The following is a 72,089-nucleotide window of genomic DNA, read 5'->3' as shown; positions in this document are numbered from 1 at the left end:
TGGTCAGGACGCTTGCCTAGTGTGTACCCAACCTGGGCTTGATTCCTGGCACCATGTAGTAACCTAAGTATCACTAGGGGCAACTCTGAAGACCCCTGAGCATCGGCAGGGGTGAAACTGGAGGTCCCCAGCATCACATGGTCCCCAGCACTGCAGGGCCATGAGTAGCATCGAATCCTCCAGCCCTTGTGCTGAACCATTGGCCTGATTTGCCTGGAATAGCCACTGGGGTACTCAGGCCTCCTGAGAACCACGTGAGAGCCACCCCTCCCTAAACAACAACAACAACAAAATATAAGAAGGAAACAGAGTTGGGAAAAGTAGCCCATTTTCAGGTAAGATGGCAGACAGAAATGTAGAACTTTACTCCTTCCTGTGTTATATAGGCTTGTGTTATATAGGCTTGGGGTCCCCTGAGCAAAACCGCGGTTACTCTGGTAACCTTTGGCTCTGCTGGGTGTGAGGACATCATGTTACTGGGCCTAAGCATTGAATTGCCACCCATATGGCTGAGTATCACCATAAATGATTTCCGGGGCCCCAGGATATTGCTTGGGAGGGCACCAAAAATAATTCTTGAAAAAGGGGGAATTAGGAACTGAAGAGAGTGCACAGGGATTAGGGCACTTTCCTCATATGCAACAAATTCCACTTCAAATCCTCAGCACCATATGTGATTCTCACACCACCACTAGTGGACAATCTTGAGCATTGCTGAGTAAAGCCCCCTCAAAAGAAAGAAAACAATATTCAAATGTTAAATTGGTACTGGGGAAAAACAAATGCCAACATAATTATTTAAAACATGTGAAAATTGTTATTACATTTCCTCATGGTGCATGGGTAAAGGACAGGCAGCTGAGTAGGAGAGTGGTTTGTAAACTATCTCTCAATCACTCCTATTCCATCCTGCTGGACTCTTACCGCACCTTTGCCAAAATCTGAAGGATTGTTCTCTGATGGTTTAAACAGAGGTTTTCTGAACTGGGGATTATAGACAGGGAAGGTGTACTGGATTAAAAACACTGGAGAAGGGGCTGGAGTGATAGCACAGCGGGTAGGGCGTTTGCCTTGCACACGGCCGACCCCGGTTCGATTCCTAGCATCTCGTATGGTCCCCTGAGCACCACCAGGGGTGATTCCTGAGTGCAGAGCCAGGAGTGACCCCTGTGCATCGCTGGGTGTGACCCAAAAAGCAAAAAACAAAAACAAAAACAAAACAAAACACTGGAGAAATTCTAGACAGACCTCCCAGTCCTTTCACCAGGCTCTCGGGAAGCTGGCAAACAAGGCTTCATCCTCCCAACAGAGTCTTCACTGGAGAATTTGATGAGCCCCAGAACTTAACACCATGAAGATAAAAGAATTCCCCAGCAAAGGTCCCAAGTTAACCTGTTAAATTCCCAACCAGTTTTGTAATCCCTAACTTTTTTTTGGGGGGGGGATGAGGGTAGTAGTGGGGGCTCCCTCAGAATACATAAAGTTAGATACATGAAGTTCACTCCTGACAAACTCAGCCCAGTTATGCAGATCTGGAAATGCAGAGCTGAGGGTCAGGATTGGGAGGGATGTACAGGGCTGGAATCAAGCTGGGGCTTCCACTGTGCTCCAGACCTTCAAGCTATCACCCCTGCCCCAGAAGTCAATTATGAGCAAATAGCCAAGGGCTGTCTGAGGAAAGTCTTCAGCATACCAACTGACAACTTAGAAAAAACAGTATTTTTTAAAAAGTTGTCCATGATCATTTATTACATTCAATATTTCAACACCAATCCCACCATTACACCTTCCCACCATCATCCAAGCCTGCCCCAAAGGCAGATGCTAAGTAATTTATTTTGTTGCTCGTTATAAATAATCCACTAAAAATTATCCAAAAAGGTTTCCTTGGATTAAAGTATGTAAAGCTTGTATCTCACCTTGGAGCCATTAAACCTCTATATAAGGGATCATTAACATGTTGTTGCAGATTGAGCCTTGTGTGCATATATATATTTATTTATATGTACTTATATATATAAATCAAGATATACATGCCTTCTTCTTTACATCCCATCAAATATGGTGTGTGACACTTGGTATACCAGTGGCATAATCCAGGAATTCTAAAATTTTAAAATAGTGTGCTAGAGCTGGAGTTAAATTTTTTTTGTTTGTTTTTTGGGCCACACCCGGTGATGCACAGGGGTTACTCCTGGCTCTGCACTCAGGAATTACTCCTGGAGGTGCTCAGGGGACCATATGGAATGCTGGGAATCGCACCTGGGTTGGCCGCATGCAAGGCAAATGCCCTACCCGCTGTGCTGTTGCTCCAGCCCCCTGGAGTTAAATTTTTAACTGGATGATGATTTGGGGATCTGGAGGCATCTCTACAGCGTGTTGCTCTCCTCCAAGATTTATTTGTGAGTCTCTGGATCGTGGCTGTTGGTGAGCTTATATGGCACCCAGAGACGGTACACAAACGTGACTGCCAGGGCCCCAGGAGCACAGGGAGATGGGAGGAGGGTGCCCATTCCTCACTCTGTATGAGAGTCTGGAGGTTTCAGCCACAAAACCTACATACCTGGGTTTTTCAGAGGACTCATTCTCATGCCTGAGGGGTTCGTCTCAAGCCTGTGGAGATTGGCCGTGAGCATGGTGGTGGTTGGGTTGGCATCTGGAGTTTGCGGCTGTCAGGGTTCTGTTGTGGCAGGTGGAGGCCCTTCTCTGAGGTCCCCAGGATGAACTGAGCCTTGGTGCAGGGTAAGGGCTGCAGCGTGTTGCTCTCTTTGGAGATTTAGTTGTGTCTCTGGATTGTGGCCGAGAATCAATATATAGGACTAATAAAATGTGTGCATAAATGACCTACTTCCTACAATTAATGACATAGCAATTATTACTGAAAAAACATCGAAGAAGGGAGATAGCTCACAGGGCTGGAGTGATTACTTTGCATGCTAGAGCTCTGGGTTTGACCCCTTGCACTGCATGACTCCCTAAGCCCAATGAAAGTGTCCTCTACCCCCACCCCCAAAGAGAGACCGGAGGGACACTACCTGATAGAATACTTTAGCCTGACCCTCACTGAATATAGATCACGTGACTTGTTTCTACAGCAGTTCTACAGGACTCCTATGAAATGGCTGCCTTGCTGATCAGCCACGGGGCAGATGTCAATCTTCGGTGTGCCAACATGAGGACAGCTCTCCATGAAGCAGCCAAACTGGGAAGACAGGACATGGTGACGCTCATGCTGATTTCTGGGGCACACCCTGACCCCCACAGTTCCTATGGATTCACTCCTCTCGCTCTGGCTGCCCAAAATGGACACACTGAAATCATGAAAATATTACTACAGAAAGGCAAGATCTGTTTGGTTGTTTGGTTTTTGGACCACAGCCAGTGGTGCTCAGTTATCCTTAGCTTTGTGCTTAAGGGTAACTCCTAGTGGTGCTTAGGGCACCATGGCCAGTGTCTCTGTACTATTGCTCCAGCCCCACAGCCCATTTTAGTGAGATATCCACAATAGACCCCAAATTCTATTCTTTCCTTCACCTTTCAGCATCCCTTTACCATTTCTGTATTATTTTTGCCTATACCTATACCAATTTAAAGTAAAAAGCAATTACAGTGTCTCTGACTATACACAACCCCTAAGAATAAGTTGAAACAAATGTCCTTTTTACCAGAACATCAACTTTAGATGTGTTAGTGATAAGTCGTTCAATGAGATTGTCTCTACTATACTCTATGTGTGTTAAAAGTTAAGCTGACCAATTAGGCTGATTTAATCATTTAAGGCTGATTCAGTAAAACACCTTTTCTAATATTTCTCCTGGAAAATGCAAGAAAGACACAAATAGCTCACTCTATTTCCCTATGATCATTGTTGTTTTGTTTTTGTTGTTTGTTTTTGGTTTCTGGGTCACACCTTAGGCTTACTCTTAAGGGCTCTGTGTTTAGTTAGGGATCACTCCTGGTGAAACTTGGGACAACTTATATGGTCCTGGGGCTAGAGCCCAGGTCATTTGTATAGAAGGGAAGCACCTTATTCACTGTGCCATCTTTGTGGCCCCAATATATTAGGTCAATATTTTTGTTTGGATTTTGGCCACACCTGTCTTTGTTCACAGCTTACTCCTGGTTCTGTGCTCAGGGATCACTCCTGGCAGTGCTCAAGATCATATGAGGTTGAGGATGAAACCCAGGTTGGCTGCTTGCAAAGTGGGTAAAAATCAGCATTTTACCCTCTATACTGTTTCTTAGACCCTCATAAATTACTTTTAAATCCAACTATTTATAACTTAGAGACTGCCTGTACCTTTCACAACTAGATAATGTAATTGCCTGAGAGGAGAAGGTGGATATTTTAATTATTTTATTAGGTGCTTTTATAAAGTAGCCACTCAATAATTGCTCTTTCCTGTGATTAGATTTTAAAGTTTGTTTCAGCAATATAGTTAAGACACTTTTATATGACTTTTTTTTTTTTAGGAGCCAATGCTCTTGGTCAGGCCTCTGACTGTTCTTCAGTTTTACTCGAAGCTGCAAGAGGAGGAAATCCAGACTCTGTGACTCTCTTGCTGGAGTATGGAGCAGACGCCAACATCCCTAAGAATTCGGGCCACCTGCCCATTCATGTGGCAGCTGACAGAGGCCACCTGTGGTAAGTTCAACTCCATTGTCACAAATAATATAAATAGGAACAGCTACTCTCTTGGAACAGTAGGTCCTGTAACCTTTGTATTCATCATTTCTGATTGTGCTACTCCATTATATTTTTTGAAAAATTAAAAGGAAACTCTTGGACTTGGCCAACTAGAAAGTAGTCAGGTCAGACAAGAGAGGAAACAACTAGCTAGGCGAATTCTGAATTTCAAGCGCTAGGCCAGAGTTTCTCAATCACATATGCTCTGTGAGGGATCCCAGAACATTCCAAGGGAACAACGGGTAAAAATCAGACTGAAAGGGACACCCTAGGAAGCCTACCTGTAAGACAGGGTGCTCATCGGAAGGAAACAAATGAGAAGGAGTCATGGTCAGAAAAAAGGTTGACAAACATTGGTCTAGACAATAGTTTTATGTAACCTCACTTGGTCTGAGAGCTTCCAGGTAAAGGTTTGTTTTTTTTTTAACTAATGCCACCCAATGTTTAGCCTGAAATCAGCATAAACAGGTTATATGGTTTTGCATAATTTGCTGCATAAAAATAATTTATGCATAAAATTTTGAAATTCTTCCTCAGCGTGTTAAAGATTTTGGTTCCAATTACGGATCTGACTGCCATTAAGCGGAGTGGCATCAGCCCCGTTCACTGTGCAGCAGCAGGAGCACACCCAGAATGCCTCGAACTTCTCATACAAGCTGGGTTTGATGTCAATTTCATGCTAGACCAGAGAATTCGCAAACACTATGATGACCACAGGAAGTCAGCTTTGTATTTTGCTGTATCAAACGGTGACCTCTCTTCTGTTAAGCTGCTTCTGAGTGCTGGTGCTCTTCCTAATCAAGACCCAGTTAACTGCCTCCAGATAGCCCTAAGGATGGGCAACTATGAGCTGATAAATCTGCTGCTAAGGCATGGAGCCAACGTCAATTACTTCTGCAGAGTCAACCCTTTACATTTCCCATCAGCACTGCAGTATACACTGAAAGATGAAGTCATGCTCAGGATGCTGTTAAATTATGGGTATGACATACAACGATGCTTTGATTGTCCCCATGGGGATAAAGCGCATCCTTTCTACACCTTTGAAGGCTGGACATCTACAGTCATCAAAGATACTATGGTAAGTATGAGTCTTGGCTGTATTGCCTTTTATAGTCATCATTATTGGGCTTGAATTTTGATAGCTAATTCTTCGTTCCTCTACTTCATAAGTTCACAATCAGAAATATTTCACATGGAGAATACATGGCAAAATAAAAATACTATGGTAGATATGTAATGTACCAAGAGTCTTTAGAAGAGTGTTTAGAAGAAACACTCTTTAAACACTGGGCAGTTTAAAAAATGAAACATCTGGGGGGCTGGAGCTATATAGCACAGCGGGTAGGGAGTTTGCCTTGCACTCGGCCGACCCGGGTTTGATTCCCAGCAACCCATATGGTCCCCCGAGTACCACCAGGAGTAATTCCTGAGTGAATGAGCCAGGATTAACCCATGTGCATTGCCGGGTGTGACCCAAAAACAAAAACAACAAAAAAATAAAACATCTGAACATTTTGAAGAATGAACTAGTAATGCATTTTAAAAAAAAAGATATCAAACTAAAAAGCTTGGGGTTCCTGATACTTGTGTGCCAAAGATTTTTCTTTTAAGTCTTTTTAGCTCTATAGTTTGATTACATGGGATTTTGGAGTTCGGCAGGCTTTTTGAGGGGGCACACCTGGATGTGCTCAAGGCTTACTCCTCGCTCTTTTCTCAAGAATCACTCTTGGGGGACCATATACGGTACAGAGATTGAACCCGGGTCGGCTACATGTAAGGCAGATGCCCCACCTACTATATTATCACTCCAGCGCTTTTACATGTCTTTCTATGGTCACAATTTTAATGAGAGAAAAAAACCAACAGTTGGTTGACCCACCCCTTTCTCTCCCACCTCCTAGTTGAGGTTTTAGTTATTACTTCTGACAGTGCTCAGGAGAACAAATGCAGTGCAGGGAATCAAAGCCAGGTCAACCCTGTGCAAGATCAGCCCTCTACTCATTGTGTTGTCTCTCAGGCTCCTATTCCCTCTTTGACACATCTTTCTCTTGATTGTGCAACACCCACCTGACCAGTCACTTTTATTCTACCAAACTAAGCTTTTTCTTAACTAAGGTAGCCCCCTTTCCTACTCATTCTCTTACCACACTGTTAAAGTTGTTTCTTTTTACTCTTCATACTTTGTGAATTTTTCTTTTTAATATGCCAAAAACAGTAACAACAAATCTCACAATGGAGACATTACTGGTGCCCGCTCGAGCAAATTGATGAATGGGGTGACAGTGATACAGTGGTACAGTGAATGTTTTACTAATCATGACTTTCACCAACAGAGACATGAAAGTTACGGTTAACTTTCTCAGCTTACAAATATATACTTAGCACACAGTAAATGCACTATAAGTATTTTAATCTGTATTATTAAGTTAGAAAACAAAATAAAATAGGAAGGCTATTAATCAGTTCTGAAGAATGAAAGGCAAAGCATTGTTTATTAGTGTATGATTTGTTTAGGTTATGATTAATATTGTACCTATAATTTAAGCATATTTCAACTTGAATTATTTCCTGACTTTCCATACAGTCTCTTTGTATTTTTAACTAAGAGCAAGTAAATTACTTAAAAGGCATAAAATATATTCCTTTGCTATCATGGTGGGAGTAGTTTATGATAGCCTAAAATAAGAATGTTTTTTAGAGCAATAGTATAGCTGGTACAGCACTTGCTTTGCATATGGCCAACCTGGGTTTGATTCCCGGCATCCTATTTAGTATCCCAACCACTTGTATCACTTGTATCACTTGTCATCCCGTTGATCTTCGATTTGCTCAAGCGGGAGCCAGTAACATCTCCATTTGTCCCTGTCGCGTGCTAGTGCAGCCCAATGATATCTGCTTGCTCCAGGAACAGGAAGAGCCTCAACTTGTTCATTCATGGATTTGACGAAGAAATCTGACTATTTAGTTGGTGGTCTTCTGACGTCCCGTGGAATCCAGTCGGTAACAGCTCTAGTCCAGCGGTCACCTCTGAATCGCATTACATGACCGGCCCATCTGATTTTTGATGTCTTGGCAAACGAGACAGCATCCCTGATTCTTGACTGTCGACGAAGGTCAGAACTCCGGATTCCTTCTCTCACTTGAGTTAAACGTGATACTCCTAGCATAGCTCTTTCGATTCCTCTTCGGGATACCCTAATAGTGTTCTCATCCTGTTTGTGTAGGGCCCAGGTCTCTGAGGCATATGTTAGTGCAGGAAGAACGGTGGAATCAAAAAGATATGCCCGCAGTCGGAGGTTCTTCGTTCTCTTAACCACTTCCTCGACACTTTTGAAGGCATTCCATGCTGCTCTCTTCCTCCTGCACAGTTCTGGCACCAAGTTGTTCCTCATATTGATTTCTCGACCCAGGTACACATATAGCTGCTGCATTCGAAGATGTTTGTTCCACTGAGAGCAAATGGAGCTTCAGGGACTAGTTGGTTTTTCATGAGCATCGTCTTGTTGAGATTCAGCTGCAATCTGACCTTTCCACACTCGTGGTCGAAGTCGGCCAGCACTTGTGCCACTTGGCTAATGTTTGGTGTTATGAGAATGATGTCATCAGCGAAGCGGAGGTGGTGTAATTGCCGACCGTCTATCTTCACTCCCATTCCTTCCCATTCCAGTCGTCACATGATGTTCTCGAGGGTGGCACTGAAGAGTTTCAGTGCAGTGGTATCACCCTGCCGCACTCCTCTCTTTACATCTCTTTACAAACAGACGCCTGTCTTCGGAAACTCTCGAGCTCATTCGTCAACATGGTTTGGCGCAAACCTCAGGCAACCACAAACTAACGTCCGAGCTCACAAAGCTGTGCAGAGATGCGATAAAGGAAGACCTCAAAGAGAGAAGAGCAGCAGTGTTGGCCAGTGCAGCAGAAGCCGGGAAAAGTATTTGCAACGCTCGCCTGTCCTTCGCCAACTATAAGACAAAGATGACTGCCCTCCAAGGTCCCAATGGATCTATCACATCTTCCAGAAAGGCAATGGAGAGGATTATTCATAACTTCTACTCGGATCTCTTTGACATCCATGTCCACCTGCCCACATACCAAATTCCGCAGGATGGGTATATCATTACCAGCGTCCTCCCTTCTGAAATCCAACATGCCATTTCATTGGTAAAGATGCGTACAGCACCTGGTCTGGACAAGGTCAGACCCGAACACCTGAAGAATCTGCCGTCAGTACTCATCAATACACTGGCCCGACTCTTCACATGCTACCTGTCTAAATGCAAGGTTCCAACTCAGTGGAAAACCAGCAGGACCGTTCTGTTGTACAAGAAGGGAGACATCCACAACATCGGCAACTATTGCCCAATCTGCCTGCTGTCTGTCCTCTACAAGTTGTTCACTCGTGTCATCCTGAATAAAATAAGCAGAACATTAGATGAAGGACAACCATGGGAGCAAGCCGTGTTCCGAAGGGGATTTAGCACGATAGACCATATCCACACAGTGACCAAACTCATTGAAGTTTCGCGAGAGTTCAAGATGCCGCTCTGTCTAACGTTCATCGACTTAAAGAAGGCCTTCGATTCTGTTGAGACTGAAGCGGTCATCGAAGCCCTAGCCAAACGGGGCGTTCAAACTCAGTATATCAAAATCCTCCTCGAGCTGTATTGTGGATTCACCACCAGGATCTCACGATTCTACAAGGAAGTGATCATTGATCCCAACCACTGCCAGGAATAATTCTAGGGTGCAGTGACAGAAGTAACCCCTGAGCAGTGTCAGGTGAAACCAAGAATCAAAAATAAATAAATAACCAGAATGTCTTTTTATAAGATGGCTTATTTTCTTCTCATTTCATTGGCTAGAACTTAGGTGTTCTATGCAAGGTACGGTGAAGCTGTGACAATATTTGTCTATGGGAGGGGACAGGGGCAGAGGCGTAATGTCTTGGTCAAACTCAGCGGTTGCACAGGGCTTACTCCTGGCCCGGTACTCAGTGATCTCTCCTGTTAGTGCTCAGGGGACTATATGTGGTGTCAGGAATCAAACCTGGATTGGCTGAGTGCAAGGCAAAAGCCCTTAACCCCTGTACAACGGGTAAAGGGGCCGGCTGATAGCTATTATGTAAGTCTCTCTCACACTCCCACTGTATTTTATATTGTTCTGAAAACATAGTAGTTTGGGGTATCTTTTTAGGGGGTGGCACACACAGCTGTGCTCCGGACTTACTCCTGGAAATGTGCTCAAGGATCACTCCTAGCGAGTTCAGGGTATCATATGTGGTTCTAGGAATCAAATCCTGATACACTGCAGTCAATGCAAGCGCACTACTCACTATTGTAGCTCTCTGGCCCTTTGGAAACAGTAATTCTTATTTTACCAAATGTCCAACGTTAAGAAATATTATTTCAACAGCCTTAGTTAATAAATGAAGAATCTGAGACCCTGCTTCATGATCAGATTTAGTCTTGATTCCTGTGCTAGTTTTAAAATACTTAATCATAGTTCTGGTTTTCTTCCTCAGTTCTGTGAAGTAATAACTTTGTCATGGCTGCAACATCTCTCTGGAAAGGTTGTCCGAGTGATGCTTGATTATGTTGATCAAGTTCGTATCTGTTCAAAGTTGAAAGCTGTGCTCCAAAAGCAGGGACTTTGGTCAGAAATCTGTTTTATCTTGAGTGAGTATCTTTCCTCCTTGTAGAAAAGTCTAACAAAAATTGCATTTTTTAAGTTTAAAAAAGTTTGCTTGTTTTTTTGCTTTTTGGGTCACACCCGGCAATGCACAGGGGTCACTCCTGGCTCTGCACTCAGGAACTACCCCTGGCGGTGCTCAGGGGACCATATGGGATGCTGGGAATCGAACCCAGGTCGGCCAAGTGCAAGGCAAACGCCCTACCCGCTGTGCTATCGCTCCAGTCCGAGGGGACACAAAAGGTCATTAATAAACAGATTAATGGTGTATGGGACACACAGGCCATACTCACAATTGGTAAGTCTGGCCTGTGTGTCCTGGACTCTAATCTGATATGACTCTGAAACCATTTATCTATAAGGATTACTATGAAAAGTGAAAATATGTTTATTTGTCATATGAAAGTTAATGGCTTAAATATAAATAACAAATATGCCCACTCGAGCGAATCAATGAGCAATAGATGACAGTGATATATATTGGAAACAGTATATATACATATATTGTTTATATAAAACATCTATATAAACTGTATATATATAAACAGTATGTATGTATATATAGTTTCCAAAATATAAAAATATTAAATATAAACTAAGTTTGCTAATTTGACCCATAAGTATAAATCTATTCTTCATTTTGGGTAATGTGCCCCATTTCTTTCATTCATTTTAGCAAACCCTCGCTCTTTAAAGCATTTGTGCCGTCTAAAGATCCGTAAGTGTATGGGCCGTTTACACTTGCGCTGCCCTGTTTTCATGTCATTTCTTCCACTGCCCAATCGTCTAAAAGCATATATCCTTTACAAAGAATACGACCTTCATGGACAAGGAATATCCACAGGAACTTGGTAACAAACTTACAGATGAAAGGTAATGATTCCATAGCTATATTCTTCCATAGCTATATATTTTTAGAATCTGACTTACATGATTCACATTTTATTCTTATTCCATAGTTAAAATCTCAAGAGTCTATCTACTTTAAAAAGCTGCTCTTGGGTCAGAAACAGTACAGGAAAAAAAGTGCTTGCTTTACATTCAGCTGTCCTGGATTCAAAACTTGGCACTGCTTTCAGTTTCCCAAGTACCTTGGCATTCAGAGCCAGGAGTAAGCTCTGAGTCCAGAGCAAAAACAAACCATAAAAGGGGCCACTCTTTCAGTATAGATGGCCGGCATTCTGAAAAGTCTAAAAAATTAATCCCAAGCAAAAATGTCAATTTAAATACATCAATTTAATTCCATAATGCTACATGAGGTATATGAAATATATTTCTACTCATAGTAGTAGATGCCCTCTGGAAACCACTTGACAGTAGTTTTATAGAAAACAGAGAAAAATACCAGTCACTGCACTGAGTAAAATACTGACCCTAGTATATATCTAAAATTGACTCTTCACATGAACAAGAATCTCCACTTGTAATTCATCATTAACAGGAAAATTGTATTTCTTTTTCCCACAAAACCATCTTGAAGGGTTACCATTTACTGATCAATGTGATCACTGGAATAGTAACTAAAAAGTGTTTTCCATGAAGAGAGTGATGGCACGGGTACATAGGAGGGGCTCTCTGATAGAATCAGTTTTGTTAGTTCAAACTTTTATTTTTATATATTGTGCTATATCTTAGTACAAGTTTTGATATGTGGAAAGTACATAAAGAAACAAGACACTTGCTCAGCCACAATTTGTAGTACTTAAATGGTAAGGATATATATGGAAGAGGGATGTCCATTTTCACCACAGATTTGGTCAGCTCTAGTCTTGATGTTTATGTTTGGTCTTAGTACATTTCTTAAAGCATAATATAGTACAGAACAGGTGCAATGAGGTTCAGATGTCTGATAGAGGGATTCAAGATCACATAGTGTATTTGGATAAGCACAAACTTAAAATTAATAAGTTTTACATAAAACTATAAAATTGCTATAAAGAAATAAAACTATTGTCTGAAAGTGAGTGCTAGGGTATGTGTATGTCAGTAATATTTCAGATATATATGCACTTTGTGATAGCACAGTGGGTAGGGCGTTTGCCTTGCACGAGGCCGACCTGGGTTTGATTCCTCTGTCCCTCTCGGAGAGCCTGGCAAGCTACCGAGAGTATCCCACCCGCACGGCTGAGCCTAGCACACTACACATGACGTATTCGATATGCCCAAAACAGTAACAACAAGTCTCACAATGGAGACATTACTGGTGCCCGCACGAGCAAATCGATGAATAACTGGACCACAGTGCAACAGTGCTAAAAAATATGCACTTTGTAAGTTTTATAACTCTGAAATTTATTTCATCTACTCTATGGACCTTCCAAAAAGTATACATTTTATAAAATGCCAAATGTACCACAACAGAAACTCCAGTAGAAAATAAAAACTTGAGTCAGTGTTTAAGTAAACTACAAAGAATACACGGGATGAATGTATCTTAGTGTTAAAACCACAGATACTAATTATTCAAACTGGTGTACACAATAACCTGCTCCTTTAAATCATAGAAATTTCATTGAATAAGTAATTATTGATGTCTTTTTTTTTTTCCTTTTTGGGTCACACCCGGCATTGCACAGGGGTTACTCCTGGCTCTGCACTCAGGAATTACTCCTGGCAGTGCTCAGGGTACCATATGGGATGCTGGGAATTGAACCCGGGTCAGACGCGTGCAAGGCAAATGCACTACCCGCTGTGCTATCGCTCCAGCCCCTGATGTCTCTTTTTTAAAAAGAAAAAAAAAACCCAAATCGATGAATTATTACACCTCCAATAAATGGCACTCTTTCCCCTCCATTTTAGCTCTTAAGCAACTGCAGTGGGCCTCGGAGTGTATTTACAGTGTCGTTACAGGTGAAGAAGGCTAACTGTTTTATAAGCATCCCTTGAAATCATTTGGAAAAATAAGATTCAGAAAATATTTCATACAAAAAACTATATGAAAGATGGACTTTATTATACATTAAAAATCTAACAGCATGTATCCTTAAGACTTGTCAGTGAAAACTTATTTTGACAAAATGAAAAAATAAGTTCTCCACTTCACATGTATGACTGCTATCACATAAAGCTGATTTTTCAAATTCTCTCTTTTTTTTTGCAGTGCCAGGGATTAAACTCAGTGCCTCACATAAAAGGCAAGCACTTTTACAAAGTCAGAGTTATTTTCTGACCCCCTCAAATCCAATTTTAAAGGGAAAGTATCATTAATTATATACCACACAGTTATTATTTTCAGTGAAATAAGAATTAACCAATTAACAACTTACAAAATCACCAAATATACAAAACAGTTTTACACATTAGTTATAACTTAATTCTCCATTCTCATATTAACCAAAGTACATTACATATGAGTACACAGCCACAAGAGATTGGTTAGAAAGTATAACATAGTATTTCCAGTTTTAAATATTTATATTAACATTAATGGGGAAGAACAGAATCTCACAGAAGAGTAATTCAAACTTAATAAAAAATAAAATGGATGGCTTGTTTGCTATAATCAGTATGTTTAAATATTTAGAGTTTAATGCTAGTAAGTTGTTAATGTTAATAGTTTCATCTTATTCAGGTGGCAGACGATTTTACAGTATTTTTTTTAGGGTCTGTCAGTATTTATAAGATTAAAATCTTAAATTTAAGTGACCTTACTACACAGATTATGTTACCTAGAATGCTCTTTTGCACACCTTAACTATACTTTTCCCAAGTATAAAGGAAACGTAAATTGATAATCCTTCGATTGTGGAGCCTGAAATTCTTTAAAAATTAAACACATAGTAATTCTTAAGATATGGCAAAAAAAGACTGGTTTGGTGAGTGAAAAATTTTAGTACCTTATCAAGTTTTATAAATGTTTTGAGGGAGACTAGAATAGTGTCCTATTTTCTGACTTCATTACAGAAATACCATTCCTAAAGGTAGTGGAATACATAGCAGAAATAGGGAGACTTATTTTTTCCTTTTAAACAGTTTTGTTAATATGCAAAAATTATCCAAAACAGTTTAAATCTAAGAAAAGATATTCCAAAATCTAATTCAGTCACCAACAAAGCATCTGAAAGCTAAAAGGGATTTCAAAGGATAACAAAGATGAATTTTAACATATATAAACCCACAGGAAGCCTTTTGAAACAAAAATGAGTTTATTAAAGTTGATAGCTACAATAATGGAATATTTAATATAGTTATAGAACAGTGGAAAAGAGTTTGAGTCATCTGAAATTGTCAATCCCTTACATGGCTTATATTTGGTGTTGAAATGCTTTGGTTTACTATGGACATTAATGTATTCTTGTGGAAATTACTATCCAAACATGACTTAAACTACAAGTCAGTCTAGCATCCCTAAGTCTGCAAATACCCTTAAAATATGTAGCTGATACATTGACTTAGAGTACTAACAAAGGGCAATAACTTCACCACCAGTGTGCAAAGTACCAACCTAGTAAAGATATCATCCTTCTAATTTGATCATTTTCACCTGAACTGAGGCGACAATTAAATAGCTAGTAAAAACAAAATACTTAATGAAATGGAAAGCTTACCAATTCTCAAGAAGATCTTAAAAGCAGGATTTGCTATAACTAATAAAGGAGATCACTAAAGAAATTTAAACTTCTACAAAAATTAATAAACTGTTGTGAAAGTAATCCCTTTTTAATAAACACAAAACACACTTTTTAATTATATGTTTTGATAACATAAGGCTTCAAAATAATGATCACCAAATAATCATTATGTTCCCATTTGGCACATGGGAAAAAAAAAATCATGATCCTATATAAAAATTAACAATCCCTTTCCTGCAGAAAACAGTGTATGTAACAGTAGGAAATAGCCACATTATTGTGAGAACTAAAACAGATGTCATTTCTAACTTGGAACTAAAAATAAACAATTTTTTTTATAAAGTTTCCCTTGTAAAATTAGTTTTTAATGGCTAATTTCTTGAAAAAATTGAGTATATGACTATGTAAAATACTTTACTCGATATATTTAAGGATTTAAGGTGTCTATATATACTTTTACATGTGAAACACAAGAACATAATTTCTATCAGCAATGGTGAAACTCTGAGGAAAGGAAGAAATCCAAGTTTTGACATAGAAATAGGCAGTAGACAATTATCATTTTAACCTCGGCACCAGGTTAAATCCTTTCTTAGCCAACTCTCCTCTGCCATACATACTATTTCTTTTGAAACTTTAATGAAATTAGGCCTTTTGCTCATGTGAAGAAAACAGTATTTACAAATGGTTAGTGAAAACTATTCTATTCTTATATATTAGTTATTTGTCTTCATGGATATAAAGTGGTAATCAGTATTTTATCAAAACATGGGATTATGAAAATACCGGGAGTTATCAGTCTGAAATTTAGTAAGATTACTTTTTAAAACTAAACTGGTAATTTTTACTTTAAGCAGGAAATAACTGTTACTGAACTTCTTTTGAAATGCCACTTGATTTCAATAAAAATTATTTCATACAATGCAGAAAATACAACCATATTATCCTGTAACAGTATCTTTACGTATTAAATCCTAATCTAAAATGTTTCTGAAAGCAAAAAAATCCCTTTTAATAAATTCCAAAATCTTATATTAACCACTACTGCTCTGCAGCAATAATTCAAGTCCCAACCTGAGAACTAAGAATGTGATAACAAAATGCCAAGGGCTATATCAATCTTTAGCAGACACTTAAGCTTCTTTCCCACTGGCACCAAGTACATCAGAGAAAGATGAGCAATTCATGAAAATTCTAGAGTACCACCTAAAACAATCTGACCTCAGTTTAAAAGCTAACATTATTTTATAAAAGTTCTATTGCACATTTAATATTGTTAAAATATTTTCAAATTTAAGGAATTCTCTGAATAAAGGGTTTGAAACCTCTTCAGTCAAAAGTTTCCACTTTACTAGCAAAAGAGTCCAAAACGAAAGAGAGCACATCCATGAATATCTAAAGTGGAAGATTAAGTGATTTCTCATTGGTCACAACCAATTACAATGTAAGATAAGTTCATAATTTGAAGGGGAGAAAAAAAGGAAAAGTGTAATTCCTTAGTCATCTAAGTCAGGGAGATAAACTTTTAGACACATGGAATTTGATGTTACTAGAGTATATTACTTTCAAGGAAACAATAATGCAAAGTTAAGTCATCATGGTAATCTTATTTTAAAAGGAAACAAGCAAATATAAACTTGACTCTCCTTGATATTTCAACGTAGTTGCTACCTTGTGCCATTTCATCACAGAAACTGTCCATAAATCCCAAGGGGGGAAACAACAAAAAATAGTATATTTATGCTTCTGACTCTCTCTTCTTTCCTTCTTCTCCCAAATCACTCTCTTCTGACTGGCTACTGCTAAGGACAACACACTGCCCCTCACTACTGCCCTGGTTTGGTCTACTGGAAGCAGCTATCAGCCGACTCTGTTCTTCTAAATCCTAGTGGAAAGAGAAAAGAACTAAGTTAATTGTTTGTAGTCAAAGAGAAAAGTAAACAGTTAAAATACATACCTGAGAGCCTTTCTGTCCATCTGAATCTATGTATAATGTTGGAAACTTACCAAAAAGAAAGACTGTATACCAACTAATGCCAACATCCAAACGAATTACCGCACCTTTCTAGAGATTCTATGTAAGTCAACATTCCCTTTTTCCCCATTTTTATAGTCAGATGCAGTCATTCTCATCTCTCACTACACACTAACGGGTTCAAACTGGATCACTACCCATCATCTCCCTTCCCCTTTACCCCTCTTCTCCATTTCTCTATATAATTTATCTTGCTAAGTCATTATCAATCCTTTCAATATAACCAACATTTCCAAAGTGGGGTACTGGAACATAATGCCTTGAGGACAACTCAGGGGCACTTTCTGTTAAAGAAGATGGGAGGGACAAATGAGTAATTTTTTCCTCCAGAAAAAGGGGGTTATTGTAATAAGCTAAATAAGCTTGGGATCCTCAGGTCTAATTTTATTATGCAATCCTTAACTTGAGTGTCTCTGAACTGCCACTCCTCTCTCCTGCATCCATCCATCCAACAAACTGCCAACTGATATATTCCACAGTTATCTCCTATTTTCCACTGCTACTGCCAACACCACAATCCCTACTGGCTCTTACAATCTCATAAATCTAATACCTTTTCCAGATTGTTGAGGAAGCCACCCTCACTATTATGTGTGATTTCCTCCAAACACAGACTAGATAAGGTGTCTAGTGCAAACTGTTAATGCACAAGTTCTAAAATAACTGGTAGAATGCAAAGTCTTTTCACCCCTGGAATAAAAACCCCATTTTATTATGTGGTAACAACATATGTCTGTAAATTGATTTGATTTGTGGGAATATTTGCGAATAAACCTCTGAAAGCATAAAAAAATTATTCTTGTTGAATGGATGATTTGACATTCCCAGTACGATTAAATATTTTTAAATTTACATATGTTATTTCTGGAGGCAATTAGCCCCTTAAAAGAGATAACCTTCAACGGAATAGAGAAATATGAAGGTTGTGGTCACTGTCATCCCGTTGCTCATCGATTTGTTCGAGCGGGCACCAATAACGTCTCTCATTGAGAGACTTATTGTTACTGTTTTTGGCATATCCAATACACATGGGTAGCTTGCCAGGCTCTCCAAGAGGGGCGGAGGAATCGAACACGGGTCGGCCGCGTGAAAGGCGAAAGCCCAACCGCTGTTCTATTGCTCCGGCCTGAAGGTTGTGGTACATTTTTTTAAACAAACTACATGTTAATATAAGTAAAATACAAATACAATATCAGAAGACAAATGCTGTCTTTTTCTGCCATTCTAAAAATCACCTGATAAAAAGTAGCTGTGTAAGCAGGAACAAATCTAGACTTCGAATTTCAAATCTGAAAATCAAAGTGTCAAATTGAGGAAATGTTCCATAAACTTCACACCAAGAGCTGATTCAGACATTAGAAATACATACCTTTTCGATTTGTTTTTGTTTACTGAGTTCTTTTTGCTGCTTCTCTTTTTCCCTCATTCTTTCTTTGTGTTTTTCTTCTGCCCTACGAGTCTGAAGAGAATACAACAGTGAATTAAATACAAAAAATCTTTAATCTTAGACTTTTTAATTAATACCTTTGTAACCTTTTAAACTTAATCACACACAAACCACACACACCAAAAACATACATGCTATATTAGTCATTTGTCCAAATTTTAAAGATTATTATCAATAGCCTCCTGCGCCATGTAATCCAATCAACGGCCAACATCCAGAGACCATAAAACCAAGCTCACAGAAGCACGTGGCCGTGGCCGCGCGAGCGACATTTAATAGCCTAGTTCTTCCTCTTGGAGAAACTGACAAGCTACTGAGAGTCTATTGCCAACACGGGGGAGCCTGGCAAGCTCCCCGTGGCATATTCATATCCAAAATACAGTAAAAGATATGTACATACCTCTCGGAGAGCCTGGCAAGCTACCGAGAGTATCCCACCCACACAGCAAAGCCTGGCAAGCTACCCATGGCATATTCGATATGCCAAAAACAGTAATGATAGGTCTCATTCCCCTGACACTGAAAGAGCCTCCAATCACTGGGAAAGACGAGTAAGAAGAGGCTGCTAAAATCTCAGGGCTGAGTGTAATAGAGACGTTACTCTTGCCCGCTCGAGTCAATCGATGAACAATGGGATGACAGTGATACAGTGATTATCAACAGCAGCATCCACCACTAACCTTTCTTAGCAAAATTACTTTTTCATATTACATAAACACATATTAGTTTAGTTTACACTCGGATAATTATTTAACCTAGAGTCTTACCAATTCTGCATGCAGAGCTATCTGTTTTGCCAGTCCAACAGAATCACAAAGCTAAAAGAAAATGAAGTAGTAAAGTTCAGAAAGTTCTCAGGTGTAAGTAATAATTTCAAATACCCAAATAGCAAATTTTTGACATAAGATTTTCCGTGGTTTTGGGGTCACACCAGGTGATATTTAGGAGTTACTCCTGACTTTCCCACTCAGGAATTACTCCTGGGGGTGCTTAAGGTACCATATGGGATGCCTGGGATTGAACCCAAATAGGCCGCATGCAAGGCTATATTATTTCCCCAGTCCCCAAAGTAACAAGTTTTGTAACTCTTTATAAAACACTGCTTCACACAAAAGCTGACTTAAGTTTCAACTCCCCAAATCAAGCGGTCGAGTATTTTCTCCAGGGTCTGTGGCTTCCACTGATGATTCTTACTTCTTCATGTACCACACTTCCTTTTAGCACAGGTTCATAACTGATCGGGAAGGTCTGCAAAAAATGAACTAAGCAACTGCTGCTGATGCTTGAAATGAGTGTCTAAAAATGACTGATCGGGGCCGGAGAGATAGAACAAAGGGTAGGGCATTTGCCTTGCACAGGGCCGACCCGGGTTCGATCCCCGGCATCCCATATGGTCCCCCAAGCACTGCCAGGGGTAATTCCTGAGTGCAAAGCCAGGAGTAACCCCTGAGCATTGCTGGGTGTGACCCAAAAAGCCAAAAAAAAAAAAAAAATTTTAAAAATGACTGATCAAGGGAATATATTTCATTCCCAGGATAAATTAATAAGACAAGAAGATTTCACTAGTACTAGCTTATCAACGGTCAGGAAGCATGAGCAGAGACACTAGCTATGCATGGCCAGGAAGATAAACACTTGTAGTCAGAAGGTCCAACCCATCAATCCAGCATTTTATAAAGTAACACGTGTTAGTCAAGAAATTCATTTGCACAGGGCAACATTGGGGTGTTTCTTCCAAAAATAATCTTAGAACTTTGATTAGGATTTGTATTTCATAATGGAAATACAAGCTCTGGAAAGTGCTATACCTTTTCTCCTTCATTGTTTGATTCAAATATATAGCAGACTGATGACAAATTACTTTCACTTCTTCCTCCCAATGTACGAAGAACAAATCCAAAAAGCCTCTTATTTTCTTGGTGTGTAGCAAATAGAACTACACTGAGTATTGGAAACTGCCACAGAAAACATCAGAAGCAAACATGAAATTTTTCTAGTCATTACAAACTTCCTATAAATAATAAACTAATAATAAACTCGTGTTGTTATTAAGTTGTCATAAAGAAAACATAATAACCAATTTCATAAAAGAATGGTAATCCAAGAACAAAAAATATATTTGGTTTGGGTTGCTAGGCAGAATTTTATTGTTAAATACTGATTTTGTTGTATTACCCATTAACTCATTTTATAAATTATAATTCAATAACAGAAGCAGATTCTAATTAAGGAGAGTATGTAATACACTAAGGAAACTTAATAGTATGACATATGCTCCTTCACTAAGGGATAAAAAGTATCTCATATCAGGTTGCAGTGATTCTTTATATTAATGGAATATTCAATTATTACTTTTTTTTGGTGACAGTCATAGATTTAATTCTAACATTCTACATACCAATCATAATTTATATAATAATATATGAATACAGAGAATCATGATTATTACAAAGATTAAAAATGTATATACATAAAGCGACTGAAAATAAAATATTAAGGAGCTGGGGAGTTAGCGCAAATGACTAGAGCACATGTGCTCTGTTGGCGGGAGTCCCAGTTTTGCCCTGGAACTGCAGCATCCCCGAGCACTACTGGGAAAACCCCCCAAATATCAAGTTGGGAGTAGTCTCCAGCACTGCCAGATGTGGTGCCCAAACAAACAACAGCAACAGTAACAACAACAAATAATAATAATAGTAAACATATGGAACTCACCGTGAGCCTCGTAACTTGCGTCTGAGGATCAATTAACCTATAGTAATGGTAAAAATTTTGAAAACTAATTATGTTGGAATTATGTAAACAAATTTCCCTTCAGTTTATCTGAGGTTTGTACTTACTTTAAGTATTCACAAGTGACTAATAAATGTGATTCTGTCATACGGAAGATGTTATGAATGGCTCGGGCAGCTAAGATTTGGCGCATTGTTTCATAAACAACATCTGGATTGTCATCTGATTTTACCTCCATAGAACCAAGGAATCGAACAATAAATAACTGATGATAAATAGAACCTACAACAGAACAAGGTATATTATGTATTTTAAACCTCTCATTTATTTTTATATTTGCTTTTTTTTGAGGCAATACTGGTTTATAAGATTGAAAATATATTAAGGATTCAAGTTCACATATTCTAAAATATGTTATCCACCTCCCAAGTAACAACAGTACTCACAAGGATCCATTGGAAACCAGCCCCTTTCTGTTTTTCCTTGATTCATGCTTTACCTTTTTTTTACCTTAATTTTTACTGTTTTTTATTGTTATTAAGGTAACAGGTTACAACAGTATTAATGTTCTTGGTATACAATGTTGAACATATGTGGTGCTGAGGATAGAACTGGGGCTCCCAGCATGTAGGCAAGTATCTTAATCCCAGTACTATCTCTTTGGTCCTCCACCACATTTCTTAAAGAACTAGATACCTGGGACTGGAGAGATAGCACAGCAAGTATGGTGCCTGCCTCGAAGGTGGCCAACTCAGGTTTTATTCCTGGCATCCCATACGGTCTCTTGAGCCAGCCAGGAGTGATCCTTGAGTGCAGAGCCAGGAGGAAGTTCTGATACCACAGGTGTGGCCCAAAAAAAAACAAAAGAAAAAGGAGGAGAAAGGAAGAGGGGGGGAGGAAGGAGGAGGAAGGAAGAGGGGGAAGAGGAAGGAGAAAGAGAGAAGAGGGAGGAGGAGGGAAGAGGAGGAAGGAGGAGGAAAAGAAAGGAGAAGGGAGAAGGAGGGAAAAGAGAAGGGGGAGAAGAGGGGAATACAAAGGGGAAGAAAAAGGGAAGGGGAAGAGGGAGGAGGAAGGGGGAAGAAGAAAGAGAAAAAAGGAGGAAGGAGGAAGTGGAGGAGGGGAGGAAGGGGGAGGAGGAAGAAGGGGGAGGAGGAGAAAGAAGAAGAAAGAAGGAGGAGGAGGAGGAAGGAGGAGGAAGAAGGAGGAGGGAGGAAGGATGAGGAAGGAGGGAGGAGGAGGGAAGAAGAGGAAGAAGAGGAGGAGGAGGAAAGAAGAAAGAAAAATCTGGTCTCTTCCTTTCAAGTTTTCCAGTTAAAAGAGTGAAACTAACCAAAGTATTTAAAAATAAGTTCTGACTATAGTGTTCATTATAGGAAAATTAAGGCCACAAATTCAAAGGTTTGCTTTTAACAACTTGTAGTTCTGAGTAAGGAGAATTCCTTGTACTAATAGAGGTTTTCTGTAGTTTAAAATTATATCAAAATAAATAGCAGATGGAAAAAACGTAAATTATGCTGAATACCAGAAGGAAACATCAGCTGTGAGGAAAAGCTTAAAGAATAGTTTGTGCATAGAGAATTTGTCTGTGAACAAAGTATGATGTTCTATAATTCTATGAGCATAGGATAAAACTGCTCGATGTGTTATGAGAAAAAAATTATAAGATAAAAATAATATTAAAATAGCACATACAGGAGAACTAATATAAACAAATTCTCCAGTTTATTCTGAAAATTTTTATTTATTTAAATTTTATTTTATTAATTTCTATAATATAAAAAGATCAGGCCAGAGAGATAGTACAGTGGGTAAGACCTTGCAAACAGTAGACCATAGCTTGATCCCCAGTACCACATATGGCCCCATAAGCACTGCCAGAAATGATCCTGAGCACAGAGCCAGGAGTAAGCCATGAGCACCACTAGATGTGATCCAAAATCCAAAAAGGAACAGGAAAAAGGAAAAAAAAAAAAAGAGCAGTACTATTTTTAAAAATACTACACATCTGTTTTACCTTCAATTTCTTCTTTCACACTTTTTTCATATTCTCCAAATGGATTCGTACGCCTGAAAAATATTTTTGAAATTATCAACTAATGGTCAGTTATCACTGAACCACATGAAAGAAATCTCATTGAGGAGTTAAAAAATTAGGTGTGACAAAACTTTCTCATACATTAAATAAAAAACAAAAAATTATTACTGAAGACTGACTTATTATACACACACACACACACACACACACACACACACACACACACACACACACGCCACCTCCACCTCATAATCACAATTTAAAAGTTCTTGATTTCAAAAGAAATATATGATTTGGTTTTAACTTTAGCTACTTCAGAAAAAGGCCAGGGATTTTTTGGGGGGTTTTTTGTTTGTTTGTTTGTTTGTTTGTTTTTGGGTCACACCCGGCGATGCACAGGGGTTACTCCTGGCTCATGCACTCAGTAATTACTCCTGGCGGTGCTCGGGGGACCATATGGGATGCTGGGAATCAAACCCGGGTCGGCCGCGTGCAAGGCAAACACCCTACCCGCTGTGATATTGCTCCAGCCCCGTTTTTTTTTGGTTTTTTTTAAAATTTTTTAAATTTTATTGAATCACCGTGAGATAGTTACAAGCTTTTATGTTTTCATGTTTGGGTTACAATCTCACAATGATCAAACACCCATCCCTCCACCAGTGCACATTTCCCACCACCAATATCCTAGGTATACCCCCCTTTTCCCACCTTCCCCCTGCCTCTATGGCAGACAATATTCCCCATACTCTCTCTCTACTTCTAGGCATTATAACTTGCAACACCAAACATGATGACCAGAAACTGAGAGGTCATCATGTTTGGTCCGTCATCTACTTTCGACATGCATTTCCCATCCCAAATGGTTCCTCCTGCCATTATTTTCTTAGTGATCCCTTCTCTATTCCATCTGCCTTCTCCCCTCCGCTCATGAAGCAGTCTTCCAGCTATGGGGCAATCCCCCTGGCCCTTGTATCGACCATCCTTGGGTGTCAGCATCATGTGATGCTACCCTACACTCCACAATGAGTGTAGTCCCTCTATGTCTGTCCCTCTCTTTCTGACGCATCTCACTTAGCATGATACTCTCCATGTTTACCCATTTATAAGCAAATTTCATGACTTCATCTCTCCTAACAGCTGCATAGTATTCCATTGTGTAGATGTACCAAAGTTTCTTTAACCAGTCATCTGTTTTAGGGCACTCAGGTTGTTTCCCTATTTTGGCAATTGTGAACAGTACTGCATGAATATATAGGTACAGATGTCATTTCTACTGTGCTTTTTTTGCATCCTTGAGATATATTCCCAGAAGTGGTATTGCGGGGTCATATGGAAGCTCAATTTCTAGTTTTTGAAAGAATGTCCATATTGTTTTCCAGAAAGGCTGGACCAGTCGGCATTCCCACCAACAGTGAAGGATTGTCCCATTTTCCCCACATCCACGCCAGCACTGGTTGCTTTTATTCTTTTGAATGTATGCCAGTCTCTGTGGTGTGAGATGATATCTCATTGTTGTTTTGATTTGTATCTCAAGGCCAGGGATTTTTGAGCCTGTGTTTCTCACGGCTTATGGCACAAAGCAAGATGAAAGCTAACCGAGAGACAAAAGCCACTTTCCTTCTTAGTTTACCTGCTTTCTGACAAACCATGAGGCAAGGAAAACACAATTCCAAGTAGTTTTTGTCAGTAAAGACCTAAAGAGCTCCAAAATAGCACTGATACTAGCATACTATGAAATTCATCTCCTTACTACATAACTAACCTGTTAGAGCATGTGTTAAATATAATTCTGTGATCAGGTATAAATTTTTTTCTTGGTCAAACCCATATACATCTGAATAAATGCCTTATGAGTTTATTAGATGTCTAGCCTACCTAAATCATTTGCTTCATGTCATGTTTCCATCATTCACAAAGAAAAATTTTCTTTGATTTGACAAGAATTCTTTTATATAAATAAAAGATGATCCAGTAGAATTATGAGTAGAAAAATTGTTTTAGTACATCTTCCCAGATATTTATTCTGATATAAGATCATACTTTCTAAAAATTTGTATCATATGAATTACTTTCAAGAATTTACACACACATCACCACCATCGCCCCCAGCAACAAACAAGTAACAGTTAGGGGCCAGAGAGTACAGAGGCTAAGGTTAAGCCTCACATTCACCCAACTCCTGGTTTTGTTCCATTTCTCACACCCTGAGGGCCACTGGGATCAGTACTGAGCACAGAGATAGGAGTAGCTCCTGAGAATCAGTGGCTGTAGTCCAATCCCCCCACCATGCCCAGTTTTTTTTAAGACTGTCATGGTGTAAATATAGTACTATTCACCTTCCCTTGCAATTTTAAGTGCAAATTAAATTTTTTTTCTTTAATAAAAATATGGTATCTCAGACAGCTTGGAGCCAGTGAGGTGGACAGGTTAAGCGTCTTATTGGGGACTTCCAGAAGAAGAAATTCCCTTTATTGAGACAATGGTTACGGGCCAGAGAAGTGCTATTCCTGGCTCTGTGCTCAGTGATCTGCTCAAGGACCAGATGCAGGAGCCAGGGATCAAAAACAAGGTTAAGGTGGTGGAATATGTGCACTGGTGAAGGGATGGGTGTTCGACCATTGTATAACTGAGACTTAAACCTGAAAACTTTGTAACTTTCCACATGGTGACTCAATAAAAAAATTTTAAAAAGAAAAAAACACAAAAACAAAAACAAGGTTAATTCGAGGCAAGCACTTTACTCTCTGTACTATATCTTTCCATCCTTAGATCTACTAAGAAATTGAAGATTAAGTATTTTTAAAACTAAGTGAGAGAGAGAGAGAGAGAGGTTTTCCTCTATCGAACTATTAAATAATCTAGGTATAATATAGCTAAGGAAAACAGTATGTGAGAGATGAATCTAATCTATAAAACTAACTCCTAAATCTGGGGCTGGAGAGATAGTATAGCAGATAAGGTGCTTCCTAGTATGCAGCAAACCTGGATTCTATCCCTGGCATCCCATCTGGTCCTCTGAGCACCACCAGGAGTGATCCTGAATGTAGAGCCAGAAGTAACCCCTGAGCATCACCAGGTATCGTTCAAAACCCAAATAAATAAACAAATACTAAACCTTACAGACCAGAACATATTGTCCCTATGATGCCATTACCAACCTTCCTCCCTGGCCAGAGGCTTTTGCCTGACCAGGCTGATCTTCACACACAGGAGAAATGATATCAAACTGTATTGGGGTGTCTGGGGCAACAAGAGCATCTAGAGAGAGGGCTGCCAAACTTGTAGATTCAGATCCTAAAGATCCTGAACTGCTTGTTCGAGCTGTAGGTGGCCGAGATTGTCTGAGAACAGAAATACACAAGTTTTGCATTTTGTTTTTTTTCTTTTGGCAATTAATACAAACTGCGAGAAAAGTAAACAATTTTACGTGAGAAAAATAGAACAAATTTCAATAAACACAGTCCTACAAGCAACAGCTCTAAGATACCTCTCCTTTGCTCCGATTATTAATTAAAAACCATAATTCACCTCAGTCTACACGTTGGATGTGTGACATCAGTATCTAGCATTCCTGCTGGTTATTAATTCAATCTGAAAATGTATTTTCGATGTTGTTCAGGTTACTACTCTGTACTTATGTTATCTATTACTGCTAAAATGGAAATATTCCCTAATACTTTCGTTAACCTGAATAGTTCCTAAATAAGCTGCAGTCTAGTAACTCACCCTGCTGGCCGCAGGCTCTCATGCCTCTGCTGGAAAGATGGGGAAGGAGTGACAGCTTCCAATGCTGACTGATTTACTCGAGCAGCAATTTCCTATTTTAAAAGAGGGCTGGTATTAGCAAAGCAAGAAACTTAAACTGTTGAGTGTAACTCTCTAAATTGACAGAATAATCGAGTTACACTTAAAATGCAGTTGGAATTAGAACTATTAAAGTTTTTCTATATTTTCTTGGCTTCATATTAAAATGTATAACTGATTTTATAATACTGTAACAGATTCCTATTTACTTCTAGATCTTGTGGGAAATATTTTACATACTAACATATATAACAAGAAATATTTATTCTTTAAATTTCCAAAGACTAGATTTTAGTCCTCAAGCTAGTATTATTGATAACTGGAAGATTCAGTGAACAATAAAGTTTTAATTTGTCAATATTTGTTAAAAGAAAAAATTTAAGAGGAATAAGACACAATGATAAAATATTTAAAACTACATTTCTGAAGTTTTTATGATTTTTTAGAGCTTAATCATGCTAGAAATGTCTATAAGCAGAATTGTCAGAGACATTTTCTGATCAAAATTTGCAGGTGAAACAAGCTTTCCATAAGATATATTTTAAAAATTGCTATTATTTAAAACATTAAAACTAAACAAAATGGCATTTACATTAGAAAAAATAACCACAAAACATTTTTACATTTGTCTTATAATTAGCAAAAACTATGACATATTACAATCAGACCAAAATTTCTTTTCTCCTCTCAATATAGATAAAACAATTCTAGGTATTCCAGAAAACATTAAAATATAAGTATTTTAGTAATTGATAGGAAAGTACTCAGAAAATTAATTCTAAACTATTCAAAACCAAACACTGAATATATGTATATATAATCCAAACACTATCCTATTTAGCGCATCATCTAATTTTCATTTTCAGTTTTTGTTATTCCAAAGTAACTGAAGAGAAAGGAAAAGTTAGACTGGCAGATCAAGCGACAAAAATCTTCTCTACTGAAAGCACTAGATTTTCTTTGATTAAACTCATAAATTTTATTACTAACAAAATAACAGAGATTAATACTATTATTGAAGATCTAATACTTTGTTTGGTTGAAATTTTTTTCTGGGCATCTAAATCAAGTGTTTTGGCTCACACCTCAAAGTCATTTTGATTAAAAATGGAATTCCTTTCCAAACGGTTCTTCACTAAGCTTAACAACTACAAAACTCCCTTTACCCAGTTCAGTTCCTCATCCTGTACATTCATCAGTTCCTGCATCCTTTATACAGACTAGCTGCCAACTTGTCTAGACAATTTTTTTTTTTTGCTTTTTGAATCACACCCAGCTATGCACAGGGGTTACTCCTGGCTCTGCACGCAGGAATTACTCCTGGCGGTGCTCGGGGGACCATATGGGATGCTGGGAATTGAACCCGGGTGAGCCGCGTGCAAGGCAAATGCCCTACACACTGTGCTATCGCTCCAGCCCCCCTAGACAATTTCTTTTTATCTGTCCCTGTAATTCACTATTTCTTCTTTCTTCATTCACTTACCACCCAGTTCAGCAGTTCAGTTCGTATGTAAACTGTATTAATGGACTTCTACACTGTCAAAGAAACTTCCTTCTAATCAATCATTATATCAAATTTAAAATCTGGGAGGCCAGGACTTAAGAGATAGGTCAGAAGACTGAAGAGCATGCTCTGCATTCGGGAGTTCAGTGTTTAATCGTTGGCACTACAGTGGGCCTCCAGCACCAATGGACATGACCCCCCCAAAACACTAATAAACCCCAACTTGGAAGGTAAACAACTCCCTCCACCTCAACACACCCCACCCCTCCAATATTCCTGGGAGGCACCTGAGAGCATAGCAGGGCTAAGCTCACCAAGATTGGCAGAAGTCAGACAGCTACTTTACCTATCTGCTCTGCATTACGGACTGGAGCGACAGCCTTGCACACAGCTGACCTGGGTTCGATTCCTCCATCCCTCTTGGAGAGCCCAGCAAGCTCCCCGTGGCGTATTCAATATGCCAAAAACAGTAACAAGTCTCACAATGGAGATGTTACTGGTGCGCGCTCGAGCAAATTGATGAACAACAGACGAGAGCGCTACAGTGCTACTCTGCATTATGGACCCACTCAATTTCTTTTGAAGTTCTTCGTATGCCTAGGATCTGCCTGTATGCTTAGACTGAAACTACGGCTGCCTTTAGCTTGAAACCCTCGTCACTCAAAACATCAATGCAAAACGGGGTTCAACCTGTCTGACGTCAGATCTTCAGTGTCATAACATACATACTAATGAGAGACCACCCAAAAGGTGATCTGCATCCACATTTCAGTTTTGCATTATTCCCCAACAAGAACTTTCAACTCCAGCTACACTACCTTCCAAACTATCATTTTTCTATTTCTGCTATGTGCAATGTCTTTACTCTTCCACTAAACATGGATGAATCCTACCTTCTCCGGTTTCTACTTGTCTGCAAAGTTTTCTCTGTAACCAAAATCCACTCTGATCTTAAAGTTCTCGAATTTGGAGAAGGCAGACTCAAAGGAAGGTGCTCAGGGCAACTCCTGGGGCAGTGCTGGGGGTACACTGCAGCGCAGGGGCTCCCCCAGGGAAAGCATGTTCTTTAGCTCCCTGAGTCATCTCTCTAGCCCTATTCTCAAATCTTAGGGTTTTAGCTCATCACCTCATGTTTCAGTTACACATACTGTCTGATATGAAATGCTAAAGTTTTATTTTCAGCTTCCTATACACAGGTTACTGGAAAGCAGAAGCTATGGCTTATTTTTCTCCTATAGCTCCTTCTCCATGGTGTTCGGTACAAGACAAAGTTGATGCCCTGTAAGTGTTAGCTGGCTGATTTCAGTACCTTTTAAAGTAATTTATTACTCTAGGGAGGCCAGACTGTCATTATACACACCACTCATAAAAGCTACCTGCTCCCAGTCTACAGAAGTGGGGAAATAATGACTTAATATAAGCCATAAACCACAGATATTCAATTTTGCCAGATTTAAATACAATTAAATAAAAACATTACCTCTGGATTTTCACTTAAATATATTTGTTTAGATATGTTGTTTATTGTACAGATCCACTGCAAGAAGAAAAATTTAAAAGATATAATTAACAGTTTTTACTTAAATGTTTCTCTTCTAATGCCCTATATACAGAGACACGAATGTGTATTTGAGGGAATATATCAAACATTTAATACATCAATTATTTTTAAATACCACATTTAAATTCCACAAGTAAAAATCAGTTACCATATTAAATTGTAATTTTATGATAAAATGACAGTACCATAATATTCAAAATCAACTTACAGTAGATTTTCCTTCAAGAATTTTTATCAAGAAAGCCTTTGAAGCATCAGCTCTTAGTAAAGACTTACCGTCCATATTTGGTGAATAAGGATTTAAAATGAAGCCAAAAATAAAAGGCTTATGAGGAAGAACAGACATTCCCAAATTATTGTTTTTCTGTCTTTCATTTCCCCACGGTTGAATTACTTTCTGTCATGCCACATCTATTGCCACTATGGCCTTAAAGCAGCAAACATCATCTCACTGGGACAGTGAGAGAAGGGGGTAAATTAAACTGTCACCTCATGATACAAACAGCCTGCCAGAAAGCAACAGTCACAAGATCACTTTTAAATCTGATCAGAGACAGAGATAATCTCTGAGGGCAATAATAAAATTCTTTGAAAATGCTGCATGTGGGGGGGCCGGAGCGATAGCACAGCGGGTAGGGCATTTGCCTTGCATGCGGCCGACCCAGGTTCGATCCCCGGCATCCCATATGGTCCCCCAAGCACCGCCAGGAGTAATTCCTGAGTGCAAAGCCAGGAGTAACCCCTGAGCATCGCTGGGTGTGACCCAAAAAGCAAAAAAAAAAAAAAATGCTGCATGTGGAAAGTCTTTCACATACACCAAAAATTTAATTTAACTATGATTTTCTAAATTTCTATAATAACTACATTAAGATGTGTTTTTCACTAAAAAATAGTTATAAAGCACTGCTGGAGAAATTTGCTAAAATTTTTACCTCTTCATGGTCTTTTTTACTCTCTGCCTGCAAAATTGAAGATCTAGAAAAAAAAAAGAGAAAAGCTCTGACTCAATTTTTTTCAAAGTATTTTCAAGTTAATCGAAGAACCTTTTCTTAAAAAGTCATCTTTAAACATAAAGACATCTTTATATCAATATTTCAACTGACTGCCTTGCACATGCTCAACCCAGGTTCAATCCCCAGTAACCCACTTAATCCCCCAAGTATGCCAGAAGTGATCACTGAGTGCAGAACCATGAGTAAGCCTTAGCACCATCAGGTGTGGCCCCAAACCAAAAAACAAAAGACAAATTCCCAAGGCATCAGAACTCAAAAATTTTTCTGTATCTCTTTATTTTGGTGCAAAAAATCAAACCCAAGGTCTCATATATGCAAACCCTGTTATCTACCACTGAGCTATGATTTTAAGACCCCTGATTCTGGCTATTAGTCAAAATGTAACAAAAAAGAAATGGTTGGAGAGACAGCTTAGAACGATGGAGCTGACAATGTGAGAGCCCCAGTTCAACTCCCAGGACACATGGTCCCTCAAGCACTGCCAGAGTGGCCCCCAAGCAGAGCTGGGAGTAACCCCTTATACCACAGGGTCTACAGCCTCTCCTACTACCAATCCACCCCCAACGGAAAAAGAAACAGGTGCTGGTTTTCAAAACACAGCAAAGACGTACTGCAACTAAGACAATTTATTCCACCTTATGACACTTTCATGTAAATTGTTTAAAATATAAATCAGTGATCCTAATAAAAATACCAATTTTTACTTCTTTCTTATACTAACATAGGGATATTTGGTTTCTACAGAGATAACGTTTTAAAAGTTAAAGAAAGAAAAGAGCAATTTTTTAAAATCTAATTTGACTCACGCTAGGAATACATGGAAATCCTGTTAAACATTAGCACAAAATAGAAAATACAAAATTCTAAGTACTTAAACTAGTAACAGCAATTTGGTAATTCGATATACGAATACAGAGACTCCAGGATAAAAGGTAAAAATTGGCATAAATTAAACAATTATATTTATGATAGCACAGTGGTTGGGCTTTCGCCTTTCACGAGGCCAACCCATGTTCGATTCCTCCACCCCTCTCGGAGAGCCCAGCAAGCTACTGAGAGTATGGAGCCCGCACGGCAGAGCCTGGCAAGCTACCCGTGCATATTGGATATGCCAAAAACAGTAACAATAAGTCTCTCAATGAGAGACATTACTGGTGCCCGCTCGAACTAATTGATGAGCAATGGGATGACAGTGATTACAATGATTTATGATAGTGAACTTTAAATCATCTTAATGTACATAAATGTCACAGGGAAATGACTTATAGGGCCATCAGAAGCTATTTCTGAACAATTTTTTTAAAATGAAGAAAACTTAAAAATCTATCATTGGGGGCCGGAGCGATAGCACAGCGGGTAGGGCGTTTGCCTTGCATGCGGCCGACCCAGGTTCGATCCCCAGCATCCCATATGGTCCCCCAAGCACTGCCAGGAGTAATTCCTGAGTGCTAAGCCAGGAGTAACACCCTGAGCATCGCTGGGTGTGACCCAAAAAGCAAAAAAAACCTATCATTAAGGCAAATTTTAATTATGATGTCATTCTTAAATAAGTTACAACATGCCATAATGAAAGGTTATCAATAAGTGGATATAGATTTGAATTATATTTATAGTATTGTTCAGTATTTTTAAAAACTTATTTAGAATAAAAACTGAGAGGCAACAGACCTAGAAGTCAATTGTTAGCTTCTGCTTCATGAAATTACAGCTTTTTCATATTCCTTTATGTTTTTCTGTGCTTTTCAAAATTCTGTTCTAAAACCTTTTATTGGATTTCCATTGAATGCAAAGCTCAGAGAAGCTTAAAAATTGTACAGAAAATTAATGAACTAAAGAATTTTATCAACATTTTATTTTAGGGCCCACAGTTGTGGTACGTCAGGCTTTTAGATGGCTCTGTGCTCAGGGGACCAACCATATACAGTGCTGGAACCACCTGCAAGGCAAGCACCTTAATCACTGTATTCTCTCTGGCCGCTTGACTAACATTTTAAACAACACTATTGTTAACATCTACTCCTAGTTACAATGGCATATGTTTGATTTCTGTCCCTCACATCAATTCACAAAATTAGAAATTCCAAATCCCTCCAATTCATTCTGCATGTAGAATAAAGTTCAGGGAGATTGTATAACTTGTCTAAGACTACACACTAAGTAGTAGAACCAGAATTTGAACTCCATGACTCCGGGGCTGGGAAGATAGCACAGCGTGTAGGGAGTTTGCCTTGCACGCGGCCAACCCGGGTTTGATTCCCAGCATCCCATATGGTCCCCTGAGCACCTCCAGGAGTGATTCCTAAGTGCAGAGCCAGGAGTAACACCTGTGCATCACTGGGTGTGACCCAAAAAGAAAAAAAAAAGAACTCCATGATTCCAAGGTTGAGGCACTTTTCACTATAGTGCTACTTTTCCCATATCACGCAGAATTTTTAGCAGTCTCTAAATCAGAGGATATCACAGGTCTTCACCAGATGCTCGTGCTCTAAGATCTTCAAAATATTAAAGATATCACTATACAAGTCAGAAAAAAAAAATTCCAACACATTTCTACAAGAGTAACAAGAAAATTATCTAAATACACAAGCCTAAAATATAAAGTATCTAAATGAAAATCCCAAATTTCAGTTTTTAATAGCAGAAAAGAATACTAACTTTTTTCCATCAAAAGAGGTGATCTGAAAACAATATCGCCTGTCTTCACAGTCCACAGCCATCACGGAACAGTTGTCTATATCCATGGCCAAGCCTCCTGCTACATCTCCACGGGCCTGACTCATTAAGTTTCCACCCTGTGTGAAGTAAAACTGTCTATCCCAGGTAGATGACACCAAGCCTGTTTTACTAAATGAAAAAAGTATATTTACTACTTAGTAACGACACATCTGAAATTATATATGCTAGACACAATATAAAGCATATCACAAAGAATCAGCTTGCATAAAGGAACCAAAGTACCTAGTAAGTGTAAATGTTACACTTTTCAATCTTTAAAATAAATTCACACATACCAACCCTTAATGCTCCATAAAATATAGCTGAGATTCCAAAAGAATTCTACTTCATTCTAGCTATAGGTAAAAACTAAAATTCAATAGTATCATTTACACATAAGAGCTCATATTATGGTATTTGGGCTGGAATGATAGCATAGTGAGTAGAGTGTTTGCCTTGCATGTGGCTGACCCAGGTTCAATTCCTCCACCCCTCTCAGAGAGCCTGGCAAGCTACCAAGAGTATCTTGCCCGCACGGCAGAGCCTGGCAAGCTAACTGTGGCATATTGGATATGCCAAACAGTAACAACAAGTCTCACAATGGAGATGTTACTGGTGCCTGCTCAAGCAAATCGATGAGCAACGGGATGACAGTGACATGGTGATTATGGTATTTAGTTAAATTCAAATTTACTTACGTTTTAAAAACAATTCTAAATTATTAATAAATCTAAATAATTTTCAGATTACTTCTGAATCTAAATGATTTTAGAAGTAAATCATTTTACTTCTGAAAATGATTTAAATCTATTAAGCTGAATCTTTTGAAAATTATTTGCATACTTCATTTATTAGAAATTCATGTAAATATTAATATTACATAAGTAATAATACCACTAATATAAAAAGGTTCAACCTTTAAATATCAAAACAATATGGCAGACAGTATCAATGATATATTACATTCACTTGATATTGTCATAAATAATACACAATCTATGAAAAAAACAATAGTTTACTTACTTCCGAGCATTAAGGTATCCAGCCTTTCGGGTTAAGTTTCGACTGACAGGGAATTTTGATGGATCTGGGTCAGGCATATATAAGGGGTCACTGGCTATTTCCAAATCCTCTATTGTCTGTTGCATGGTCTCTACATCATTATCCATTTCCCTGCGAACACTAACACAGAGAATGATTATTTACTACCAACCACTACAATGGACAAGGAGGTTCTTACCAACAAACATGTTAGTCCTTGTATTTGGTTTTGCCTTATATATATTTTGGGGGGTGTAGAGGAGTCATCCAAATGGCAGTCAGGATGCCCAGGGACAAATCCAGGTAATACTTGGCCTGGCTGTGTGGGCTGCCTGGGCCTAGCTGTGCTGGGGCCTATGAGAACCAACTCCTTCCACTCACCAGCACCATAAGGGCCACGCCCTGCAGTGCTCAGGGGTCACAAGTGGTACTTGAGGGGAGGGGAGCGGGAGGTCATGTGCTACCAGGGATCAGACCCCAGGTCTAGTGCATGCAAGGCCCAGATTGCAGCACTGTTTTCTCCCTGCACCATGTATATTTTCTTAAAGAGAACAGCACTGACATGGGTTGTTAAAGTAATTAACATGCCTTGAAATATCTTTAGACTTTATTTGAAATTTAGGAATTTTGAGAATAACACCAAATTGAAAAATAAAAACGCATGACTTCAGACAACTCTATCCTGTCCTTTAAAACAACAATCACAGGGCCAGAGAGATAGTACAGTGGTTAAGGCTCTTGTACTGCATGCAGCTGAACCCAGATCTATCCCCAGCACCACATATTGTCTCCAGAGCACTGACAGGTTTGATCTCTGAGCATGGCCAGGAATGACCAGTAAACAACAGAAACAGACCAACAATCACAAAAGGAATCTTCATGCATCATGGATACGTAAATTGGTCCAGTCCTTGTGGAACACAGTATAGAAATTTCTCCAAAAATCGTAGAATAAATGATCCAATAATCTCAACTCTCAGTAATTTTGACATTCAGAATTTAGACATGCCCAGCCACAGATGAATAAAGATACAAGATGTGGAATATATGTAAGAAAATAATACTATTCAGCTACTACAAAAAGATGAAATATTGGCAATGTTGTCAATTGGAAATGTTGTCAATATTTGGTGACAACATGGATAGAACTGGAAGGGGTCAGAATACCAAACAATCTACTCACGTCAGATATATAGAAACAAAGCTAGGGAACAGACAAAGTTCAACAAAACAAACCCTTAGACTCTGACCACAGAACTGCAGTTACTTACCAACAGTAAGGTGTGTGGGAAGAAGTGGGAGTGGGCTAAACGGTGGAGGTGGTCCAGTGGACTTTGGTAGGATAGTGATACTTTGGTGTGTTGGTGGGTGTGGTGTGCTAACATTGTGCCCCTAAAACACTTAAACATTTATGGTATTGTTACCTCAATAAGCTAAATGAACAGACAATTCTTTGCACCCACTTTATACCTAAGTTTGAACATTCTACTGCTCAGACTTCTAAACCTGATTAGAATGACTTTCTTTTAAGATTTCATGGTTTGGAAATTAAGATTAATTTAGTTACCTCCACGTATCACTCATAATTCAGATAACTGAGATAATCTATTTATATGTAATTACTATCTGTTTGTTATACTCAGATATAAAACAGTCTAGAATCAATAAAATTCATCTGATTTTACAGTTATGAATTCAGTGCTCAGATTCTGTGGAAAAACTAAGAAGCACCCATGAGTCATGTAAGAAAAATTCTCATGGCAGGGAAAATAGTTTCTCAAGAAATTAAATGCCAAATATATTTAGACTATAGCATTTAGCTGTTAACTTATCATTTGCATAACTTCATTGTCAATCTTACTGAAGAAAATACTTACTTCTGCACACTTGTTCCAATATTAGTTAAAAATTCTTCCAGTTGTTCACTGAGATTTTCAGAACCCATCTTAAAGAAACTTATCTGGGGCAAGAGGGTATGGGAATGAGAGGTGAACAACACAAACATACACATACGCAAACAAAATGCTTAAAGTGAATAATCTAAACAATTTCCAGATACACAAGTAAAAAAACAAAGGATTGAATTATAGACACAATTAAGTTATTTGCAATAACTAATAAATAGAACAATTATAATGATGCTAGTATGGTCTCTCAAAATATCTTACTATATATAAGATTTTCAAAATTGGGGTTTACCACCCGTAATTGAAACTGTAAATAAGGGAACTACTACAGTACATATTTATATATTAATACAAGTATACAAAGCAATTTTTAATGAGAAAGATAACTTTTAAAAACATTTCAAGTAAGTCATATGACTATAGTTTCTTTACCACAAGGATAGATTTTTGTATCTGAATAATAAACATCCATATTTAAAATACACCAAATTTCTTTTAACTCGTAATATTTAGGGGACTGCCATCTCATCTTTTATTACTCAAATTTGATTTTCTAGATTCCTTCCTGATATACCTCTTTGAAAACTTGGTGTTCTTCTATTATCATTTTTTGTTTTGGGGGTTATACCCAGTGATGCTCTCCCAATTCTGTGATTTGGATTTGCTCCTGCAAGTGCCCAGACACCATGCAGTGCCTGGGACAGAACAGGCCTCCTGTATGTAGGAGGCCTCCAAAGCATGCATGTAGCCTGCTGAGCTATCTCTACAGCCCCCAGATTGTCTTTAACTCAGGAAGTATGCAGAAACAGAAGGCAAACTTAAACTGATCTATTCTCTTTCAGTTCTACTGTAAAGGAAGGGTGAGTGGAGTCTGGACTCACTCTAATTCTGAGATTCATCTAACCTTTTGCTCCCTATCTTCAATTGTGATGGACAATGTTTATATACAAGATTAAGTGGTTTCATTTACTCTAAAATTTTAAAATCTTTTTTTGCAAGAAAATACACTGTTCCTAATTTACTTGAAGCAGTATTCCAAAGGCATTTTTAATATTACTGCTTAATGGAGAAAAAAATATAGCAAGTAAGGAGCTTGCCTCAAGTGCAGCTGACCCAGTTTCAAGTTCCAGCACCCCATATGGTCCCGAAGCACTGCCACAGGTGATCCCTGAGCACAGAACCCTGACCACTGCTGGGTGTGGCCCAAACTGCACCCCCCCCCCACCAAATACACTGTTTCAACAGACAGGAATATTTTGACAACAGTTTACAATACCTTATATGTCTAATATAAATACAAGCTTGATGTAAGACAGTTATATACAGAGTACAATATTCACCTGAGCTTGCATGTACCCAAGAAGAGGCTCTAACAAAGCTATTTTCTTTTTGTACTGAAGAGTATTTAATGCACAAAAATAATGCATCATAGTCTGGTGTTGCTTTTTTCTAGAAGTGTAGACATCTTCTATTACTTCATACTTCACCTGTGAATAAAAAGATTAGAAACACTATTAGGTATATCTATTAATGAATTAGCTAGGGGTTATGGGGAAGACTATATCCAAGAAAAAAAGTGCAAAAACAAGAAATTCTGCATAGCTTTCTTATTTTCTGATATTTTAGAAATCCTATATTAGCTAAAAGTTCTCTTATTTTATTATCAACCATCTCAATTAATTTAAAAAACAACTTATTAAAAGCAAAATTCTTATATACCAAAGCAGTACAGTAATTAAACTAAACATGGCAGAGGAACTCTATCCACCACACTGTTATTAGTTTAGGCACTGGTCTTTTTTTTTTATAAATTTATTTTAGATCCTGTATCTTAAGAGCTCATTTTGAAACTTGTGCAATTCTAACTAGTCCTTTTGTTAACCAGTCTGTTACTTTTTTCCATAGAGTTACTATCTAGTATTCCTTCAGTAAAGATGAGCGTTGTACTATTCTGAACACACAGTTCCCAGTCAGGAATCCAAATCCCATACTGTCAAGACTGCCCAACTGGCAGTCTATACTTGCAGGATAACATTGGTTTGTCATTTCTCCCTTGCTACAAGGAGCTTAAGTTTATCGGGTTACATCCATCACAGTGCTCCCGAGCATCACAGTGCTCCCGAGTCACTCCCATTCCTTTGTTTATCTGTAAACTCTTCTCTGTGCTCTCTTTCTCAACCGGTCTATTACCTTTTTCCCCTAATCAGACTCTGTTAACTCATAAGGTCAGATCCTTCTAAGGACCCTTGACTTGTATTCATGTATTCCTTTCTCCCCTCCATATGTCTTTTAAATAGTTTACTTTAAAGCAATGTCCTCTTTGTATGGACACAGAAAGAGTTAATATTATGTTTTGTAACTTGGGAGTTAACTGACTCCAAATAATATTCACTCCCTGGCATCTGCTTTCTCGACTTAAGCCTCAGTTGCCCTTAAGTTCCTAGCACCCCAAAAGCAGGGTCCCAACGAGGGACTGAATGGACCCAGGGCAAGCTGTAAGCTACCCTGGCATCAAAATGGGCCAGGCCTAAGTGTGACAATACTTAACTATAAGTTAAGAGCATGGTCATGGACAAATTCTGTCATGATCCAAAAAGTAACAATGCGATTAGGACCCTGCTAGGGTTAGGAAAGACTCTGACCTGAGCACTGTAGTCTGAGACCTATAGCAAGATAGCCCCAGGAGAGCAATCCTATAAGCTTAATGTGTCTCTTACTATGTCCATGCAAAATGACTAATATATTTATGTTTGTTGGATAAGGAGAGAAGAAACACACCCAAAGGATTCTGCCCTTGGGTGGGTCATCTTACTGAATGAGAATCTGTCCTAAAAGAAGCTTCCCTTGGGGCTAGGACTTTTCCTCTGTTGATTATGATCATACTTATGTGTAAGCCCCAACTCCTTATACTTTTGGGATTTAACTAAGACTGTAAGAGTGGGCTGGGGAAGCCAGAAGGAGATTGAAGTCGAATGGAGAATGAGGCAGAAGCAGAGGGACAATCAGAGGAGAATGGAGATGAGATGGAATAAACTGCAATTCAGACCAACCAACCTGGCCGCCTTTCCTTCCTTTGCCTGTCCGTTGCCATCAGCCTCCCCAGGCTGGGGGGAGTGGCGGAGACCACTGAATATGATCAGCGTGAGAGATAGAGAGCTGCGGCCCTTAAGTAAATACACATACACAACACCCTTTGTTCCCACCAAATTGCTGACTTCTAACATTTCTGCCTAACTAGGAAGAGACATCAAGCATGCATAAATCACTAGAAGACTTGTTTTCAGCCCTCTGCACTATATTTCTTACTTTTCCAATAATCATTCCATCACCTAAGAATTCTAGGACTAATTTTTTATCCTTCTCCTTCCTCAAGTCATATCAACACTACTTAAAAAGTACCTGCTGGGGCTGGAGCGATAGCACAGCAGGTAGGGCGTTTGCCTTGCACGCGACCGACCCGGGTTCAATCCCCAGCATCCCATGTGGTCCCCCAAGCACCACCAGGAGTAATTCCTGAGTGCAAAGCCAGGAGTAACCCCTGTGCATCGCCAAGTGTGACCCAAAAAGAAAAAAAAATAGTACTTGCTAAAGGTTTTCTTTCCTCTCCACTACCAGTCACAATCTTATCTGAGACTCTCCAATATCTCTGATTTACTTTCACTGGATTTTCTCTAGTTTTGTCCCCTCCATATTTCCATTAGTGTTCTGTAACACAACTGCATATTACCTACTTAAGAGCCCACTGGTGGTGGCCCACACTAATACAAATTTAGTCATTTACATAGTAATGATCCCAGTTTCCTTCTTGACAGTCCTGCTATACTTTCCCAAATCTTATGCTCCAGACACACTGAAATTAGTCTATATTCATAATAATCACTACTAGAATTTAATGAAATTTTTCTCTAAGTTAGGTACTCAATGAATCACCTCATTTCATCTACTTATTAAAACTATTAAGCAGGGTTGTTTTTTTTTTGATAGAGAAATAAAGCTTGAAATGATGTAACTAGTGTGTTACCTCAGGAAAATAAGTGGCAGAGCTGAAATTTTGTCTTCAATGCTGTCTGACTCTGGAGTTCATGCTCTGAACTTTTATACTCTCCAGACATCACCATGTGCTGCAGCAAAGGCTTTTTTTCTCTCAGGAATGCCCTCACTCTAATTCCAAACCAGTGACATCTCTTCTTCAAAGTAAATGTCACCTCCTGAAAGTGTAATTTTTCCCAATTCACAAACAAAGGAAACTGCTACTCTCTCTGTTCAGCGGATGTTTTGTGACGAAGTATAGCACTGTGCTTGTTTAGTGTCCGTCCATGCATCTCTTTTGTTTTTGTACTTGAGCATCTATCTAGTCCAGTCAAATGCCTTCACATAGGAAGCCTCCAATAAAGATTATCCACTCCTCACAGGTAAGAATGGAGCCAACAATCACTGTCTCCCACTTATTTCTCATTTATTGACATAAGAATTCAATAGATGCTTGAAATTAAACTGGAATTGTTTTTAAAAATACCTAGAACAAGAGACTGGAGAGATAGTACAACAAGTAGGATGCTTATCTCGTACGCAGCCAGCCTGGGTTTGATCCCTGGCAACATATATGGTCCCCGAACCCCACTAGAAGTAATCCCTGAGTGGGGAGCCAGGAGTAAGCCCTGAGCACCACTGGGAGAGGCCTAAAATCTAAAACAAACAAAAACACCAAAAAAAAAAAAAAAAACCCTAGGACAGCCAGAGGCATTATAAACTGTTCCATAATTCATTAGAGCCTTTAACATACTTGTCAAAGGAAAATATAAAAGTAATGTATACCTCAAAATATATTTTATCAGCTGGAGAAATTTAAATGTGCTGGAATTCCGCTTTATTCTTGCACAAGGCCTGTGTTCAATCCCCGGTGCCACCTAGTCCTCTGAGCACTGTCAGAAGCACCCCAGGGCACCACACAGGGAGCAGCCCTTGAGCACCACTACGTATGGTCCCAGAATAAAGAGCAATAACAACAAAATATATATATAGCATACATAGAGTCTATCAACATACATATCTATTTTCTTAGCTTAGGGGCCACACCCAGCAGTGTTCAAGGGCTACTACTGGCTCTGTGCTCAGAGGTCACTCCTAGAGGTGCTGAGAGGACCATGTACAGTGCCAGGGATCAAACAAGAGTAGACTGACAGCATGCAAGGAAAATGACTTAGTCCCTGAATTACTAATCTCTTTGCCTATAATATCAATATTTATGCCACCAAATAACTGAACTAAAATTAGAAATGAAAAGTAGGACTGGAGAGATAGCTCAAAGGGATGGAGCATATGGGAGCCCTGCATTTGATTCCCAGCACTGCATGGCCCCCTGACAACCAAGTACCTCCAGATATGTGCACCCTGTCCCCTCCAAAAAAGAAGGTATCGTTGTACTGAACTTTTTTGTGACAAGCAGAAAAATCCCTTTATTGTGTCAGAATCACTACTGCACACTAAATTCTATCCTATATGCGATTCTCAGAAGTTGCCACCGTGTCTCAATCAGCAGCTACAGCTGAGGCTGCAGACTCCAACTCCTAGGCACAGACATCACCTCCCTCACAAACATCAGGCTGAGGCCAACTCAGCAAGTCATGGGTTAGGTGCTGAGAGAATCATAAGGGGCACTGTTAATATTCTGCCCTTTGATTCTGAATGTAGTTCTCCTAAGATACAGTACAATTTTTAAAAACTTCATTCTTCGAAAAAATGTCAGGAAAAGAAAATCTGTATTATAGTTAGTTCTTAATAACAAGAGGAAATCCTTAAAACAGAATTTTATTGTTTTATATATGCAACAATTCAATTTGTAAACTTCTAATACCAGAGATAATGCTTCTGAGTATGTTTATGCTCAAGTAAGTACAAAACACATGCAACTTTATCAAAACAAAGAGCAAAGAGGCAAGGTATATGGTGAATATCAGCATACACTTGTATGCAAACTTATGAAATCTTTGTCAATAGAAAATATATATCTAATTTTTGAAGGGAATGGGGATGGGCCACACCCAGCAACGCTCAAGTGGGCTCAGTGCTCAGAGATGACTCCTGAGGGTACCAGAGGGACTATGCAGTGCTAGGATCAAACTCAAGTCTCCCGCATGCAAAGCATGCACTCAGCCTTTGTTCTATCTCTCTGAAAACACTTTGCTTAAAGAGATACTTGCTGATTTTAAGCAATATAGCAAATATACAAAATAACTGCTGGCAACTCTTTTTTTAAAAACAAAAAACTGACCACCTAATGAAACAGCTGCTAACTGTGACACTGAAGAAGTATGCATCCCACCTTGTCATTTTCTCTCTTTTTTGATAATCGGCTATATCTGTTAATTGCAGCATCATGATCTAGAAAACAGAAGTGACTATTAACAACAATTCAATAATATGCTTTAAAACTTATGCTTTAACTATTCACATTTGCATCTTTCAACAAATGTACACAGTGCAAATTAAATACAACATTGATTCAAATAATGTTTACTTAAACTTTTATGTTTAATGTTTACTTAAAATTTCAATTAAGATCACTTTTTCCAATTTTTAAAAAAACCTATAAAGGCCAAACCCAGCAATGCCTGGGGCCCCACGTCACTTTGCTACTCAGGCCTAACTATGCTTAGGGGCTACCAGCGCCCAGGGAGCCATGTGACACCAGGTCAAACTCAGGACCTCATTCCACAAATGCTGGCCTACCACTTGAGTTATCTCCCAGGTTGAACCAACGTTTTTTTCTCCTAGTATTGGAATCAAACCCAGATCCTAATGCATACAAAATATGTACTCTATCACAGAGTCACTTCACCGCCCCAATTTTTAAAATCATTACACAGAATCTAGTCACCAAGTTATAATCATAAAGAAATGTATCCCTGTAAAAAATAAGTGAGTAAAATATTCAGGGCTTACCATTACTAGCAATCTGAAACACCTCCTTTAATGTCAATATTTCTGGAAAAGTTTAAGAATAATTTCAATTTAGCATATTCATTAAAAACCTTAACTTTTTGTTTAGAAAACAACAACTGCCATCTGAGTTACAAAATTCTAAATATTTTATGCTTCAACATTCAAAGTGAAAAAGCTATTCTATGTGTCAGGTGGTCTATGAAATAATTATCATCATTAGCAACCTTCAGAAAAATTTTAGTACAAAATAGTGAGAGAAAACAAACCTCAAAACTAGCTCAAATTCTAAGATGTGAAAATGTGCTTAGTATTAGAAGCAGTTAAGATCATCTTTGACACTGACTCAAGTTCAAATGCTGAATGAAAAGAAAATATTAAGATTATGACATCAGTCCACTAAGATCATCTTTCTTGACCTTGGAAATCAATACCACAAATATTAAATCCATCCCTAAAATTCATTTGTCTCTATTCTGTATTTAATTTAACCACTTTACCATTCACTGATTAGTTCAGTTTTTGTTCTATCAATATCTATTATCTGAGATTGTAAATTAAGAGAAAGCATAGCCAGCTCTATGAAACTCTCACTTTATCACCTCATCAGTAATGACAAAAGAAAAAAATATCTCCACAAAATTACTGTTACCAGACTTGCCACATACCTCTGTGCCACTCAGACCACATACCCTAAGTTCCAGTGCCATAGTTAAGCCTTAGTCATACCTACCTCAGTGGACTCTGACAAATTCAAATCTCCCAGACATCAAATTCACTCTATTCCATCTCATCAAAATGAAGGAACTATGTCTCTCTTTACAGACCACCACTGGCCTTCTTTTCTCATTACTCAAATCCAACTACTTCGGCATAATAATCTAGTCCTAGTTCATCTTTTTCTAGATTTGCCTTGTGTTGTGCCCCAAAACACACACTGAATTTCTCATCATTGTCAAAATAAGTTTTGTTTTCTATAAATACAATTTCATACATTCTAGTCTCTGTAAGAGGAGACTCTCTTTTCTTGCAAACAACTTCTTCACTGTTCAATATTCAGGTCACATTCTGATACCCTTTTAAGCTCCCAGAACACCTGCTCATTCCCTAGTTACAAAAAAATATCAATTATTGGTCTATTCATGTCTTTAACTAGGGTTTCCTGCAGCAGCATGTTATTCATTAGAATTCTTCAGCATGTAGTTTAACATTTAGCATGAGTTCCTATAAACATTAGTGACTAATAGAAGTAAGAATTGGCACATGTTATAATAAGAAAACGTCAAGGCATAGAATAATACACATTTTACAAGCACTGATCTTTGGACAGCAGATTAAAGTAAATATGGGTTGCTTTCAATACCTTTTAGGTCTCTTTCTTTAAACTGGGTAATAGGGAACATCATGGCATCAGCGAGCTGTGTTGAAAGTACCGCATGACAAGAGCTAAGCTAATAAAAACAAACAAAAACAAACAGGTATTTAATCAGTGGTCTATAAATAAAACAAAATCTAGCACAAGGAGGAAGCTAAGTGGAGAGTGACTACATTTGATCACTAAAATTTACACTATTTTATACACTATATTATACAACATTATAAATTTATATTCTGGCAAGCTACCCGTGGAATATTCAATATTCCAAAACAGTAATGATAGGTCTCATTCCCTTGACCCTGAAAGAGCCTCCAATCGCTGGAAAAGATGAGTAAGGAGAAGCTGCTAAAATCTCAGGGCTGGGAGGAACAGAGACTTACTGGTGGCCACTTGAGTAAATTGGCGAACAATGGGATGACAGTGGCAGTGATAAGTTTATAAATATATAGAATTATACTAAATTATATAAAAAATAAATTACACTAGGGGCTGGAGTGATAGCACAGCGGGTAGGGCGTTTGCCTTGCACGCGGCCGACCCAAGTTCAAATCCCAGCATCCCATATGGTCCCCTGAGCACCGCCAGGGATGATTCCTGAGTGCAAGAGCCAGGAGTGACCTGTGCATTGCTGGGTGTGACCCAAAAAGCAAAAAAAAAAAAAAAATTACACTATATTATACAAAAAAACTTCCACTTAAAACTCTAAAAAAAAAACAGGCAATAGTCACTTATAACACCAGAAGCATAAACAAGGAAAATATAAACTGAATTTCATCCAAATTCAAAACTTTTGTATATCAAAAGACACTATCAAAGAGGCTTAGGTGACAAGCACCACCAGGACCAGGAGTAACCCCTGAGCATCACCAGGTGTGGCCCAAAAAGCCAAAAAAAGAAAAAAAGAAAAGGCTGGGGCGATAGCATAGAGGTCAGGAGCATATGCTTTGCAAGCTTAGGAACTTCTGTTGGATCCCAAGTACTACAAAGTACTGCCAGGGGCAGTCCTGGAGTCCCCAGCACTGCTAGATGTGTCCCTAGTGGCCCCCAGAATTGATGAGTCCAATGATACAAACTATCCAAAACAAGCAAATCCATAGAAACAAAAGCAGACTAGAATTTGTCTGGGGACGAGGGAAAGGAAAGTCGGGGATGACTACTTAATGGCATAGAATTTCCTTTGAGGTGATGATGATGATGATGATGAAATATTCTGGAATATCAATGATGATGGTAGAAATGTGTGAGTAATAGACTAAACGTCACAAGTTTAGTTAAATGATACATATTTTATCAATTTAAAAATTTGCTGGGGCTAGAGCAATAGTACAGCAGGTAGAGATCTTGCTTTGTATGCAGCACACCCAGATTCTATCCCCACCACCCCTTACAGTCCCGAGCCTGCAGGAGTGATCCCTGAGTACACCAGCAGGAGTAAGCCTTGAGCACTGCCAGGTTTAGCCCCAGAACAAAAAAATCTACTGGCTACAAATTTTGTGTGTGTGTGTGTGTGTGCTGGAAATCAAATTCAGAGCTTTCACAAGTGAATCAAGTCCAAATGCTCTACCACTAAGTTACATCATTTAATTCCTGTACTTTTTATATTGATCTCCTGTGAAAATATTTTGCTATAATGAGCTGATATATTTCAAAAATTATTTTTCCAGTCTTAAAAACTCAGACCTGCTGTTTCATGGTAAAAGCAGAACTTTTGTATTTTAAGAATAATAAAGAAACAGTTACAAAATCTCCAAACATCTCTTACCATATTTGATCCTCCTAGCCTCTACATGTTTACTTATGATCTGTTCAATGGCTAGTTACAGAAATTAAGGGTTGAAAATAGCTGTTTTAGACAGAAGGATTAATGAGGTGAATGATAAAATGCTGCCTGATATAGTACGATGAAGAAAATGGAAAAGACCATAGTTTTAGCTCACAGTTTTACTGTATCATTATTATCATTGTCATACCATTGTTCATCAATTTACTCGAGCGGGCACCAGTAATGTCTCTATTCCTCCCAGCCCTGAGATTTTAGCAGCCTCTCCTTACTCATCTTTTCCAACGACTGGAGGCTCTTTCCGGGTCAGGGGAATGAGACCTATCATTACTGTTTTTGGCATATCGAATACGCCACGGGTAGCTTGCCAGGCTCTGCCCATACTATGTAGCTATGATTTGTTGCCTACTGTCTGAACTCCACTGAATATAGTGTGGTAACTATAAAAAATGGGTAGAAAGTGTCTTTATAATGTGTCCAGAAAGCGGCCTGGAGCGTGGTGGTGGTTGAGTAGTGGAGGTTGGCTGGCAGGCTGGGTCCCTTGGGGCAGGGAGAGTTCTCATCTGGGGCGCCCTGATGAAAACAGCCTGGTGAGGTATATACTCTCAGTAGCTTGCCGGGCTCTCTGAGAGGGGCAGAGGAATTGAACCTGGGTCAGCAGTGTACAAGGCAAACGCCCTACCTGCTGTGCTATCGCTCCAGCCCAATTAAAGAATCATGATTTACAAATCTATTGATAGTTGAATTTTAGACAAAAGTCAGATTAATTACTTAGAGCTACCTCTTAAACTTATTTTCTGTAAGTGTATGAAAGGGTTTTTTAATCACCGTGAGATACAGCTACAAAGCTTTCATGTTTGAGTTTCAGTCATACAATAATTGAACACCCATCCCTCCACCAGTGCACATTTTCCACCATCAATGTCACCAGTACCCCCCACCATCCCAACTCCCCCTGCCTCTATGGCAGACAATTTCCCCCATACTCTCTCTCTACTTTTGGGCATTATGGTTTGCAATACAGGTAGAGAGGAGAGGCTATCACGTTTGATCCTTTACCTACTTTCAGCACACATCTCCCATCCCAAACGATCCTTCCAACCATCATTGTCTTAGTGATCCCTTCTCTCTCATGAGCCTTCTCCCCCAGCTCATGAGGCAGGCTTCCTACTATGGAGCAATATTACTGGCCCTTGTCTCTACTGTCCTTGGGTATCAGTCTCATATTATGTTATTTTATATTCCACAAATGAGTACAATCATTCTATGTCCGTCCCTCTCTTTCTGACTCATTTCATTTAGCATTTCCCTCCATGACCATGCATTTATAACAGCTTAATTCTTTCTTTGCAATATATCATAACACAATGAAACACTGAATAACATGGACTGGGAGTATAAAAAGCACATGCTTATTCCCTCAAAGAAATTCATTTAAAACAAACTAAGAAAGTACTATTTTAATGAGTTGTAAAAAGAGTTAATTTTTAAATAGTAATCTTTATAATAGAACTTCATTCATATAATCATAAAAATATCCAATAAAATCCAGACAACTCATTACCTTAATTGAAAGACATTTATTAAAACAAAATAAGCACTTACTTCATCTATAACTTTTGAAAACTGTTGCAAAGTAGAGTTCATAACTTCATCATCACCCCCTAGTGGAAAACGCTGTTAAGTGAAAAACAAAGATGAGATATAAAGGTCCAATACTTCAATCTTTATAAGTGAGATCAAATTTTACATTTTTAAATAACTTGGGAAACTTCCAAAATTCTGTATAGCTATAAAAATGTCATTTAAATCAAACAGTGTAATCTATATATTTGGTAAAAAATAATTTAAATGTTTGCTAAGTAAACACTTAATATAGCATATATTAGAACGCACAATGCACTAGAAATTCAGATTCATTGTTTAGCTCCACTTCTCCAATAAATAGCCTGTAATTTGAAGATAGTTATAAATTAGATAATCCTTTATGTCTAAAATTAAATCATTAAAACTAGAGGTTGGTCATAATGGAATTTCTATACCATATCAAAATTATCTTCTGTGATTTGAAAAACAAACTTAAGATCCTTGAAAAATCCCATTTTTATACAAAAACTGAATGATAATGCATCACTGCATGTTTCAAATTATACTTTTAAAATATTTCATATTCGGTACCTGTTTTTCATATTCTTTTAAAAGCTTTGAAGTCAGGTGTGTTGCTGCACTTAATTCATTCTATGGGAAAAGATTAGTATTCAAATTAGTACAGTGGCACTGGTTAAGGAAAAAGTCTGAGTTGGAGATATCTAGGCAATTTTCATTTATCATTTAACATGTGCTATACAACATGTACTCTAAACTAAACCAATCACTGAATCACTGGGAAGACCCTACCACTAAAGCACTTTAAAGGAAAACCCTATCAAGGAATTCAACAATATTCCAGCAACATGCTGCCTTTTCTCAGCTAATAAACACTAAGCATCAAAGCTAACTGTGTATAACCTTAGAAAAATTTGAAGTGATAGCACAGCAGGTAGGGCATTTGCCTTGCACTTGGCCGACCCTGGTTTAATTCCCAGCATCCCATGTGGTCCCCTGAGCACTGCCAGGAGTAATTCCTGAGTGCAAAGCCAAGAGTAACCCCTGTGCATCGCCAGGTGTGACCCAAAAAGAAAAAAAAAAAATCTGAAGAGACTCTAGGTTGTTGAATCATTACTCCTCTTGGGAGTGGAGAGAGAGGACAGTGAGTAAGATGCTTGCTGTGAATGCAGCTGACTAGGGATGTACCCCGGCACTGCATATGGCCTTCCAAGCCCTGCTGCCAAGCAGGAGCGATCCCTGAATACACAGCCCTGAGTTAGCCCTGAGCACAGCTAGGTATAACCTCAAAACAAAACAAAAAATATTCATCTTTCAAGATGCTGATGCTAGTAAGCATTTAAAAACATACAACCATGTGCTAAGAGATAGTACAGCAGATTTCTTTGCATGCAGACAGTCCAAGTTCAATCCCCAGCACCACATATGGCCCCGAGTGAGGAAATTTTATTATGTACACATTTATTTGCATGTATAATGAAATTATACACATACAACCAAGATGTCATAGATAATAGCAATCCAGTAATAGCAAAATCATCATATAAAGGAAATAACTTTTTGTTTAAAAGTTTTTACAGTGACAAATATAATAACAAAAATAATACTGCAAAGCCAGAGTGATAGTACAGCAGGTAGGGTGCTTGCCTTGCATACATTTGATCCTAGGCATCCCAAAAGGTCCCCCCAGCACTGCCAGAAATAATTCCTGAGTGCAGAGCCAGGAGAAACCCCTGAGCATCGCCAGTGTGACCCATCACCCCCTCCACAAAAAAACAAAAAGTAAAAATAACACTGCACTTACAAATGAATCAAAAATCTCTATGGGCAGAATCAAATCTTAAGAGACTTATCACAAGGAAAATACTATCACAGCAACTTTTAAAGTACATAAAATGAGTGCAGAATGGAGAGAAAAAGAAGAGGAAGAAATGAAAGTTGAACACTTACTTCCAAAGGATGAACATAATAGAGCCCAGTTTACTATTAAATATACTTATGATTAAATTACATAAATATGCCATTAGGTGTATACAAAAGCCATCAAAACAACTAGTCATATCTTTCTTAAATTCCCTTCCCTGTTTCCCAAGCTACATCTAATTTTTAATATTTTCTCTAACTTACTTTCAAATCATATACTCCAAAAAGAGTAGCCAAAAAAAAAAATAAGGCATAATTAGGGAAACTGCTTGGTGACAAGATGGAGTTTCCAGTCAAATTGTAGGTAAAGATCACTATCAATGAATTCCAGTAAGAAGGCCCTGAGTCTGGGAAGTAGGGACAGATGATTCATTCTTTGATTACTTTTGTAGTATTTAAAAACTTTACATTAGTAATTTAAATGAGTTCTGCAATACAGAATACCTAATATACATTTTTCCATTTGGCAAATATGTATTACCATGAGCCAAATACAAGGCAAATAACCAGTAAATAAGACAGACACAATCTCTGTCCTCATTGCTTAAAAATTCATTTTTAAAAATAGAGTCAGTCTCTAGCTTTTTACCTGTGCATCATAAATCCGATGCATAGCTTGATACAACTGGTTCATGTAGTTGGAAATAGCTGTAGCATCTTCTTCAAATACACCCAGTAAAGATCTAGTCTGTATAAAATAAAAACAAAAGTTTATTACTTTGGGGCTGGAGCAATAGCACAGCAGGTAGGGCGTTTGCCTTGCACACGGCCAACCCAGGTTCAATACTCAGCATCCCATATGGTCCCCCGAGCACCGCCAGGAGTAAAATCCTGAGTGCATGAACCAGGAGTAACCTCTGTGCAACGCCGGGTGTGACCCAAAAAGCAAATAAATAAATAAATAAATAAATAAAAATTTATTCTTAAAAAAAGTTTATTCATAAATCATAAAGAAAACATTTCTCTAGGGCTGTGGAGATAGTACAGCAGGTAGGGCAGTTGCACTGCATGTGGCTAACCTGGATTTGATCCCTGGAACCCCAGGTGATCCCCCTGGCCTCCCCTAGGAGTGATCTCTGAGCACAGAGCCAGGAGTAAGCCATGAGTACTGCTAGATGTGGGCCCATCCAAAAAAAGAAAAGTATTTTTTCTAAAAAAAAAAAAAAAAAAAAGAAAAGGAAATTCAAAATTTAATAAATTTGAATTTTAATCTGTTTTTCTCACAGAAAGTAATGCCAAGATATTGGGGCATTTGTTTTAATTTTGCTTTAAAAGATTTTCTGGCCAAGGGGCTGGAGCAACAGCACAGCGGGTAGTGTGATTGCCTTGCACGCGGCCGACCCGAGTTCGATTCCCAGCATCCCATATGGTCCCTTGAGCACTGTCAGGGGTTATTCCTGAGTGCAGAGCCAGGAGCAACCCCTGTACATCGCCGGGTGTGACCCAAAAAGCAAAAAAAAAAAAAAAAAAAAAAAGATTTTCTGGCCAAGGGTGTGGCTCGGTATGAGATGGGTCTGATAATTGGCACCACCAAAAAATAAAAAGGGTTTTTCAATCACTTTACACCAATTTTATAAGGTATAACAAAGATATATTTATGGGAATTAAATGGTCTGCAAGAAAACTGAATGAAAAAAATCAGAAACATTTAAGACTAAATTAACAGTATTTCATATACGAATATTTTAAATGTTATTTTAGGAAAACTTAGAATAACGATTGGCTCTGTGATCTCTTCTAGTAGTGCCAAGCCCTTCCAGATACCAATCCAAATTAACACCAGCACCTCCCCAGTGAAAACAAGAAAAGACTAGTTTTTCCTGAATGCATACTTAAGATTAATTTTTTCTTCTCTAGATATTTCCATATTGCTAAGTCTTGTTTTTATAAAAAGCAAGTAAAAATTAACATTTTAAGGGAGAAATTGTTGGTATTACTACTGTCAACAAAAAAGGTCAGAAATAAGGAAAATAGTGTATCAAAACAAAATATGCTATTTTATATTCCAAAGTCAGAGGAGGGATTAAAATATTCTCTGGGGAGATGGTTTAACGGGCTAAAGTGCATGTCTGGCATGCAGAAAGTACAGGTTCAATCCCTGCAACAGCCAGACTGGCAGCCCCCACCAAATGCCAACGGTTCAGTAAACTGCAAGTTAAAATCTAAAATGACTGTTTTTATTCTATAAATAGTTCATTTGCATAATAGAAATTTGTTTTAAAATCAATTTCTTTTACCAGGGCACCAACAAAAGACCACCAACACAGTATGCTAGCTAATAAAGATTCCATCTACTCAAGTTTCATTGACCAGAGCGAACCATAAGGCTACACAAAATTTCAAGGTCAAAGGGACTGCAAGTACCACATGACCAGAAGAAGGAAATATTTAATTTACCACACTACCTATTACAATACACTTTTTTTTATAATTTATTTGTTTTTAATTAGTGAATCACCGTGAGGGTACAGTTACAGATTTATACATTTTTGTGCTCATGTTTCCCCCATACAAAGTTCGAGAACCCATCCCTTCACCAGTGCCCATTCTCTACCACCAGTAAACCCAGCATCCCTCCTACCCTCCCCAGTCCCATCTCCCCCCACCCCGCCCTGCCACTGTGGCAGGGAATTCCCCTTTGTTCTCTCTCTCTGATTAGGTGTTGTGGTTTGCAATACAGGTGTTGCGTGGCCATACAATACACTTTTGTGTCATTTTGTTTTCTTTTGGGGGCCACACCTGGCTGTGCTCAGAACTAACTCCTGGCTCTGTGCTCAGTGATCACTCCTGGCAGTGCTCTGGTGGGGTCTGTACTGGTGGGGACCAGTTTGCACTGCTGAGAATCAAACCAGGGTCAGCCACATACAAGGCAAGTGACGCCTCACTGCACTATCTCTCGATCCTTAAGTTTTGGATATTAATGTTTCCAGCTATGAGACAAACTTAAGATTCTGATTTACCTTAATTATTTTGGCTGCTTTTAAAAAAAGTGGAATTTCTTGCTTTTGTTAACTATAAAGCTATAGTGCTTTATATTTTATAGTGTTCTATATTTTATAGTGTTCTTATATAATGCTTTAGTATAGTTCTAATTTGCAATTAAAATTGTTTGCTCATTTTAAAAAATCAATTTATTTCTTAGCTATTTTCACAGAAAGTAAAATCCAAATTTTTTTCAATTAAATCACTGTCAGCTGGCATTCTCATTCCTCTATTTTCCCATGCTGCAGAGATTTAAATTGACAAAATCTTTTCATCTCTAATGCCCCACTCCCAATCCCAAAGTGTTATTTTATTTTTATTTATTTATTTATTTTTTTGCTTTTTTTGGGTCACACCCAGCGATGCTCAGGGGGTTACTCCTGGCTTTGCACTCAGGAATTACTCCTGGCGGTGCTTGGGGGACCATATGGGATGCCAGGGATCGAACCCGGGTCGGCTGCGTGCAAGGCAAACGCCCTACCCGCTGTGCTATCACTCCGGCCCCCAAAGTGTTATTTTAAGGATTGAAAAGAAAGCATCAAAAAATCTAATTTGGAGCCAGGATAAAGCTGCTTCACAGATTTGAGACCCTAGGTTCAATTCCAGGCACTTTCCCATTGCCATAAAAAATTCTTTTTGTTTGGGAGCTGGAGAGATTGTACAGCAGGCAGGACCCTTGCCTTACACATGGACAATTTTGGTTCAATCCCCGGCACCACATAAGATCCTCTGAGCCCTACCAGGAATGACTGCAGAACCAGAGCACTGCTGGGTGTGCTCCCGCACCTGCCGTGTCCCGGCTCCCCCCCCAATTTTTTTTTTATTTGGCTAATAATAGTGCTTCAATGTCATTGAAGGTTTTTTCCCCTACAAATAATAATCTAATTCAAGGAATTTCAATTTTATGGGGGAGAAAAAAAAAAACGTAGTACAATTAAACCTGAAAACTTTTTTTGTTTAGCCGCACATGGGTTGCCTAGTTCAAGCAGATATTATCAAAACTGTATAATCACACATTGACACTGACATTTAACACTGACACTCACACTTGAATGTAGTTTAATAAACACAAATTACAGTGCAGACATCAATGTGTTAAACAGTGTGCAGACTGCACAAATATAATCAATATTATACCATTTCATTAGTTGGGTGTGGCAGGACGACATTCAGCTGTGTTCTTAGAATTTACTCCTAGCTCTACATTCAGGAATCACTCCTGGCAGAGCTCAGGGGACCATATGGGATGCCAGAGACTGAACCCACATTAGCCACATGCAAGACAAACTTCCAGCCTGCTGTACTATCACTCCAGCCCCCCCCTCATTCATTAAATCTATGATAGTGAGTCGTACCATTCTTATTTACTATCTTTAACAAAATACTGATTAAGCTATGACTTAAGGTTTCCTGTCTTAATTATTTTTTACTTTATATTATGCAGATCTTCAATATTTTTAAGATTTTATTAACACTTGTTTATATTACATAAATTAGTTTGTATTACATAAGCTTAACACTTTTGATACGTGTATTTACCACAGTGCTCCCACTGACCAAATTTTTGGCGCGATTAGCACCTATCAAACTGACCCTACAGTTTCTCCCAATTACCTTCCCTCAGGTAAACACCATTATCTTCTGTGTTGTTTTGTTCTACGAGTTTGCCTTCTTGATAATACACGTATGAATGAAACCATCGAATAATTCTGATTTTATTCAGCACAATAATCTCACATTCCAGGGCTAGAGCTATAGTGGAGCATTTGTGTAGCACACAGCCAACAAGGGTTCAATCCCCAGCACCACATATGGTCACCCGAATTCTGCTAGGAATGATCCCTGAGCACAGAGTCAAGAGTACGTGCTGAGCACTGCTGGATGGGGCCCACAAACCAAACAGTAATCTTCTTCTTTATCATCATCATCATCATCATCGTAAGTTCCATTCTTATTGAACAGCCAAGATTTCTTTATTTTAGGAGAAGGGAGGTTTGGGGGTCATTCCAGGTGTGTTCTGAGGAACTATGCAGTACAGAGAACTGAACCTAAGCTTCCCACATATAAAGCATGTAGTCAGTCCTATCTCCAACCCCAAGATTTCATCTTTTAAAACAGCTGATCAAAGGCTCAACCTGTAACAACCTGCTAGTAATCTCTTATACAAGGGCTTAATGGCTGCAGGGTGAGATACAACAATCTTCACACACTTTCCTCTAAGGCAATTTTTTGGGATTATTTTTAGTGGAGTACTTATAACAAACAAAACAAAATAAATTATTTAGGACCTGCTTTGAGGACAGGCTTGGGTAGTGGTGGGAAAATTCGAAATAACAGTGGTGTGAAAGTATAATGGTGGTGGGATTGGTGTGGAATGTAATGAATTATTGTGAACAACTTTATAAAATAAATTTAAAACTTGTTTGAACACACAAAGATTAAGTAAATTAAAAAATAAAATAGCTGATTTTACTAGGGTTTTTTTCCTCTTTTAAAATAGTTGATTTTACTAGGTTTTACTTACTTGCTTTTACTAGGATGTTAAGGTTTTACTGTTCACTCTCAGTGACTTTGCTGCCCATGTGCCTGGCCCAGGTATTATTTTAAGCATTGGTTTTAATTATAAGAATTTGTCTCTCCAAATGAGCTCTAAGATGTGCTTACTGCCCATCTTAGATTTAATTTTTAATAGAGTTTATACAAACAAGAACAAGATAAGCAGCACAGGGCCTGTGAGATGGCTCCATGGCTAACGTACCTGCCTTGCAAACATGAGCTCTCAAGTTCTGTCCCTGATTCTGCCTTTATGCACCAAGCACCAACGGTGCATAAGGGCAGCTCTGCTGTCTATGAGCAAAGCAACTGGAGTGTGACATCTGGAGAGAAGCACAGCTTAAAAGGGATGTGCATGCACCATGGTCAGAAGCACCACCCAGGGCAAGCATGTGGAGGAGACGAGAGTGCCCTGGCAAACACAACCAAAGATGCAAACACAACCATGTGTGTGTGCGACCCCTGGTCATCACAACAATATTATAAACAAAGGCAAAGGAAACGAGCAGAGGGAAAAAACAGCATAGATTTTATTTTAAAATTTATAATCAAAAATTTTTTTCCACATCGAGTCCAGTTCTTCTAAGTCAGATTCTGACAGGAAGTCATCAATATCTGTGTTTTCACATCCATATTATTCTGTGCAATGAAGAATGACAAATATTCCTTAAAAGCACTCTACCCTGGGGGCCTGAGAGACAGGACAGGGGTTTAAGTGCTTGTTTGGCATACGACCAAGACCCAATACCACATAGGGTCCCTGAGCACTCCCAGATACCAATGCTAAAAAGAGTCAGGAATAGCCCCTGAGCACCACTGGTTGTGAGCCAAACCTCCATCCTCAAAAAAGCACGCCCCTCCCCTGCTCCCTCCACCCCCACCCAAGTATTTTCTTCTAAAAGACCAATTCATCAAGCTTGGATAGTGGCACTTGCTTCATCTCACAGAGCATCAAAGGAATGTTTGCAAGTCCCTCCCTATTTGGAGGTCACACCTAAAGGTGCTAATGGGAGTGGGAAGGGGGACACTCCTGAGGTTTCAGCAAGGAAAGCATATGCTCCAGTCCAGGGAACTCTCATCTTTGCCCTATTTTAATATTGTTACTGTAAATCATAAACTGGCAACTTTAATTCAGGAATAGCATTTCATGACTCGCAGGCTCAAAGTTTTTTCACGCAGTAACTGGAAGTTCCAATTTAATTGGGATCAAGTAAAAACAACAACAAAATCTCAAACAACATCACTGATCTAGGGATGTAGCTCAGTAGTAGAGCTTGCCTTGCATGTGTGAAGCCCTGGGTTCAATTCCTGGCACTGAAAGCAAACATACACAGAAAAATCCATAGCTCGAGGGCATTTTAATGCTTTCAGGGTCTGGGAATATGTGGCTCAACGGAATTACAGGCATAAAGCTGTGGAATTCAATCCCAGCACCACCCCACAAACTCTGATCCCCAACAAGATCATAGCCACCTGCTATGCAAGCACCTTAACCTTTGAACTAGCTCTATAGCCATGGCCAAAATTTAAAATGCAATAATCAGACAATCTTAAATCAGTTAAGAAAACATAAATCCAGGACTAGAGAGCGGGAAAGGAGGTAGGAAGCTTGCCTTGCATGCGGCCAACCTGGCTTCAAACCCCAGCAATCCCATATGGTTCCCTGAGCCCCACCAGGAATGATTCCTGAGCATAGAGCCAGGAGTAAGCCCTAAACACAGCTGGGTGTGTCCTTCCCACAAAAAGGGGAGGAGAGGGGGAAACATACATCCTTGAAACTTTTGTTATTCAGACTATAATGTTAAATTACTTAAGTTGTGTTGTTGTGCTAATGCCTAACAGTGATATGCAGAATATAATCTCAATTAAATTATGAAAGGGGAAGACTATAATAAAGCAAACTGTGGGGCCAGGAAGATAGTACAGGGATTTGTGACTGATCCATGTTCTGACACCTGATGGCCTCCACACCTCACAGGGTATGGCCCTGGTGGCCCCAGTGCACCACTTAGGGTTTGGATGTGGGGGGAGCTGGTGGTCCCCAGCATCACAATTCCAAAGCAGCACCTCAGCCTTGAGCCCTAGCACTGAACCAAGTGAAGAGGCCCCTAAGAGCCCCTTGAAAGACTCATCCCTCTCCTCCCAATAAAAGAAAGCAAACTCTTGGGGTCCGAGAGATAGTGCAGTGGGTAATATGCTTGCCATGCACGCACAGTCGACCTGGGTTCAACTCCTGATAACCCATACGATCTCACAGTCTCCCAAGTACCGCCAGGAGTAATCTCTGAGCACAAAGGCAGGATCTGAGCAGCACCAGGTATGGCCCAAAAACAAAAACACAAAAAAGCAAAGTGTTGCTAAGTTTTCCTTACCTTCCAATTTTTTTAAGACAAAAAAAAAAAAAAACTACTTTCATATTCAAAAAAAGCATTCTCTATGGGCTATGGGAGAGAGGTAATCCAAAGGGTTAGTGTGTTTGCTTTTCCTGCAGGAGTTGGGGTTAGATCCCCAGCACTGCAAGATCCCTACTGAACTCTGGGCCCAAAATGAAAATAGAAAAAAAAAAATAGCATTCACTAATTCACTACAGTAACAGCTGAGGTTGAGACAAGTTCATTGATCTGTCTTTAGGAACGAACTGGCTTTAGGAAGCAGAACATATTAAGCAGTAGGGAAGAGTAAAATTCTTATATCCTATATCCCAAATCTAGAGTTTTCCATCCTACCTCGGGTTCTCCCAAAAATTATTCCTGTTTTCCATTTCTAACTTCTGTTTTGGGGCCACATCCAGTAGTTCTCAGGGGTAACTCCCAATCTCTGTACTACAAATTACTCCTGGCTATGCTCAGGGGACCATATGGAATGCAGGGGATCAAACCTGGGTGGGTTGCATGCAAGGCAAGTGCCCCACTCAGCATACTGTCTCTCCAGTCTGTTTCCCATTTCTAAATTCTACTTATACCAAATCCCCCATACCTGAAATACTTAAGTCTAAAAATGGAAATCGTAGTGTTAAAATGCTGTTTAAAAATACTATAAAGTAGGGGGCTGGAACGATAGTCCAGCGGGTAGGGCATTTGCCTTGCACGCGGCGGACCCGGGTTCGAATCTGAGCACCGCCAGGAGTAATTCCTGAGTGTAGAACCAGGAGTAACTCCTGTGCATCGCCAGGTGTGACCCAAAAAGCAAAAAAATAAAATAAAATAACATAAAAATACTATAAAGTAGGAGCTAGAGCAACAGTATAGAATGCAGCCAACAGGTTTGATCCCCAGGCCTCCAAATGATCCCCCAAGCCTGCCAGAAGCAATCCCTCATCCAGGAGTAAGCCCTGAGCGCCGCCAAGTGTGGTCCAAAACCAAACAAAAAATTACAATAAAACATAAAAATATGGATGCCGGAGAGATAGTAGAGTGTGTAGGGCACTTGCCTTGCAGGAGCCGACCCAGGTTCAATCCCCGGCACCCCATATGGTCCTCCAAGCCTACGATAGGTGATTTCTGAGAAGATCCAGAAATTAGCCCTAAGCTCTGGTGGGTGTGGCCCAAGCCCCCACAACCAAAAACATAAAAATATGATAGATGCTTATTTAAAAAAAAACTAGTGTTCTACTTGTAAACTATTTGTGTGAACATTTTAAGAAATTAATGAAATGAGTTATTTATATCCTTCTCATGAGTCATAAGTATAGCAGTATGCAGTGAGCGGTGTATAGTCTTTATAGGCTATAAAAACCAGGCTGGTGAAGTAAAGCAACCTGTGGAGCCATTTAATTTAAAAAAAAAAATGCAGGGACTGAAGTGATACACAACCAGGAGGGCACTTGCCTGGCATACAGCCCAACCAGCTTGGGTTTGATCCCTTGCAACACATATGACATCCCCCTCCTCTCACCAAAGCCCCTCCAGGACTGATCTCAAAGAACAGAGCCAGGGATAAGTCCTGAGCAACACCCGATGTGTACCCCACCAAAAAGAAAAAAGTAAAATAACAAAGTGTACCTGACCACCCTATTCCACAGATATTTTGCAAATCATCTAAAACAAACTCATTACAAATTTATAGCGAATCTGAATCTCTATTCTGCAAGTTAAGATAAGCTAAGAAGTGGGTTTCACTTGTATCAGGACAGACTGATAACAGTATATTACTAGCAAACAACTGGCTCGTGGAGATAACATTCAGCATGAAAAAAAAAAAGTGATCAATTCCACAATCAATACTCAATTCCAACTTGGCACAAAATCTATAACAGAGGTGCCATCCAGGAATAGAGGAATCGAGCTCCTTCCTTTGTCCTTCTGGGGCTGTAATGTCAAGGTGAAAAAAGAAAAAAAAAAAAAGAAAACATCTGGGGCCAGAGCGACAGTACAGGGGGTGGGGCGTTAGCCTTGCAAGCAGCAGACTGGGGTTTAATCTCTGGCATCCCATATGGTCCCCAAAGACTGCCAGGAGTTATCCCTGAGCACTATGGGTGTGGCCCCAAAACAAACCAAAGCACAAGTGTGTGGGGGTGTGGAGGGTAGGTAAAATCTAGAGAAGGGACTAATATGACAACAATAGTTGTAAATAACCACTGGACAAGAACTGAGTGTTTTAAAGTAGGTAAAGGGATATACACAACCTTTCAGTATCTGTATTGCAAACCACAGTGCCCAAAAGGAGGGAGGGAGGGAAAAAAGGGTGGGGGGGGGTGGAGAGGAGGGGAGACTGAGAGAGAGAAGTGCCTGCCATAGAGACAGGTGTTGGGTGGGGGGGGCGGGGGGGAAGTGGAGGGTGATGGGAGGGAAACTGGGGAAACTGGTGCTGGGAAATGTAGGTGGAGGGATGGGGTTGGAACACTGTATGATGAAAACCTAATCATGAACTGCTTTGTAAGGGTCTATCTCGCAGTGGTTCAATTTTTTAAAAAATCTATTTAAAAAAATCTCTGCATTTGTATTTCCACATAATATTTCGATAATTTTCTTCACTCTAGGTGATATCCGTTGTCGTCTTGAATCGATTAAATGTGTAAAAAAATAAAAAGGCTTTGAGATTTGTGATGAGGTTTACGCAGGTGAGGATCCCCATCAACTTGCTTTTAATATAAGTAATTTTGCTCCTCCGTATAGGAAAAAAAAAATGGTTACGTTTTCCTACATTCTTCATTTACTTATTTATCTTCTGCTAGAGAACAACACCAGCATCATCTCCAAGGCAGAGAACATAGGGCTCTTATTTTGATGCGCTTTGGGGGGCCCAGTCCGCAGCCGGCGGCGCGGCGGTCACGGGGCCGGGAAGACGCCCCCCAGCATCACACGCCGCGCACAGTGACAGCGGCGGAAGCCACGACCCCCGGCCCCCCTCGGCGGCGAGGACGCTCCACGCGGGCAAGCCAGGGGCCGTTCAGCATCTCCGGAAGAAAAACCATTCATTTCCTTCCCGAGCTTCAGAGCCCCAGCAGTCAGTCAGTCTACTGGCATTTTGGCCTTTTTTTAAAAAAAAAAAAAAAAAAAAAGTCTGCTTTTTTTTTTTAACCCTAGTCCCTCCTGAATTTTTTTTTCCGAAAAGGTTCCCCCCCCCCGGGAGAAATATCCCACGCTTAGGAGCTGCCGTCCGCCCAAACCACACCGCTTCCCGAGCTCCCGAGTCCGCTACAGGAGCCCCAGCGTTTCCGCGACCACCCGGGCGCCCGCGCGGAGGCGGAGGCCGCCCACGTCCGGGACCCGGCGCGCCGCTCCCGGCCCACCGCAGCACAGGCCCGCGAGGCCCTCGGGAGGCTGCGGCGGCCCGGACGGCGCGGGCGCGGCCGGCGGCGGGCGGCCACGGCCGGCCGGGAGGAGGCGGCGGCCACCTGGGCCGCGCCGGGCACCTGCGATCGGTCGCCGCCGCTCCAGGCCCCGCGATCCGCTCGCCGCCAACCGCCCCTCACCTGCGGGCTGTCCTCCAGCGTCTCCTCGATGGGCAGCTTGTCGATTCCCGGCATCGTGGCGGAGGGAGGGCGGCGGCAGGAGACGCCAAGACCCGCCGCAGCGCTCGGCACTCGCCCGCCCGCAGCAGCTGACCGCGGCCCGCCCTCTCCCGCAGGCTCTGCCGCCCCCGCGCCCCGCAGTCCCAGCCTGGCGCAGTGACCGCGCGGGAAATCCCGCCCCCCGGGCCGCCCGTCCCGCCTCCCGCTTCTCCTATTGGCTGGAGGAGACGTCCGTCAGCGCAGCGGGGCCGCTCGGGAGGGTCGCTCGCGGCGCAGGGCTCTGCGGCGAACGTTCCCCCACCCCCCTCCCGTAGAGGCTGCGGAGCCTGCGCTCGGGAGACGCGCTGCGGCGTTTCTGCGCGCGCGACTTGGGCTCGTAGACCCGAGCGTGGAGCCGGGACCGCCCGGGGCGGGGCGCGAGGGCGCCTCTCGCACGTTTGGGGTTTGGTTTGGTTTTTTCCTGGAAGAAACCCTCCTGCCGGCGCCTCTTCAGTTGATCGAATTCTAACCCTCCAAGCCTTGGTTTCCCCCCACCGCCGGCAGAATGGGGCTGGTTGACGCAGTGTGTGAGGCTCCAAACGGTGTCATTAACGGGGCCTTCTGGGGAGTGCTGTGCACAGTAGACCCAGAATTCTATGTCTCAGGGCACATGGGCATCAAAGCATTTAGCTTAAAGTACGCGACTTTTCACCAAGACAACGAATTTAATGAACATTGACCCCCCCCCTCCTCGTTTGTTGTTGTTGTTGTTTTGTGGGGGAGGGTTGGCCACACCCTGTCGTGCTCAGAGCTTTTTTTCTGGCGGTGCGGTCGGGACCTAGGCACCGTACAAGGCAAATGCCCCAACTAACCCCTGTCCTCTTGCCGCCCAACCGCGCCGCCTTTTACCTAATCTCGCCCCAGAGATTGGCGGGTATTTTCTGTTTACCTCGATGAGGAATCTCTGGAAGTCACATCTTTGGCCTTCCTTCCCACGTCCTCGTCTTTAAAGTCTGAGCTCTGATCCAGATTAAATATTAGTAATACCTATTATGGTTTATTTTGTCGGGGTTTATTTGCCCCGTTTTAGCTGGAAAGCGATGAAAAAACTTTAAACGTGCGACCTTGTTACCATATTCCTAGATTCTTATTTGATCTTGAAGCACTGGCACAACAATTCAGACCTCCAGATTTCTCTTTAATCACAAATTAAAACATCATTTAAAAATGTGTAGATAGTGCAAGGGTTAAGTGTGTTTGCCTTGCATGTCACTGCATCCCAAGCACCGTTAGGAGACCCCAGAGCATAGAGTCAGGGATAGGCCCTGGGGCACAGCAGGCTCAGTTTACCCATCCTCCCTTCCCAATCTGGGTACAGAACTGGGCTAAGCATATGCTTTGTATGTGATAACCCAGGGTTCCAGCCCCTGCATCTCATGGTTCCCTAAGAACTGAGCTGGGAGTCACTCCTGAGTGTGGTGTCACTGGGTCAATGGGTGTGGCCCAGACGCGAACAAAAAATCTGGATACACTGGTTCTGTTAGTAGCTGATTAGCAGTTCAGTAGTCTAAACCATTTGAAAGAAGCTTTGATTCACTTCAACTTCTTGCTTTACGAATCAGAAATAAATAAATAAATAAATAATGCTTTCAAAACTGGGTCTGGATTTGAACTTGGGCCTGTTGGTCTATCTTCCCCAACCTCACACTGCTTTTTTATATCACACTTATTTATTTTTCTGTAGAGTTATAAGATAGTTTCATCATTATGCAAAGAAAATTATAAAGTGTTCTGAAAATCTTGCCCTCAATCCCACCAAGTCATCCCAGTTTTAATCAAGAAATATAAGCGATGCTGAGTTGTCTGGCTCCATATTGGAGTCAGTTACATTGGAATTACATTGGATATAATAGAAGAAATTCAAAAACAGTAACGAATGCAAGTTGCGTGTATTAAATGCTAGTTGTCATGTTCTCTCTCTCACACACACACCCTAAGAATTTTTTTTAATAATTATTAACGTACATAGTTACAGTATCTTTACCACCACCAGAGTGTCCCAGATCCTTCATCCTTATGTCACTTCTAATCTCACTTTCATTTCCTCTCCCCCCACTTCTTGGGAATCTCAGTTCTGCAGTAAAAGGCCAGGGGATTGTTATTTGATACTGGCTATTCTCTTGTTTTATTTCTCTATCACAGATGAACGAAATCATCTGATATTTGTTCTTCTCACTCTGATTTATTTTGCTTAATATGATACCTTCCAGTTCTATCCACAATGCCTCAAACTGCATGATTTTTAATAGCTGCATGATACTCCGTTATGTACATATGCCACAATTTCTTTATCCATTCATCTGTAGTTGAACATTTGGGGATTTCTATATCCTGCCTACTGTACTTAGCATCACAATGAACATACATGGGTATACATCTTTTTGAATTAAGTGTTTTTATGTTTCTGGGATAGATGCCGGGAAGTGGAATTGCTAGGACATATGGAAACTTTATTCTTACTTGCCCACCCATCCCCGCCCGAGGAAATACTTTATTTTTATTTATTTGTTTTATTTAGGCACCATGATTTACAAAATTCATAGTTGAGTTTCAGGTTACAATTTTCCAACACCTATTCCATCACTAATGTCAATTTTCTTCCACTGATGTTGGCATTAGCAGTTATAGCAATCAAAATAGAATTGGAGAAAATATTCTTACTTTTTTGAGATGTCTTCATACTATTTTAAATAGAAACTAAACCAGGCAACCTTTCCACCAAAAGTGAATGAGGGTTTCTTTTTTACCATATCTCCTCCAACACTGGTTGTTTTCAGTCTTTTTGATCTATGCCTATATTGGTGTGAGATGATAGCTCATTGTCATTTTTGTTTTGCACTTACCTAATAAGTGACAATTAGCACTTTTTCATATGCGCATTGGCCATCTGTATATATTATTCAGAGAAAGGTCTGTTTATCTCCTCTTCATTTTTTGATGAGGTTATAATTTTTTTCTGATTGAGCTTTGTTAGTGTTTTATATCTCTTGGATATTAGCCCTTTGTGTGATATACAATGTGAGAATATTTTCTCCCATTCAGTAGGGTGTTTCTTTCTTTAAAATTTCAGTCCAGGTTTCTTTTGCCAAGCAAAACATTTTTAGTTAGATATATTTCTACTTCTTTATTTTTATCTTTGAGATATTTTCCAATGGGGTCAAAACATTAATGATACCTTTCAGGTCTGCCTTTGTTTTCCTCATTGTATTTATTGATTTTGGCCTAATATTGAAGTCTTTAATTCACATTGAATTAACTTTTGTGTATCTCATGATCTCTTTTTTTCTTGGGAGCGGGGGTCATACCAGCAATGCTCAGAGGTCACTCCTGGCTCTGCACGCAGGAAACACTTTTGGCTGTGCTTAGGAGACCGAGTGGGGTACCAGGAATTGGGTCAACTACATGCAAGCAAATACCCTACATGCTGTACTATCTTTCTGACCCCCCATGATCTCTTAAAAGTAAAATTAGTTGTAAAATTTTTTACAAGATAGATGTGAACTAAGTTTTACAGAATTATCTTTAATATTACAAGCTTTCAATAAAAGTTCTCTCCTTGGATTGTTAATGAAATTATCACCTGCTGGAAGTCATGTTTCGATCTTAAAAGGTGAAATCAGACCAGAAAGATAGTACAGTAGGTAGGAATTTGTCTTGCATACAGCCAACCCAGACTTGTTCTCTGGCACCTTATTTGGCTCTCTGAGCACTGCCAGGGGTAATCCCTGAACACAGAGCTAGTCAGCCCTGAGCACCGTGTGTGTCCTTGCCCTAATTAAACAAAAATGGGTGGGGGTGTTGTTATTGTTATTGTTTTTCAGTGCTAGGGATAGAACCAGGGTCTCACATATGTGAAACAAGTGCTCTTTCCCATGCCCTGTGTCATACCCATCTCAGCTGTAAAAATGTACATGACATCATAGACCTCTCAACAGCCCTTTAATATTTCTCTTCTTCTCTGTCAGCATGGATGCATGCATCCTGAATGGCTGTAGAGAAAGAAGCCTTTTCAAGGTAAGTAAATTTCTTGGTTGAATGTGATTTAAGCTCTAAGTAAAAGAGAAAAAGGTGGACAGCAACTGTGATTTAAGCTCTAAGTAAAAGAGAAGAAGGTGACAGCAACTGATATTAACAATGAGCAACTGACAAGTGAAAACAGTGTTTAAAAAAAGGAAAGTAATTATATGTTGTGAATGTAAACTTGGCCAAACCAAATAATTTCAATGAAGAACTCTATTAAGTATCTGAACTATTTGGATCGCGTCTTATCAAGTCCTTCTTTGGGTTGGAGGTGTAGCCCTGTGGTGGAACACATGCCTTGAATATGTAGGTCCTGGCTTTGCAAAAGGGAAAAAAGGGAAAAGTTTTCTTCTTTGTATGTTATGTGCATCTAAAATGTATTTTTGTTAAGAATTCTCAAGAGGCTAGTGTGTTACCAGAGAATAGGAAAGGATTATTTTTAGGCTCAATTGGTTATAAAAACAAACAAAAATGAGTTAATATTCAATTTGATGGGGAGGCAATTTAGTCAATTATAGAACAAAAAAATTCTAATTCCTTCTATTTAAATCCAGTAGCTTTAGGGTATTGTGCACTGTTTATTTTTAAAAATCACTGTAATTCCTATTTTACAACTCCATAATGCTACAGAATTCAGTCTTCTCAAATAACCAAAGTCTGAATTCTATGCAGTTAAGGTCCAGAGTGATAGTACAGTGGGCAGGGTCTTGCATGTGGCCAACCTGGGTTCAATCCCCAGTATCTCATATGGTCCTCTGAGCACTGCCAGGAATGAGTCCTGGGTGTAGAGCAAGGAGTAATCCCTGAGCATTGCTGGGGTGACCCAAAACGAAATTAATTAATTAAGTCTATGTAGTTGACCAAATGCAGTTCCTTAGATGTAGGAAATGAAGTTTGTTTAGAGAATGCCTCAGGGGCTGCTGGAGATGCCTGTGGGTAGCATAATAAAAAAAACTTTGGCCAACTAACTGGTTAATTTTATGGAAAGCAAGACAGGATTAAGCTACATGCACCAAAGAATTCTTTGACACACTTTACACATAAAATTCCTTGAGACGTTTCACACATGTAATTAGCAACAAAAGAACATACTGTCTTTAAACAGATTTGTTAATTACTAGTCTCCTAAAATTTCATTTGATGTCCTAATAATTAGGGTTTTACATGATGTACTTTGACATTATAGTCTGTGGTCTATAAAAGGAAAGAACCCAGCAACCCAAATGATACTATTGCTTAACTTTTAAAATAATCCCCCTAGGTTAGGGGTTACCAATCTTATGCACATATTAAAGTCATCTGGGGAGATTGTTAGATCAGAAATTATAACGCAATAGGTCAGAGATGGGGCTGGGACTCTCCACAGCTAAATACAAAGCGGGTAATTTTCAACCCACATGTTGAGAAACTGCCTAAAAGGAGAATAGCCATTTCCCTTTTTTCAAATGAGCTAGTATTTCAGAAAAGTTAGACTCAAGTAAACACCTAGAAAAGATTTCCTCAGTTCCAGCTGAGAATGGCAAAGGAAGCCTTTTGCAGGATCATCAAAAGAGCCTGGGAAACGTGCTAAGTATTCACTCCATCAATGTGAAATTCTGGCGAACTTGTACTTCTCTAAGAATTTTATGTGTAGGCTGGGGAGATAGCCCAAAGAGCTGAAGCACATACTTTGCATGTTGTAATTCAAGAGTGATCCCCCAAGTCCCAAATCTGGAATAGCCCTTAAGCACCTCTGAGTATGACCCAAAGAAACAGCATCAACAAAAAGACTATAATGTACAATGAAAATAGTCTCCCAGATGTTTATTAATAAATAACTTCGAATGTGATTTTTCAGAGATAATTTGATTGTTTTGTTTTTGTTTTGGAGGGGGCACACCTTACAGTCATCAGGGGTTTTTCCTGGCTCTGCACTTAGAAATTACTCCTGGTAGGCTCAGAGGATTATATGGGGTGCCCAAGTCAGCCACATGCAACACAAGCACCCCACCACTGTACTATCTCTCCAGCTCTTGATTGTTTTCTTAACATCTAGTTGTGATAAACTAAATTCAAGAAATTATTATTGGTAGTATTAGTTTTAGAAAAAAATAGCATTTAGTAATTGAAAAATTGAGTCACTTCCATCCACTTTACCACACAATGTGTGTGGGGTAAGTTTGGGACAATGACATTTTCTTAGGAATGGATTGTAAACAGAGATGGACCGTAGATGTTTCTTTGTACTACTGTAAAACCATTCCGTGCTTTCTATCTTGATATTAATGTTACTAGGGCAAATTCTGAAACCTCTACTTTCTTGACTGTAGAAAGAATAAGACTTGGGCTCAGAGAACTGGAATGTATACATTGCATGCTAGAGGCCAAAGCTTGGACCTTAGCACTAGGAGTGACCCCTAGATATGCTTTTGTTTATCTTATGGTTTTCTTGGCTTCGTTTTGGAAGAACAGGACATTAATAATGTGATTTCTTTGGTCAGGCCAATAGTTTTAAAACCAAAGCATCATCATTTCCATTTCTCTAGGAAGGTGGAATAAAGCATGAGCATGACTTATGGTGGAGTGTGGATTCTGAATCCTGTCTTCACTCTTTACTAGTTCTGTGACTTAGTCAAATATCTCACTTTTCTGTGTCTGTATTCTGTCATATGAAAACTGAAGCTTAATGTAGGGAATGTTCATTATAGTATTGTGAAGATGATTAATAAACTTTCAGAATACGGTGGGGCACAGTAAATATTTGATTCAAATTAGCTAATTATTTTATCATTAAATATTTTTTAAATTTTTATGCTTTAAAATTTTTCTTATTTTATAATTCCTAAAGCCACAAGTTCTATGTCAAAAGATTATACTCATTATCTTAGAAAATCCCAATCCTATTTTATTTTTTTTATTGTACTTTTAACCCTAGTGTTTATTTTTTCAAATGTTATTTAGTAACATTGTATATACACACATATATACACTTTGACTTATATTTTGATACTCCTTAGTTCAATCATTCTCTGTCTTTATGGTATATGTATGTCTCTCAAGTAGCATATATTTTTAAAACAAATTGAGAATTTTGTTTTATATCTCTCAAGAGATGTATTTTATTACAGTCACTGTCACTGTCATCCTGTTGCTCATCGATTTGCTCAAGTGGGCACTGGTAACGTCTCCATTGTGAGACATGTTACTGTTTTTGGCACATCCAATACGCCACGGGGAGCTTGCCAGGCTCTGCCATGGGGGTGGGATACTCTTGGTAGCTTGCCAGTCTCTCCGAGAGGGGTGGAGGAATCAAACCCAGATCTGTCCTCATGCAAGACAAACACCCTACCGCTGTGCTATCGTTCCATGCACACACCATTGTAATACCACACCCACCACTAGAGTCTCCTCTTTCCTCCATGCTTCCAGAGGCCAAATCTCCCCCATTTCCAAACTCAGTTCTGTGGACCACATCTGCAGAACTGTTGTTGTGAGCCGTTTATTGCTCCGTTGCTGTCATTTTTTAATCCCACATAGGAGATCACTCTGTCCCTTTTTTACTGACTCACTTCACTCATAATGTACCTTCTCGTTCCATTCCTGTACTGGTAAATTGCAAAATTTTTGTCCTTATTGCTTCATAGTATTCCATTGTGTATTTATACCACAACTTCTTAATCCATCTATCCTTAGTTGAGCATTTTGGTATTTTCTTTATCTTGGCTATTGTACTAGGCACTGCAATGAACATAGGCCCACATGTATTCTTTTGAATTATGTTTTTATACTTTGGGGGTTGATGCCAGGAAGTGTCACTGGGTCACTTAGGAGTTCTTTTCTTACTCTTTTGAGAAATCTCCATACTGCTTTCCATGGAGATTGAACCAGATAACATTACTACCACCGTGAATGAGGGTCCCTTTCTCACCATAACCCTGCCAACACCAGCTATTTCCAGACTTTTTTATAATAGGTCATTCTCACTGGTGTGAGATGATGGTTCATTGTTGTTTGATTTGCATTTTGCCCAATATTAAATGGTGAAAAGCACTTTTTCATATATCTGTTATGTATTTGTATGTCTTCTTTGGGGAAATGTTTCTTAATCTCTCCTCCCAGTTTTTGGACAGGATTGTTGGATTTTTTTTGTTGTTGAGTTTTATGAGAACTTTATAAATCTAAAACATTTGCCCTCTATCTGATGTATTGTGTGCAAATATTTTCTCCCCTTAATATTTTCTTTTTCTTTTCATTTGAGTTTCTTTTACTGTGCAGAATTTTTTTTTCGTTTGTTTGATTCAGGCCTGTGTTGTTGTTTTTCCTGTCTTTACCTTTGTGGTCTGATCATTGCCAGAAACCCTGAGGCCCATTTTTGAAAGAATTCTGCCTTTGTTTCTTCAATGTATATTTATAGAATATGGTATAATATCAAGGTCTTCAATCTATTTTGAAATTGCTTTTGTGGGTGGTATAAGAAATGATTCTTATTTCATTTATTTACATGTAACTATTCAGTTTTCGCAACAACATTTGTTTCTGAGACTTTCCTTGCTTCACTTTACATACTTTTATCTCTGTTGTCATACATAGATTAACTCCCCATAAATCTGGGAGTTTAATTCAGGACTTTCAGTTTTGTTCCATTGGTCTGCATGCCTGTCTTTATTCCAGTAACATGTGGTTTTGTTTATTATACCTTTGTAGTACAATTCAAAGTTGAGAAACAAAATACCTCCCATCTTCTTTTTTTTCCCCCTCAGAATTGATTTTGTAATTCATGGAGTTTTATGGTTCCATACAAATTTTAGTGTAATTTGTTTTAAGCCTTTGAAAAATGCCATTAGAATTTTAATGGGCATTGCATTGAATCTGTATGATTCTCTGTTTGAATAGGAAGATCCTTTTGACAATGTTGATCCTTCCAATCCATAAACAGGAACATCTTTCCATACTGGCATCTTCTCTCTATTTAGCCTTTCACTGTGCAAGCCTTTTGTCCCTTGTTTGTTTGTTTGTTTGTTTGTTTGTTTTAAATTATTTTTTGCTTTTATTTTGTTTTGATTTGTTTTTTTTGGGGGGGAAAGGGCACACCCAGTGATGCTCAGGCCTTACTCCTGGATCTGTGCTCAAGAATTACTCCTGATACCTGGCAGCGCTTAGGCAACCATATATGGTACCTAGGGATTGAATCCAGGATGGCTGCATGCAAGACAAACATCCTACCTATTATACTATCTCTCTGGCTTCTCCACCTCCTTTATTAAGTTGATTCTTAGATTCAATATTTTGAATGAGGTTGTTTTTTAAAAATTTCTTTTTCTTTTTAGTTCACTATTTGCATGCAGAAATGCCACTATTTCTTATTGTCATTAATTTTATAAACTCTGGGACCAGAGCAGTAATAAGCAGGTTGGGTGCTTGCTTTGCATGCAGCCAGCCCGAGTCCAAATCCCAGCACCCCATATAGTCCCCAGAGCACCTCCAGGAATAATTCCTGACTGCAGATCCAGGAGTAAGTCCTGAGCACAGCTAGATGTAGCTCCAAAGCAGAACAAAATTGTGATCTCCTCCCTTTCTGTATTGGTTTATTGATTGTAAGAGGTTTTTGGTGGAGGTTTATTGTTTCTAAGAGGTCCTTAGGGTTTTTAATATATAGCATTGTATCATCTGCAAATAGTGATAGTTTAACTTATTCTTTTCCAATTTGGATCCCTTTGATATTTTTTTCCCTGTCTGATTGCTGTCGCAAGGACTTCCAAAAGTATGTTGAATTAAAAACAACAAAAGTAGACATGCTTACCTAGAGCCTGATCTCAGGGGGAAAGTTTTCAGTTTTTCATCAATGAGTATGATGCTAGCTATAGATCTTTTTTTCTTTTTGGGTCACACCCAGTGATGCTCAAGGGTTACTACTGGCTCTGTGCTCAGGAATTACTCCTGGTGGTGCTTAGGGAACCATATAGGATGCTGGGGATTGAACCCGGGTTGTCTGCATGCAAGGCAAACACACTACCCACTCGCTGTACTATCACTCTGGCTCCAGCCATAGATTTTTGTATATGGCCATTACTATCTTCCTTTATCCCTGTTTGGAGGGAGGTTTTATCATAGAAGTGTCTGTTCTCAAAAATGTTCTCTGCTTCAGTTTATATGACCATATGATCTTTATCTTTCCTTTAGTTGATATGGTATAT

General features: G+C 39.4%; 2 protein-coding genes across 3 annotated transcripts in view; one reads left to right on the top strand and one right to left on the bottom strand.

The window, feature by feature from the left end:
• Positions 1–11,255, top strand: part of ASB14 (ankyrin repeat and SOCS box containing 14) — a 15,496-nt gene extending 4,241 nt beyond the window's left edge. Inside the window, exons 5-9 of one of the 2 annotated variants that reach the window (XM_055134639.1) lie at positions 3,096–3,355; positions 4,494–4,645; positions 5,225–5,768; positions 10,212–10,365; positions 11,055–11,255. In XM_055134639.1, coding sequence (XP_054990614.1) covers positions 3,096–3,355; positions 4,494–4,645; positions 5,225–5,768; positions 10,212–10,365; positions 11,055–11,233 — 1,289 coding nt within the window. In that variant the 3' untranslated portion in view covers positions 11,234–11,255. Of the gene's footprint in view, positions 1–3,095; positions 3,356–4,473; positions 4,646–5,224; positions 5,769–10,211; positions 10,366–11,054 lie in introns of both variants that reach the window. The other variant, XM_055134638.1, reaches the window with a different exon arrangement.
• Positions 11,256–13,309: 2,054 nt separating this feature from the next.
• APPL1 (adaptor protein, phosphotyrosine interacting with PH domain and leucine zipper 1) lies at positions 13,310–61,999 on the bottom strand. Its single transcript, XM_055134636.1, has 22 exons — positions 61,819–61,999; positions 50,959–51,057; positions 49,020–49,079; positions 48,447–48,518; positions 45,047–45,134; positions 43,687–43,728; positions 43,067–43,125; positions 38,085–38,231; positions 36,715–36,797; positions 34,820–34,978; positions 33,737–33,925; positions 31,001–31,043; positions 29,988–30,044; positions 26,926–27,017; positions 26,358–26,540; positions 23,179–23,231; positions 21,272–21,446; positions 21,147–21,183; positions 20,240–20,386; positions 19,199–19,249; positions 18,354–18,443; positions 13,310–16,834 (listed from the first exon to the last, which is right to left on the bottom strand). The coding sequence occupies exons 1-22, from the start codon at positions 61,870–61,872 to the stop codon at positions 16,688–16,690; spliced, it is 2,127 nt and encodes a 708-aa protein (XP_054990611.1). The 5' UTR covers positions 61,873–61,999; the 3' UTR covers positions 13,310–16,687.
• Positions 62,000–72,089: the final 10,090 nt, after the last annotated feature.

The sequence above is a fragment of the Sorex araneus genome, chromosome 4 (genome assembly GCF_027595985.1).
Source record: "Sorex araneus isolate mSorAra2 chromosome 4, mSorAra2.pri, whole genome shotgun sequence".
NCBI classification, from domain to species: domain Eukaryota; kingdom Metazoa; phylum Chordata; class Mammalia; order Eulipotyphla; family Soricidae; genus Sorex; species Sorex araneus.
This window is presented reverse-complemented; position numbering and strand designations above follow the sequence as displayed.

What these genes read in the sequence shown, in the direction of transcription:
- APPL1 (XM_055134636.1), bottom strand. Translation starts at nt 61,872, where the DNA reads ATGCCGGGAATCGACAAGCTGCCCATCGAGGAGACGCTGGAGGACAGC. An exon ending in ATTGGAACAAGTGTGCAGAA is followed by an intron (nt 34,979 to 36,714) that starts GTAAGTATTTTC and finishes TCTCTGTGTTAG; the next exon opens with TGTTCGCAGGGAAATGGATA. An exon ending in CGCAAGTTACGAGGCTCACG is followed by an intron (nt 20,387 to 21,146) that starts GTGAGTTCCATA and finishes TTTCTGTGGCAG; the next exon opens with TTTCCAATACTCAGTGTAGT.